This window comes from Vigna radiata, chromosome 5 (genome assembly GCF_000741045.1).
Source record: "Vigna radiata var. radiata cultivar VC1973A chromosome 5, Vradiata_ver6, whole genome shotgun sequence".
NCBI lineage: Eukaryota > Viridiplantae > Streptophyta > Magnoliopsida > Fabales > Fabaceae > Vigna > Vigna radiata.
The window spans coordinates 16,135,406-16,206,952 of record NC_028355.1 but is presented as its reverse complement, the minus strand read 5'-3'; the positions used below and the strand labels follow the sequence as shown (position 1 = coordinate 16,206,952).

Sequence of the window (71,547 nt, the reverse complement as noted above, 5' to 3'; positions counted from 1 at the left end):
CCTTATATCATGAATTCTAAGTTTTAAGGTTAAGGGTATTTTAATAATTTTTATTCTCAAAATTAAAAAAATAAAAAAAAAGAAACCCTCAAACCCTTATCCACCTCTCTCATTCCTCTCAACCTTTTCTCTTTTATCTCTTTCACTTCAACTTTTTCTTTGTCATCCCTACTCTAGCTCCAATTGAAAAAAAATAAGAAACACTTACCTTGTTTTAATAATTTTCATTCTCAAAACTAAAAAAAGAAACCCCTTACTCATCTCCTCCATCCCTCTCAATCTTTTCTCCTTCATCTCTCACACTCAAACATTTTATCTGTCATCTATACACTAGCCCCAACTAAAAAAACAATAATTATTAAATAAAATGGTTAGAGAAAAAAAAATACTTACACAAATAAAAAAATCAAAGCACCTAATTTTTTTTTATATAATTTTATATAAAATTTTAAGATTTAGAATTTTTATTGTTTGATTTTATTGAGAATTTTCTTGTATTTTGATTTGTTTTTTCTTTAGTAAAGGAAAACAAGTTAATGAATTTCTACCAAAAAAAAATTAAATAGCCACGGAGCAATGTTATGTAGTAGTCTCATAATGTAAAGGAAGGATGCTCATAAGTCTTGGTGCAAGTTGTACCCGTCGGCTGTAATATATACAGTGAAAATAATGAAACTAAAGAGATTTTGAATAAACTTTTTTCGGAAGGTGAATATATCAATGACTAAACTCTTTACAAAAGTAAATCGTTTAATAATGAGTGCTTTTTTAGTTGGGGCTAGTGCAGAGATGACAGAGAAAATGTTTGAGTGAGAGTGATGAAGGAGAGAGGATTGAGAGAAATGAAGGAGGTGAGTAAGGGTTTGAAGTTTCTTTTTTTAGTTTTGAGAATAAAAATTATTAAAATAAGGCAAGTGTTTCTGATTTTTTTTCAATTGGCGCTAAAGTAGGGATGATAGAGAAAAAGTTTGACTGAAAGAGATGAAAGAAAAAGGGTTGAGAGGAATGAGAGAGGTGGGTAAGGGTTTGGGGATTTTCTTTTATTTTTTAAATTTTGAGAATGAAAATTATTAAAATACCCTTAACCTTAAAACTTAGAGTTCATATATATAAGAGTATTTTTATATACTAAAACCCGATATATATATATATATATATATATATATATATATATATATATATCCCCTCCCTCTTCCTTTTTCTTTTCGTTACTTTCTTCTTTCTCATCTTTCTCTTCATCAACTCGTGATTTTCCTTCTCTTCGTGTTTTTAATCATATTATTCTTCGTGTTTTTAATCATATTATGTTAATATACAAAAAAAACATTATAATATTTAATAAAAATTTACTGTTTATGTAATCCGATTTTAGGTTACCAAAAATTTATCATTATAATTAATCATCAAATAAATTAACAAAAATATTTGTCAATAATTTAAATTTTAATTTATTAACAAATATTATCCACAAATTTTACCAACAACTAAATAATTAAACGGAAATATCTATCAACAATTTATGTTATAAAATATATATAAATTATGTTATAAAATTTGTCAGTAAAAATAATTAATATATAAATTTACCATCATTAATAAAAATTCATTGATAAATATAAAGATTCTTATGATGTTTTGTATGTATTATTTTTTTAAGTTTCTTTTTCTTGTTTAGTCCATTTGGTCATATTAATGATATGTTCATAACTTTTTAGTTTGAGCCAATATTTTTTTCCATCTCTAATTCATTCGTTTAGTAGTTGACTAACATGCGGATAAAAAAAGAAAAAAAAGCAAAACTAGCTGACTAACACCGGTTAAACAAAAACTTATAACAAAAATAATGTACTTTATCTAAATCTCTAAAACAAAGTAGTCGTTTACTACAATATTTTTATTCATTTGAAAATGTTCTTTGATAAAAGATGAATAAAATGTCTATTATTTTTATCTTTTGGAAATTGAAAATTATCGTGTCTAAACTCGATCATTTTCTATCATTAAATCTCTAATTTTTTTCATTAATATCTTTTATTGACCGGCACCGAAAATATATTCAGGAAATTCACTTAATATAATATGAGTTCTAATAAATCATCTTAATTTTTTTTCATTTATTTGCATTCTTGAAATCAAGACTATTAATATTTTCAATATCATTTTTGCCTTCTCCCTCTTTTATGAATTTGAACTTGTTATACCTCTCTTATTAGTACTGAAAAATAAGGATTTATTTTATAGCTTCTTGTTATAGGTTAATTGTGTCCAATTTAAATTATTTAACTTTCTTTCATTCCCTCATAAAATTTTTTTTCTTTTTTTTGTATTAAATTTTTTGTCCAAGTGTGTTTTGTCAAATGTTTAGTATTGGAATTATTTTATTTTCTATTCATATTTATGCATTTATATTCATATATTTTTATACTCATACATAAGGGATAAAATTCAAGCTCGTGTAATTAAGCTTCTGTTTATTTCTACTTCATCNCAACTTGCAGACATTCATACTAAAGTTTTGCATCCAGCACAATTTCAATCTTTATTGTCTAAGCTGAGCATTAAGGATATATATGTTGCATCTTGGGAGATATTGGAATTATTTTATTCTCTATTCATATCTATGCATTTATGTTCATATATTTTTATACTCATATTCCTTTTTTATATTACTCTAAGCAATTGTATATATCAATTGTACTCTCTCTTTATTATGGAATAAGAAATACAATATTTCATTTTTTTCTTCTTTTCTTAAATTTAGAACAGAGTTAAGATGACAATAAGAAGAAAAAGAATACAGCAACAACAAATCCTATGATTTAATCTAGATGCTAATTAGGCTACTGAATCTTTAACCACCCAATTATGAAAAGTTAATGCTTTAATTAAAAGTTTAGCAGATAGGTAGATCAGAGGAAAGATATTGCTTCTGTCACTAAAAGACCTTTTTGCCTTTTGATGCCACAAATTATAATGTATATTCGCTGTCATTTGCACACCAACATCTTATCCCTCTTATAGCAGTTGGTATTATGGTGTATTACACCTTCCTCTTTATTATTGATAATGTTTTTTATTTCAAAGGAATTTAAAAGTTGTCACCACCTTCTGGATCACAGAGCCTATCAACATTAAAGAGGGTCACAAGTGTAAGTGCTCGATTTTAGGTTAAGAGAAATGTTCCACAGATTCAATGTTAAGAATTTATAAATTCATTACATTAAAATTTTAGATCAGAAGTGATGTTAATATCTTATACATTAATTAAATTCATGTTTTATTAGTTTTGTGTTTTTTTTATTATTCTTTTTTTAAAAGACCTATGTTTCTATACTAATTAATCATTGATATTTATACAATAAAAAAAATTCAATTCAAAATCTTAAAACAATAAACATGTTAGTTTTTTTTATATATTTTATTCTTTAAACTCGTTTTAAGTCGATGTAAGATAAAAAAGTGTGGTCTTCTATATTATAATGTCTTTTAAACTCATTTTTACTTAATTATTAAACTTTTTACTGTTGAATCCACACTAATCACACTAGTTTGTTAGGTTTTCACTCAAAAAACATAGTGAAGATTTAATATCAAATGAACCAAAAACATTCTATATGAAAAAAAAAATGAAGACAATTACTTTCAACCAATACTTTTAAATAATAAATATGCAATTCTTATTTCTTATACATTGCCGTTCATACTATTTTTATACTATTTGAAAGCATAACAAAAAGGTTGAAAAATTATTCAAAAAAAAATATATCTAAGCACTCATAACAGCTAATTAGACAGCAAATTTTGACGAAAAACTTGTTCAAGCAGGAAATTACTTTAAATTCTGAAAGGTAGGGACAAGTAAAGGGAAACATTGATTTTTGAAGTGCGATTTGGAAAGGACTTAAAATATATTCGAAAGAGGAAAAAGAGGAAAAGGAGGAAAGGAGAAAAAGCTTTGCATGATTAACCAGGAAAGTGACAAAAGATGTATTGTTGTGGAGGAGTCAGCCATTGATTTGGAAGTATTGACCTCATTCAATCAAGCAGAGCAGAAACATTGAATAAATCATAGATTTTATTGCATATATTGTCTCCCAATATCATTAATTAACTTCCCATTTTAGTCTTCTCAAATTTCACAATTTAGTCCCATTATGCAAATTTCATATGTTCGATAATGCAATAGCTCTTCGACAGGCGTGTATCAGAATTGGAAAATATTTTTTTAATAATTTTTTTACAACACATACATGATAGTTTGTGATTGAACCGTTTTAAATAAGCAAACTAATAAAGTAGTAGTGACATGTAATCTATTGTCAAAAAATTGTTAAAAAAAGTTAACATATCAAGATCTATAAGAATAACTACTCGATTTGACTTATTAATATAATATCACTAATGCAAAAAAGGCTTTAAACGTTGTTATTTTGGGCTTTGAACGTCAGATCCCGATCCGACGTCTTTATGGGTGACATTAATGGGACGTCGAACTCTATAGGTCAGACGTCTATATAGAATCGGACTATATAGGTCAGACGTATATATAGACATCCGACTCTATAGGTCAGACGTCTAAAGCGTCGTCGTATTTTATTAGATCTTTCTCTGCTTGAGGCCTCTCGAGTTGCTTCTGGCTCATGGTAATTCGAGTTTACAACTTTATATTTTAGTTGAAGAGAATGAATTGTATGTTTTTTTTTTTTTTGAATTGAATGGTTTTAAAAATGTAGTGGAGGGAATTGGAGGAGTGCAAAATGCAAGAAACCGCCGCCAAAAGGACACAAGCAAAACTGCACTAAAACCCAACAAAAACGCATTTCAATCGGATGAAAGATAATTCATCATAGAGTAATGTAATCAGAGTAAAATTAATTTTAAACAGTGCAAAAGTGAGAAACAAATCTGAAAAACGTAGCCCGTGGAGAGAAAACGCGAGAAAGATGATAAATAATGAGTGTGCGTTACTAGCGTTCGCAGTGTTTTAATGCAGATATTTAGAAGTTGGTTCCCCCCATAACAGACGTCTAAATGACTTTAGAAGTTAGAGTGGCGGGATGAGATGTCTAAATTGAGTCAAAAAATGATTTTTTAGATTTTTGGACTGAGTATTTAGAAGTCGGTTTCCACCATTACAGACGTTTATAGATGTCAGTTCCCCTCACAAAAGACGTTTATAAAGGTCAGTTCCCCTCACAACAAACGTCTATAGTGGTCAGTTCCCTTCACAACAGGCGTCTAAATGGCTTTAGAAGTCGGAGTGGTGAGATCAGACGTCTAAATGGAGTCAAAAAGTAACTTTTTAGATTTCTGGGCTGAGTATTTAAAAGTTGGTTCCCACCATAACAAACATCTATAGACGTCGGTTCTCTCCACAACAGACGTCTAAATGACTTTAGAAGTCGAGCCCCTCATAGCCAACGTCTAAATAAATCTTTTATTTACGAAATATACCATCAGTCATTTTTTACGTTGGATATTCAAGAATGAGACGTCTAAAGAGTAATGTTAAATGTCTTTTGTGCACTAGTATATATTTATAAGATGTCATTTCATAATGCCTTTATACTGTTTCATTCAACATAGATTTAAAATCAGGAATGAATCTCCTTTGTCACGTATTTAAGTTGGTTTTGTTGAAAACGACATAGTTTTGTTAAACTCAATCCCACACTACGTACCGATTAAATGGGTTTAAATCCGAGTGAAGATGAGTTTAATTATAATTCATGTATCACAATTTTTATTATTTTTTTAATACTGTAGGTTAATAATTGTAGTTATTTAATATTTGAATATTATTTAATAAAGTTTGAATAATTTATATGTTTAAATTATTTGTTTGTTCAACCTTATATATGATTATATTTTAATTTTCAAGTTTTATTTTTATAATGTTATTTTTTAATCATGGTTCATACTTAATAAAATAAATATACATTCTTATTGTATTATAATAAGTATTTAAAATAATTTATTTATTTAGGTATAATTACCTATAGAAAAACTAATTTTCTTATTTAAGGTACTTTACTAGCATATTACAGAACAGCATAAATTTTCGTGGAAATTTTGATTTAGGCCTCTTAAGTACTTTCTATTAGTGGAAATTGAACATGTGTATTGAAATGTGGACAATTTGACTCTACTGTTATTAGTGTGTCAAAATTAAGATGAATTGTGCTGATTTATCTATACTATTATATTTAAAAAGGTTATTTTGAGTAACTGACATTTTTTTTTAATTGAATCGTTTTTTTTGTTTAACCGTTTCTCTAATTTAGTTATTTTTTAAATTAAATAAATAAAAATAATTTACAAAATAAATAAAAACTATCTAAAATTAAATTGTAAAACTAATTGTACTGATTATAAATTTTAGATTCGCTTTCTCAATAGGTGGGTTTACAGTTGTTATCTATCAATTTTTTTTCTAAAGTTTAAATTTGATATTTTAAACTTTGATTGATTCTACGAGAGAAGTTATTAGCTTTTATTTTATTTTTAATTTTAAAAAATAACTATCTTTTATTTTATTTTTTATTTTAAAAAAATTACCTTTCAAAAAATATAATGGTTTAGGGTTTATAAAATTCGTTTGGATTTATAGAACCTTATAGAACTCTGGTTAAAAAAACAACTACCTTTTATTTTATTTTTTATTTTAAAAAGCAACTATCTTTTAAAAAATACATAATAAAAACTAATAACTTCTGTCGGACCAATCATAATTTTTAATGACTATCTTTTATTTTTTTATTTTAAATTAAATTTTAAAATTATTAAAATACCCTTAGATTTAAAGTTGATTTTCTTTTTTAACAGGAACATTTTTGTAACCTAAAACTTGGTACACTTTGCTATAATGTACCAATGAAAAAAACTCTTACGTAAATTAGCAAACCCCATGTATATATATATATATATATATATGATTAAAATTGTGTGAAGATAAATCCATAAGAAGGAAGAAAGTGTAAAATGAAATAAACATAGTGTTAAATGAAGAAGATTATAATGAAAAATAATATTATATTTAAGTTACAGATGTAAAAGCATTAAGAAAAAGAGTTTGAATCTTGTGACTTAGGTTATCGATTGAGAAAGGGAAAGAATGTTAGTTTCTAAAGAACATATGATAATTTATTTGAAAGGGAAGAAATTAAGTGATAAAGAAGCCAAAGAGAAAATGAAATCAAAGTTAATTGTACCTAACTACAATCAATGAGTCAAAACTAGCACTAAACTTCAAATCAATGAGTCATTTTCTTCATCAATTATTAATTATTTTGTAGATTATGAAATTCAGGAGACAGTGATGGATATATTCCAATCCAACTAGAGTCATTGGCTTGTGACAAACTGAGGCTAAAATGAATATTAAATACATTAAGACACAGCTTTAAGTTATTAAAATAAAAACTTAAGTCTCACATTCTTATTATTAAAAACTAGTTTTCTGAAATCAATGTAAATTATAAGTATAAACAGTTATCAATTTATTTTAAATTCATTATAATGACTAAATGTGTTTTATTTTTTTAATATAAGTTAATTTGTTTTCGTTTTCTAAATTTCAAATTGATATTTTAGTCTTTATAATTTGGAAAATACCCTTTCTTCTTTTACTCTAAATTTCATTGAAAAAGGTACGATATATAAAGGAGATTCCATTTATAGTGTTTACATTTATTTTTCAATTTTACAATTTTTTTTTAAACTAAAATAATTATTTTATTAATTTTATCTTTTAAATATTTTTTTAAAATTAACCATTTTCTTCGACCTCTTTCTTTAATTTAACTATTTTTAATTGTAAAACTGTCTCCATGATAAATAAAAAAAGTGTTTACAATAAATTATAAAAAATAATAATAACATTTTTTTTTTAATTTTTTATTTTCATAAAAAATAACACACATACACATAGTATACGTGTTTTATGTTTATATTACTTTCATTGCATTTTAATCATTTTAACATTAAGATATTTGAACATGTTGAAATAAGTTTTATTCCTCAAATTACAAGAATTAAAATATCAAATTTAAAATTTAAATGTAAATATTGAAAAAAATAATAATTTGAATTTAAAAAATTAAATATATTTGATGTAAGAATTATCTGCTATCAAATTTAATAGTACCAAACTTAATTAAATGAATTGTTAAGTTAGGTTTGATGGGTTTGAAACTGACTTGAATTATGCTAAGTTGAAGTCTACTTTTTTTTTTATTTATTATGATTTTTTTTTTAAAATATGTTTTTAGTATTCTTATTTTAAAATAAAAATTGAAACTAGCCTTTTTTTTATTTTGATTTAATTTAATTTTAAATTTTTAAAGATATGAAAATTTAATTATTTTAATCAAATTTTGTTAAATATATTTAATATTTTAAACATGTTTCTCAGCTAACATTAAAATGTAAATGTATTAAATTAGTCTAAATAATTCAAATATCATTATCCATAAACTTAACAAAATTTAGTTAAAAAATTAAATTAACTATTTATATGGTTAGAATACTAAATTAAAAACAAATTTTAAAAATTGAATAATTTAAATTTTTTTAAAAAAAATTAGAGATTAAAAATATAACTAATATTTGAAAAATTAAATTTGAATTTGACATTTAAAAGTCTATATTGAAGGTATGTTATGGTGTTTTTTCTAGAAAAAACATATGAACAAATTAATTAACTAAAAACAGGCCTTACTCATTACTTAAATAATTCTTTATTTTCTAGATACTTGTTTAAAAATGAATAGTAAAATTTATAAAGTAATAAGTTATTATATTAAAAATTGGTACTCAAATTACACACTGGAAGAAAAAAAAATTGATATTTCTTACTACAAAACAATAACAAAAGGATTTTGTTTCAAATAAGGTGTTTGAGATCTCTTACTCAAAATATTTAAAGTTGTTCTAAATACTCGATGAACTTCTGATGGTCTTTCATAATCTAAGTTTCACTCTCTCTCCTTCTTCTCCATGCCATCTAGGAGGATACCTGTCAAAAGCACTGTCCAAGTTAATGTCTTTGTCTAATAATATTTTAATAAAGATGAATAATCAAAATTAATTACTTCACATCTTCTGTCACACATATATTTATAAATATTATAATGAATTTACCATCATGTTCGACCTATTAATTATAAATAATTAACTTTCATTATTTTTATTAATTTTTAATCAATAACTATTATTCTTATTAATTATCATCAATTGTTGTTATTACTTAGATCATTTGTTTGTTAGATGACCCAGGATCAATTGTATAAGTTAAAATAATTAAACATAACAAAAAAGTAATAAAAAGGAAAGAAAAAAGTTTAATTAGAATAAATTAATACTTTTGGTTGAGAAGAACCATTGTCTTATTAGTCATTACACTATACTCACTCTCCTAAAAATAATAATTTGATCTTAAAACATTTTTACTTATTTAATGAAAATTTTAACAACTGAACCAATTAAAATAATATATAAATTTGAATCCATTCCATATCATATAAAATTTAATTTTTGGAAAATAAAAAATATAACTTAAATTTCTCATTGAGAATAATAACATGCGACTCAATGAACATAATTTTATTTAATTACAATTTATTGTATATAGTCAAATTATCAATTTTTACAACAATTATCTTAAAATTTATACAAACAATATAATTTATAATAAAATAAGTTTATAAAACCGTACTTATATGATTATATTTGATATTTTAGTTCACTTATTTCTGGTTGTTGTAAATTTATTTTTTATATTTTGTGGTATAACTATAACATTGTTTTATTAAATGATAATTTTTGTATTACTAATAAATAAAAATAAAACATGGATAAATTACTCACAAATTTATACGTTCAACACTTGAAATATTAAATTTAAATTACCGTTATTACATTAATTACCTTTATTATTTTATGTTAATAACAAAATCTCATATATATTACCATGTCAAAACACTTAAATAAAATGCCAAAACAATATAATGATTATTCACTCGTTAATACAAATTAAACGGAAAAATTCAATTAAAAAGAATAAATTTTTTAAATGTTAAATTAAAGAAAGATATAATAAAACTTAATTGAAAGTCCTTTATAAATTATCTAATCAAACTTTTATTTAAAAGCTACTTATTAATTTGAATGAAAGACTTGGGACTGTCAGAAAACAGTGGAAGACGAGCAAGTTAATCCTCCATTAGCTGTTCCACTGAAATTATTTAATTATTATACATAAAATATACAATTATAGATGTATCTTGAGACATTTTCAAGACCTTCTAGATGTTCTGCCAATAGCAGTACAGTCAAATATTCGAAAAGAATCATGATTTGATTACAATACCAACTATTTGGCCAACCATTTCAATCTATTTAGCTTCTTAAGAAACAACGATAACAAAATATTTATCGTCCCAAACCATGTGCTAATCCCCAGTTTAAGAATTAAGAATGTTTAATTAGTGAAATTAAAATGATGTGATAAAAGATTAGGTTAAATATGTTTTTAATCCCTATACTTTAGGACGATTTTGGTTTTAGTTCCTCTTTCAAATTAAGGTATTTCAACTTTAGAAAATTTTGATTTTAGTCTTTTTTACTAAATTTATTTAACTTTATCTGCTGTTTCAAACACATTTCATTATAGCATTTAGATTGTTTATACTGTTTGACACATTTTTTATTCAATATTAATTGAAAAGTTAAAAAAATTTGATAAAAATAACTAAAATCAGAATTTTGTAATATATTTAACCCTAAAATATTAAATCGGAATGCAAAATAGATAAGGAACATGTAACACATGTAAGCATTATTAAATTACAGAAGGTGGTATGAAAGACAAGGGAAACAACCTTATCTTTGTCCTTTGAAAGAGGAACATGGCCCCTCCTAAGTGATTCAGCACCTACGACAAAAAGTTTCACGTGTACGTGTGGTGCATGTTGCGTCAGAGATCATAAATAGGCCAATAATTGCCTATTTTCTTCCCTTTTACTAACCCATACCCTTTTTTCTCCCTCTGCCTCTTTATGGGTCTACCCATCGTTCAATTTCGGTCTACCACAGTCGACTAAACCATTTCTCCATATCCATTCAATTTAAATTCAAACAAAATTTTATTTTTATAAAGTTATTTTTTAGATCGAGTAACTTAAATCTATTTTTTTTTATTATAATATTTGTTAATAAATCAATTTTAAATCAATTTAACTTTATAAAATAAAATTGGAATTCATTATATATCCTATATATTTTTTAGATTTCCTTTTTAGTTTTGATATCTTTAAAATTTTTAGAGAAGTTCCTATTATATATTAGAAAACTTATCTAACACATTAAAGAAAAATCTTGAAAGACAATGGATTACATGTTTCGAGTAATATTTGTTTGTGTGACTTTTATTAGTTCTATTAATATTTTGTAATAATTTTAAAGACTTGTGATTGATATCAATAATTTAATATCGAAGAATCAAAATATTATTCTCAAAATGCAAATGGTCTTCGTCAAATCATTTCCAGATGAGTCGAAAATCGAGGTCTTATTTGATTAAAAGTTTCGGTGCTTACAAGAACATGTATTTATCCTTTTAGACATGTACTAAATTGCTACTGTTATTTCATCTTTATACCATAGGGACTCGGTGGCACGTGATAAGTCACCAAAGACGCCCAGTTGACACCCTTGGCGCAAGCACGACATCCTCCCACCGGTGACATGCTAACCTTGTCTGTACCGGTCCAATTTTATTGGATGTCCCTATAAGGACGTCTGTCCTACACGCTCAGCGCAGATGCGGTGTCCCCCCACCAGTGACATGCTAACTTTATCTGTATCGTTCTAATACGATATCCACGACAAGTACAACCATCATAGGTAGACCGTCTGACTACGGTCAAAGGTCAATGTATTAGAGCATAATTAAGGTAAAATGTGATTAAGAGTATTGGGCCATCATTGGACCGTGATTAAGATTTTGCTAATCACAGACCCATGACAACAACTATGAATAAATGTCAAATGTATGAGTAGTGAGTTTAGATTTACTGCACATTTATTGTTGCTTTCCCATTATCGAGTGAACAATACACTGACTTGAGCGTCGGAGGATCTTTGGCAGACACCCAACCGAACATACTTCAGAGGAGGAATGGAGAACTTGATTGAACGGAGTTTATGATAAGAAGACGAAAGGTATGACTGAACGTCTGAGAAAACAAACTGTGACTGAACTTCACAACCGAAACAATCTTCAAAACTCGACTTGAATATTTTTTCAAATTAAAAACAAGTTAAATATTGAATTTATGTAAATAAGATATGTTAAAATATTTTAGTTAATGCATTTTATAATGATTTATTTATTTAGTGCACATTCAAATTATTTGTTTGTGAATTTTATTACTTCTTTTTTCACATTTTCTAACAAAATATAGCTCAAAAACATGAAAAATAATTGAAAATACGATTATAGTGCCAAAAAACAATAGCAAATTAGAATATATATATATATATATATATATATATATATATATATATATATATATATATATATATATATATATAATTACTTAATACATTCTATTAAATTATTAATCTTTTTTGTTATGTTTTTCAAAATCATATCCACATTTTGTATTTTATATTTTATATCACTACGTACAATTCTATAAAACATAAGAATTTATAACATGAAGTAAAAATATCTCAAAGTAAATGAGAAAATAATGAAGTAATATTACTTATAAATCATAATAATAGTTGCAGTTGGTATTTACCCTTCAACTTTTCAAAAGAAAATTGTTATTACCAATTCATTTTCACAATCTCACTTCAAATTGTGGTCATCACTTGACATTACATTAAAATTTTATTAAATAAAATAATTAAAAAATATAAAACATAAAAATCAAACCAAACTTATGATAAAATAAATTAAAAAAAAAATACCTATATATTATAAAACATAAGCAAATTATATTTATAGGGAAAAAATACAAACTAATAATACGTTTAAATTGTTTTTTTTTCATGAATTTGATGTTTGATCATTAGAATCTTGGTGCATCACATTGCACTATTAGATGGTGTGAATAATATAATTTAGATGACATACTCTTTTCACTTTCATAAAAAGAATCCAAAAGAAATTGTCGGTCAATAGTCAATATTGGAACTTTGGATAGTGACAATGCCTTCATTGACCAGCCTATAAGAGTGATCATAAACTTAGACGAATCCAATTTTCGTTACCACCTATTAAAACTGATGACAACTTTCTACCTAAAAATAATACTAGGTACTAGGAAAAAGGTAAAGATAGTTTCATAGTAATAAAAAAATTATAGTTATTTATACTTAATTAGATAAAAATATTAAAAGGCAATGAAAATTAAAAGATAAAAGTATTAAAATTAATTACAGGAAAATAATATTAAACAAAACATAACAAAATTAAAAAATTAAACAAAATTTCAAATAAAAATAACAAAAAATTAAATCTTAAATTTAGTTATTTAATTTTTGTTATTATTTATTTGAATTTTTGTTAAATTTTATTAAATTTTTGTTTTATTTTGAATTTTCAAAATTTATTATTTATTTATTTTTTTGTTATTTTAAATTTAGTAGGTTTTTTCTTAAACATATTTTGAAATACATTTGTTTTTAAATGTATTTCAAATTACGTTTTTCCTTGATCAGTTTTCAAAAATAAATTAAGAGTTTGTTTGATTTTCGAAAATGAATTGAAAATTCGTCGATTTTTAAAAACTAGATAAAAGTTTGTCGATTTTCGAAAATGGACTAAGGGTTTATCAAAAAATTAGTTAAAAAATAAAATAAGTGCAATATTACATAAGAAAAAGAAAAGAAGAGTAAAAAAAAAAATTAATTTAGCTAAATCTTAAAAGTTATATATGCAATTTTGGAAGTACAGAAAAGAAGGAACGGAGATACAGATAGATCCGTCAAATTGAACGCGTGATTCATGATGGGCCGAAATATTATGTGCCGAATTAGAAGCCTAGTAAATATGGGTCGAATTAGAACCCAAGTAAGATGGACCTATCCTTTGGGCTCGGAATAAATCGAAGTTTTCTTGGGAGTTACTCCCTGCACCCCCACAGAGTACTCCCTGCACCTCCTCATCTCATTTTTACCCTTCAATAAACGGATGTCAACCTTCTTAGAGAAACGAAACGGATCTCAACATTCGTTGTACGAACCGATATTTTTTCACAGCGTTCTCATGGCCCAACTCTTCCTCGTCAGTCCTTCTCTCCTCCCTCATCTCATTTCTTTTGAACTCTTCCGTCACGGCACCCAAAACGTTGTCCTTGCATTCCAAAGCCTCATGGACTTCTTAAACTTGAGCATATACTGCGTTAGAAAACTTACGTGGTACAGGATGATTCAACTTTTCTACACATGAATTTTTTTTGTTTGAAAAATATCTTGATGTGAGGTGTGTTTCCTCTGCCTATAATGTATAAANACCCTTTTGCAAGGTTGAAGGTGTTTGTGTGAGGAAGAAAGATGATGGCTCTTTGTTTTCCAGCTTTCCAATGCAGGGAAGAAGCAGCTGTTCCAGTTTTAAAATTCGTACTTTTCATTTTCTATTTAAGAAAATGATGGCTTTTTGTTTTTTTTTTGGTACCGGATGATTAAACTTTTTGTTTCCTTTTTGTTGTTTGGGATTTTCTTGGAAAAAAAGGAAAAAAAATAATTAGGTATAATATAATTAAAGAAAAAAAAAAGACAAAAAAAATGAAAAGACATGAATTGAAAATAGGAGAGAACAAGAACTCAAACAGAAATAAAAGAAGAAATGGAATCCGTAAGAGATGGGTGGGGGTGTAGGTGCCTAGAAAAAATAAATGAATAAAAATAAAAAGGATAAATAAAGAAAGGTTATTTTCGTATTTTTAAAAAAAATCAAAAAAATTGTGGGGGTAGAGGTTGGAAGTGGGGAGGTGGAGGGAGTAACACCCAGTTTTCTTTCACACTGATGATATACTCTTTATTTAAGATTTTCTTTTTCTAAAAAAGTCCTGGACAAATTTTGATTTATATGTGTTTTCTCTTTAGCTTTTAAAGTTACATTCAGGCATATTTAAAAACCACTATCGATGGGTTTATATAGAAATTTATGAAAATAATACCAACATTGGTTGAAACAATTTCTTATAAATCAAGTTAAATATTACTACCTGTAATTAAACAATCAATTGAAATTATTCAAACAACTACAATTTTTTTCAAATTCACCTCATGATTTTCTACTTATCTGATGTTTCCCACAAACACAAGTTTTTTCTGGTTATTTGAAGTTTCTTCGCATATTTTGTATCTTGTCGATTTTTATGGTATTTTTATTATAAAAAAAAGTTGATACAGAATTTGTTTTCAGAGAAAAAAAGTTGATGCAATAGAAGAACTACACCCAATAAGAATGTTAGATCAAAATTCACGACAAATATAAAATTACTGTTAATAGAAATTTAAGCGTTATTTTTATTGGATATAAGCGTCACTAACACCATAGGGCAATGCATTCAAAATATCGAAACAGAGAAAGTATAAGAAACAAATGAGAACTTCATCTTATTAATGAAGTCTGCATGATTTTATATACACATGCAGATAACAGAAAAAACAGAAAAGATACAGGTAAAATATATAAGCGTATTTGATTTGAATTACAGACACTATTACTCTCCCTTAATTCAAATCAAAAAGTGATATAATTCCAATTTTGTTTCGCATGAGTTCGAACTTGTCTGCAGCTAAGGTCTTTGTAAACAGATCAACCCATTGCTCTATAGTTCTGCAGTAGAGCAATTCGATCTTTCCCTTATTCACAATATCACGCAAGAAGTGATACTTTACTTCTATGTGTTTGCTATGCCCATGACTAACTGGATTTTTGGCTAAATTGATTGCAAAGGTGTTGTCCATCTTCAGCTTCACAGGTTTCTCCATTTCAGTTTTCAACTCAGTAAGCAATTCTTCAAGCCATATTCCTTGACAGGCAGCATAACTTCCTGAAACCTACTCTGCTTCGCAGCTTGACAGAGCAACGATTGATTGCTTCTTAGACGACCAAGATATTGGTGCTCCATTCATGAAATAGATGAATCCTAATGTGCTTTTCCTTTCCAAAGTGTCACCTCCATAATCTGAATCGCAGTACCCTGTGATCTCCAAGTTGTTCTCTTGACTCCTGTATGGAAACAGTATTCCATGACTCAAAGTGCCCTTTACGTATCTCAAAATGCGTTTTGCAGATTCCATATGGCTCTTCTTTGGCTGCCTCATAAACCTGCTCACCAAACCTACACTAAACGCAAGATCAGGCCTGCTATTGCACAAAAACCTTAGGGAGCCAACAATTTGCTTGAACCTTATTTCGCCCACCTCCTCTTCGGTTTCATCTTTCTTGAGCTTTACGTTCAACTCCAAAGGGGTTCTAGCAGCGTTACGCTGGTGCATCTTGAACCGTTCAAGTAGCTCTTTTGCATATTTTTGTTGATGCATAACAAGCCCTCTCCTTGTGTGTGTGAATTCCATTCCCAGGAAGTAACACAGTTCACCCAGGTCCGTCATCTTGAAGTCAGATTTCATCACCTCTTTGAATTCATTCATATCTTCTACGCTTGAGCATGTAACAAGAATATCATCTACGTATAAGCAAACAATTAACAAATTACCTGTGACAGTCTTTCTTACGTAGACTCCATGCTCCACTTTACACTTCTCAAATCCATGATGAATTAGCGCTGAGTCAATCTTCTTATTCCAGGCTCTGGGTGCTTGGCGTAGACCATATAACGCCTTTTGCAGTCTGTACACCTTCTCCTCTTTGTCTCTCTCCCTGAATCCAGGAGGTTGCTGAACATAGACCTCTTCTTCCAGCATTCCATGAAGAAACACAGACTTTACATCTAGCTGGAAGATCTTCCATTTCCGTGCACATGCAACTGCCACCATCAGACGTATAGTCTCCAGCCTTGCTATCGGAGCAAAGACTTCATCAAAGTCTACACCTTTCTTCTGCAGAAAACCCCTTGCGACGAGTCGAGCCTTATATTTCGACACACTACCATCTGGGTTCAGTTTCCTTTTAAACACCCATTTGATGCTTATACTATGTTTGCCAAGTGGAAGATCTACCAACCTCCACATTTTATTTCTTTCGATTGAATGAAGCTCTTCTAACATAGCATTTCTCCACACCACATGGTTTAAAGCTTCATTCACGTCCACAGGTTCTGCTCCTGCCATTAATGCAATGTGGATCAAACTTCCCTCTTCGTCAATTGCAGCATCTGTGTATACTTCATAATCTTCGAACCTGGATGGTCGTACAGTTTGTCTTCTTGATCGGTGAGTTTCATCACTATGACTGACAGAAACATCCTCTGTTCTAGGAACTTCCTCGGCTTTCTCTTGTTCGAGCTTGTCATTAATCCCACGAATCAGAGTCTTCTTTGACCCTATCTGCATGTGACTCCAATCCCAGGATTCCTCTTCAAGCACGACCGCATCCCTGTTGATACTCATTTTTTGCTTTATTGGATCATAAAGCTTATAGGCCCCGGTTGGATGATAGCCTACGAATACCATTGGCTCGCTCTTATCTTCAAGCTTGGTTCTCCTCTGGTCTGCAACATGAACAAACGCCAATGAACCAAATACCTTTAAGTGCCTTACCGATGGGGTTGCTCCTGTCCAAACTTCTAGTGCCACTCTTCCTTCAAGACACTTGGTGGGACATCTGTTCAGCAAATAGACAGCTGTCGTCACAACCTCAACCCAGAGTTGTCGTGGCAAATTCTTCTCTTTGAGGAGACATCTGGCGGTGTTCATAATTGTCTAATTTCTTCTTTCTACTAGTGCATTATGTTGAGGTGTATACGACGCAGTTACCTCGTGGGTTATACCTTTTGCTTGACAGAATTCCTCGAATGCATGTGATGTAAACTCTCCCCCGCCATCAGTTCTCAGGATCTTCAAAGTCTTGCCACTTTCTCTTTCCACATTCGCAACATACTTCTTGAAGATATCCAAGGCTTCGCATTTTGTTTTGATTACAAACACCCAGCACATCCTGCTAAATTCATCTACGAAGACGATGAAATACCTGTTTCCTGCCAGTGATGGTACATCAAGTGGCCCGCAAATGTCCGAGTGCACGACATCCAGACACTCCTTTGATCTCATTTCTATCTTTGGCTTGAAAGATTTCCTAGGTTGCTTGCCTGCCAAACAAGATTTACAAGCTTCAACAGGTAAAGAAATACGAGACATACCTGACACCATGGTCTTCTCTTCGAGTTTCTAGAGATCTCTGAAATTCAAGTGACCGAAACGCAAGTGCCACGTCCAACTTTCATCGTTCTTCAGTGTCGATAAACATTGTATGTTTTCCACGGCGTCAAGACAAACCTGAAAGGTTCTATTTTTTGAAAGTCTGTTGGTCAAGATCATTTTGCCATTGTTGTCGTATAGCTTCACTTGGTTCCAATCGCCCATGACCACCGTAAAACCCCTTTCAACCAACTGTCCGATGCTTAAAAGATTGCAATTCATATCAGGTACGAACAACACATTGGAGATTATCGCTCTTGATCCATTTCTTCTATTGATGACCACATCACCCATGCCTTCTACCTTTAGCGTGCTGTCATCAGCAAATTTAACCATGTTGTTCTTTGTCTCATCAAAGTTGACCAGCCATCCTTTGTTGCAAGTCATATGATTTGAACAACCCGAGTCGAGATACCAGTTCTTGTTCTTTGAATTCACGCATTCAGTGGTTGTCATTACCATTAATGTCAGTGTTTCTTCATCTGATTCTTCTTGAACAATGTGTGCCTCCTTCTCCTTGCTTGAAGACTTACTTTGGCTTGCCTTTTCTGGAAAACATTCTGAAGCAAAATGTTCGTATTTGTGGCAGTTGAAGCATTCAACATTCCTTTTATCTTTCTTTTTCTTCAAAGACTTTTTGTATTTTTTCTTGTCCTTTGAATCAGACGATTTGCTCGAGTCAGATATCTCATCTTGTTCTTCTGTATCAGCACCACCTCCTTCCTTCTTCCATTTGCCTTTTCTTGGTTTTCCTTCCCACTTCTTGGTCTTCTTTTTCTCTTCACCTTTCACATGCTTAACCTTGAGTGCCTGGTCGTCACGTTTCATGGATTTCCTTTCTCGCTTTCTCATTTCATAAGCTTCTAAAGAGCTTTGAAGCTCTTCTATTTTGAGCTTTCCAACATCTCTTGATTCTTCGATTGCAACAACAATGTGATCAAACATTTCCTGCAGTGATCTCGTGATTTTTTCGATGATCATCATGTCCGTAACAGCCTCTCCACAAGCTTTCATCTAATTTGCAATTGTTAGTATTTGACTGAAAAAATCACTTATCCTACCATCTTCTTCCATGACCAGATGTTCGTATTGACTCCTTAGTGCTTGGAGTCCCACCTTCTTAACCTTTTCTCCTCCAGTATAGCACTTAAACCAGAATACACCACGCTTCCCTGGATGTGTTCAGAATCTGGATTTTTTCAAAGTGTGCATCGTCCACGCACTGATGAATGATCAATGCTTTATCATCCTTTTGTTTGAAGTCCTTTTTCTGATCTTCTTTTCCAAAAAGATCCGGCTCAGCTCCTTCGATCACATCACTAACGCCTTGTACCCGAAACACCACACACATCTGGGTGCTCCAGCGGTTCCAATTCTTTTATGTGAGAATCGGAAACTGTAACGAAGAGAGATCATCCATCAACATCGTTGCTTTCTTGTCCAAGAACAACTTTCTTGTTGATCTCCAAGAGTTCCAACCACCCTTCTTCACTGCTGCAGAGGACGCTTGAAGAATGAAGAAAAAAACAAATACGCCCTAGGTTCTCGTAACCAGGCTCTGGATACCGCTATTGGATATAAGCGTCACTAACAGCATAGGGCAATGCACTTAGAATATTGAAACAGCGAGAGAGTATAAAAAACAAATGAGAACTTCATCTTATTAATGAGGTCTGCATAGTCTTATATACACATGCAAATAACAGGAAAAAAAACATAAAAGATACACGTAAAATATACAAGCGTATTTGATTTAAATTACAGACACTATTAATTTTAACATAAAAGACTAAACTATGTTACGAGAGATAATTTGAGAAAATATAAACAAACTTTACAGCGTATATTGAATAAGGTCGTTGCAGTTTGGTTTGATTTTTTAGTCAAAAAAGAATAGACATATGAGCCGATTAGAAAAACATGTGAAGCGTAATTTAGTAGTTAAAATTAATCACACAATCTCTGAACAATCAAATAATTGCCATTCAAAAAATATCAAATACAATTTGCTCTTAAATACCATTTTGTTACCGTGATAAATTCACAACAAAATATTACATTAAAATATAATTAATTTATATATTATTACAGTGTTGAGTTCAGATTAAACAATTGATATTGAAAATAAAATAAAATTCTATACTACATTAGAAGTCACAAAAATAATTTTAATTGATAAATGCGAAATTTACATCTTATACAAAATAAAATATAAATCAATTAATAAAAAGTCCTTTATTTTAATTTTAAAAAATAAACATAGAATGAAAATAAAAAAATATAATAAATAAAAAAGTATAATATATTTTCTTTTGAGTAAATTTTCATAATTGATAATATTTTAGTTCTGTTTTTAATTTTAAAACTGGATTATTTTGTTAACCTACGTATTCTCGATAACATTTATTTAATATTTTGACAAATTCTATCAAGGTACAGAAAAAACACAAACCAATACCTTTGTATGAGGAAAGTATTGGGATGGACAATAACATGTTTCTTTGGATATTTTGATAAGGTCTTGTCTCGATATAAGCAAAAATATAATACTGTGTTCTGTATTATACACAACAAACGTTATCATGTCAGGCATTGCGGATATTTCAGTAAAAATACAAATTATCAATTATTGGAGAGTTTTAATAGAAAATTGGGTAGTGCTAATATCAATGCCCATCCTATTACTGTGAATGGACTTCACGATCCAGTCAAGGAGGAAACACGAGAAATTCAGCATCAGCAAATGGGCTTGGCTAAAAGCCTTTTTTTCTTTATTTTTTTGCTGTTCTGGACTTTACTCGATCATGCTGGGTTAAGTGGAACTTATCTTTGAACATAATAACTTAATAATATAATAATAAATAATTAACACTGACACCTCTTATTTTCAAAATTAGAATGAGAAATAACGAAAATAACATAGCTTTTTATTTTTTAACAAAATCAGATAACAATTCTACAATAAAAAAACATTTTTATGTTATTTTAAATAAAGTTAAACTGAAGCTGAATGGTGATAAGGAAAACAGTTATTGACTTATTGGTAGTAATGAAATTCGCGGTTTCTTTAGAAGCAAAAAAAACACGCGCGAGTAGGGAATAGGAAATAGGACGCGTGCGTCACGGATCGCGCGTGGTCCGGTATAGATTTTAGAGGAATACACGTTGACAGAGATATGTCAATGTGACGGTCCAACCTCGTCTCGGAGCAAACCGTTCTTCCTTACGCGCATCTGAAAGCGCATCGTCGCCGCCAGTAACTGCACTGTCTGCGGCGGGCTTAAGATCTCCACCACCTTCCTCATCGTCGACGCGCGAAGCGCGTCGCCTTTCTGGGAAACCTTCTTAAGCGCTTCCTTGAGTCCCTAAAGTGCCGCTTGCTGCTCCGTTTTCTCGCCGTCAACCACTCTGACGAGCGCCAGCATGCGCGGACTCGCCATGCTCTCTTGAATGGAAGCCATTGCCTCGGAAACCTCTCTCTCAGCTCGCTTGATCTCGTCGCTGACTCGCTCCATTTTCTCCCTCTGCTCCGCCGTTAAGCCTGTGACATTGCCGTCGGCGAGACGGAGAATGAGTGAGGGCTTGTAGTCCCCAATCCAGAGCAGCAATCTCTCGTAGGCGGAAAGCCAGGGCGGGGAAAAGAGAAGGAAAACGTCGCCGTTGGCCACGTTCGATTTCTCTTCCAAAAATTTCTGGTAATGACACATAACTTGCTCGATCAGCATCCTCTGTTCTGCATCGTTATCATTGGGCTCGACGCTCAGAAGCTGCTGAAGGAAATTTTCGTGCCGCGCAAGCCATTCCTCGTAGAACGCCTCGAACGATTTCTGAACATTCTCCTCGGGCATGCTCGCGAACATTGACATTGTGAGTAGTGGTAGCAGCAGTGTAAGTGGTTGCGAGAGTGATGGTTATTGGTTAGCGATTTCGGGAATGTGCGCAAGAACAACACCTTCCCTCCATGGCGGTGGAAGTCATGGAGTCTCCGTCGATTGCATGCCACGTCTTAGGGCAACCAAAAGACGCCAAGAACAACACCTTCCTTCCAGCCATCTATAACAATCGCCATTAATTGTTATTTTTTATTTATACTGTTAGTATTTGGTTTCAGAGATAATAAAGTAACTTATCAGTACAAATTAGGATTAAGATTAGTTTCTTAAACTATAATTATCTTCTAGTAACTTCTTTGGTTGGTTTTGTTTGTCTACAACGCAATTTAGGGCTTGAAGTCTGGCCCAAACGGGCCCAAGGAAAAAAAAATGGCTGTCCAATTATCAAAGGGTGTTGCTCCCTACACCTCCCCAAGTGGGACCTGTACCTCTTCATTAATTTAATTTATTTTAAAAATATTTTACACCTCTCCACTATTTTTTTTATTCCAAAAATACTCTATACCTCCCCATTAATTTAATTTATTTTAAAAATATTTCTTTTTCTCTCCCTACATTAATGGAGCATTGGTTCATATTTGAATTTGTAACATACTACAAAATATAAAATTCAGAGGAAACTTCAATATTAGTCCTTCTACCATTTCCATTTTATAAAATTAAAAGTTAGATGCAGATACAAAATAATAAACATAATAATATTAATAGTAAATAATGATATATTATTATTATTATTATTATATACTAACTTTATAATAAGGAAAAAACTAAATAAATTCTAAATCTTTAACAAATAACTTTTTTTTTTATATTTTAAGTATTAAATAATACTTTTATATTATTTATCTAATAAATTAAATATTTTATTCAAGTTATTTGAGTCAAACATGTCGGTGAGTTAAAACATAATATAATGTTAAAAATTATAGATATTATATGTAAAAAAAAAGATACATGTATATAATAAACATTTCTCTAGAAATTTAGAACAAAATTTTACCATTTATTAAGTAATTTGAAAAGAAAAAAATATATTTAACAACGAAAATAAGATTAAATCAAACTTATTTAAGAAAATATATTCAAATTTAAGTGATGTAAATGCTCCATTAATGAGCCATGTAAATGCTCCATTAATGTAGAGAGAGAAAGAGAAAGATTGTTAAGGATAATGGAGAGGTGTAGGGTATTTTTGGAACAAAAGAAAATAGTGGGGAGGTGTAAAATATTTTTGAAATAAATTAAATTAATGAGGAGGTACAGATTCTGAGTTTTTTTTTTTTTTTTATTTACGAGAATCTGGGTGACATGAGGCGGTGCTTCTTCCATTACGTAACATTTCCGCATAGCCATCAGGAACTTTCTGGTTAGGTTTAATTATTCAGCAATTTTTTATTTTAGAATCTCAAAATGATCCTGTTTTTTTTTTTTGAGTTTTTATTTTATAAAAATTGTAACAATTACACTTTGGACTTAACGTATTATAATTAGTTGATCTGGCAGAATGACGTTGGGTTTAACTAACGTTACACGCCCATCAATGAGAGACAGCAACCTCATCAAATTTTGTCATGTTAGCTTCATTTCTTCCATAAAAAACCTTTATTTCCTTTTTCTTTCCTTGTGTTACCATCAATAACCACCTCACTAGACCAACTAACGTTACACACCCATCAATGAGAGACAGCAACCTCATCAAATTTTGTCATGTTAGCTTCATTTCTTCCATCAAAAACCTTTATTTCCTTTTTCTTTCCTTGTGTTACCGTCAATAACCACCTCACTAGACCAACCTATCACCACGTGTTCTACCATGTGCTGCCACAACCTTTCAAGAACCCTAATTATGAGCTTCCCAAATCTTCTATCTCTAGAAACTTGTAACAAATCAGAAACCCAATTAACCCTTATTTTTAAAAACTCTCAAATCAACCATGGCAGTATTACCAATTTTATGATGAACTCAAGCCACTGTGACGTAATTAGTTCGCACCAGTAACCATTTTCGCTGTCGCAACAACATCACGACCATGGAAAACAACCACTATGAGCATACATTTGCACATAGAGAAACCTAGATATAGAAGAAAAACCCAATAATGAACTGAACCCACCATCTCTTTTGCAACTGCGAAACCCATTATCACACCACCGCAAGAACCCTTCCTCGCAGATCCACTAAATCGAATCACCGTGACTCACCCTGATCGCAACCAATCTTCTCCTTCAAGAGTGAATCCATCGAACCCAATTGCAAATTTCTCTCCCCAGATTGTGCAAATTGCGCCTCCATCTTCCTCGAGCAACCACCAATACGAAGCCAGCCTTCATTTTCGTTCCCAATGTGCACTTGCAAAGAAATCCGGAAACCACAAAATCGCACTCAAGCAATCCATGAACCATTCTTCCTCACGAACATCACAAACCCCATTTTTCACCGCGCCACCACGAGTTCCATACCCATAATTCGCAAAACCTTAACCTTCAATAAAAGAACCAAGCAAGAAACCCAAAATCGTGAAATTGTGAAAAGAAAACTCCAACTCGCGTAATCAGTGCAGAACCCCAAAATAGTGTCGGTATCAGCGAACAACACCCTTCTTCGCGATGCAATGTCGGTATCAGCGAACAACACCCTTCTTCGCGATGCAATAAATCCCTTTGCACAAACCTTAATTTGTGCAACGTGAACATGTCACGTCATTTAAAAAATTAACATCAACATCCCACGTCAAATGATTAAACCTTCTGGTTATAAGGGGTTAGAAATGGGATTAAGATAAAAAAAAATAATGCATCTATGCAATTTGAAAATATGATATCCTCTATTCAATAAAAAAAATCCAATTAAGATATTAATAATGTTTTTTGATTAATATCTACTCATGATAATAAATTTTAGAAATTTTCAAAAATGGTTTTTGCAAAACAAATCTAAAGATATACTTTCAAAATTTTAAAATAACTTCATTATGAAAAAAGGGATTAATTAAATTTTTTATAATAGATAAAATGAATGACTGACCAACGAAGTAAATAGATAAAAGATAAATGAATTGGTTTGTGATTTTTTGGGGAAAGCTTAGCACAATGCTTCCGTGGCACCATACAAAAAATTAAAAAAATATAACTATACAATAAATATAAATAATTTAATTATAGATAATTTGTATCTGTACGGTATGATATTTGGGACAAGCGATTACGAAGAATAACCGATCGGTTATACATAACATTATGATTATGATGGGTCATAATTGGGCCGACTCTTATTATTGAACTTGTAGTCCACCAATTTAAAAGGTATTTTATTAAAGATACTGAGAATCAAATAATATATGATTAAAGATATAGGTAAGATTGTTTATGAGTAACCAAATAAGTTTGTTTATATTTTATTCTGTTTATATTCTATTGAGATTATATCAGTTCAATGTCTATAAATAGAGGGCCACGAGCCAGATATCTTCTAATCACACTCTATTCACATACTACTTACACTCAACTACAGACCGCTTCTAACTTGAGCATTGGTCAAGGTTAAAACATAACGAGCGGTCGAAATACAGAAGAAACGAACAATTCGAGCCACGTCATCCACGTAAGTGTCTTGGTCCCACAACCGAAACAATTTCTTTATAGATAAACTTTACAATTTAATTATAGATTACTATTATTATTGTAAAATAATGATTCCGTATATAGTAACAGTTCCAAATTAACGCTATTGGGGAGGGGATCTGTAAATAGGTGGTGGGGTGAGGGTATGTTTGCAATAAACATTCCCATTGACACAGTCACACATTGTCTGTCCCAAGAGCAGTGTCTCGACAGAATGAAGTGTGCTACAATGCGCCTTCTCCAGCGGATGCGCCACTCTTCTCTCTGTCTCTCTGTCTCTCTCTCTCTCTTCCTGGTCTTGCGCTACGCGCTGAGGAAACGGTCACACCGAGATTGCGAACAAACTAGAGATGGGGACAGAAGGGTCACGGAATTTGGAATTCGAACACAATGGCGAATCAAGAAACTCAGCAGCGCCGTCCCCGTCAACAACGCCGGACCAAGGGTCGACCGGTGGTCCCGGCTAGGGTTCCGTTGAGGCTGTTGCTGCGGGTAGCGTCGGTTGCCGGAGGCATTCAGTTTGGGTGGGCATTGCAGCTCTCGCTTCTGACGCCGTACGTGCAGCAGCTGGGGATCCCACACGTGTGGGCCAGCATCATATGGCTGTGTGGGCCGCTCTCTGGGCTGCTGGTGCAGCCCCTGGTGGGCCACTTGAGCGACCGCTGCACCAGCCGGTTCGGCCGCCGGAGACCGTTTATCTTGGGCGGAGCATTGGCGATCATCATTGCTGTTCTGATCATCGGTCACTCCGCGGACATCGGGTGGTGGTTCGGCGACACGCCCAAACATCGCCCCTGGGCTGTGGGTGTTTTCGTTTTCGGGTTTTGGATTTTGGACGTGGCTAACAACGTCACTCAGGGCCCTTGTAGAGCCTTGCTTGGTGATCTCACTGGTATATCTTTCTTCCTTATGAATTTCCAATCGTTAAGGACCAAATCAAAGCCCTAAATTTGCACTTTCCTCCTTAAACATGAATTACATGTTCGTTTTTTATTCTCGTATTGTACTTTTTTTTCTTGATTCTTCCATAAAGGCATGCTGTCATCATATATTCAGTTTGGGTCCAACATGTTTGTTGTTTAGATTGGTTACTATTACCGTAACCTGCCAAGGAAGTACTTTAAAAACTACTAAATTGATGAGCTAACTATTAGGTAATGTTGATCTCCCAATTTTCAACATATTAGATCGTGTGACGAAGTAGTAGTTGAAAAGTTGATGTTCAATTTGGAAAACTTATGTGCGTTTGGTACAGAACTCTGCAGCTCCGTAACTTTTATTTGATACACAAACTGAGGCCGTGTAACTTGTGCAGGGCTATTCAAGGGTTTGCTTCTCTCCAAATTGATAGTTAGAGACAAAATTGCCCCGACTGTCTTACATTGGTTTCTATCAAGGAAACCATAAGTCACTTATTATTGTTTTGGATAGAAAAGTCTCCCTAGGGTTAGAGTGGCTTTTTCTCATGGTATTCGAATTGTCAGCATGGGTTCTTTCCGATGTACAACTACAACGTGCTTTCCATGCTTTAATCAGGAAAGTAAATACGATTTTCTTAGATGGGAACTGAAATCATTGATATTATGCTGCATTGCATGTACTCCTGATTTTGGTTTCTTAATGTTCACTTTTTTCAGAGGCCATTTTGGTTGAAGTCCTTGTACTATCTTTTTCTTTTTTCAAGACCCTGTGATTCTGAAGATCTGTAAATAGCTGGATAATTTGAAGATTTATGTTAGGGCAAGCTATTATAATTTATAGTATTTGTACATTGAATTTTTTGAATGAAAATTGAACGGAAGATTCCAAATAGCAAATATATGGATTTAGGTAATGGACTGTATATTGGGTATTGGCCGCTTAAGGAATTGGCCTATAATTCCAGTGCTGACACTAGACCAGGGAGACATCAACTAAAAGGAATGTCACCCTGACCAACACAGGCTATTGGGCTAGTATCTGTGTAACTGCCTGAGTGGCACGGTATAAGGGGAGTTGGTACTCATAAATAAGAGGGTCATTCTCAGATGAAGGGATAAGACTTTTGTTTACCGTAGGGACTAGATAGTAGAGAGAAAGAGAAAGAGAAAGAGAGTTCATTCTAGTTTTTTTGTTAGCTTCTTTAGCTTAAACAGGAATAGTTAAACTATATAAATGGAGAAAGACAATAGTATTTAGGTTTATTTTCCATCACTCCACTTTGAAGGGAGTTTGGTTCAAAGAATTGGAGGGAATGGGAGAGACTTTAATAGAGGGCATTGTAAGGGAGGAAAAGAAGGTCCTTTTGTTTGGTTAACAAGAGTAGAGATGGAAAAATATACATAATAAACTGTATTACCAATGTAAATATTAATGGAAGGGATGAGAGTTGAAATAATATTTTATGGTAACTTAGCCAATTGATAGGAAGAACCTTGGAATTTGGGAGAACCACACCAAAAAAGTTAGTTTGTTGTAGTTGGAGAATGTGGGGCTTTATAAACCTGCACTAGAATTCCATACTTCCAGTGAGAGGCTCCGTTCCTGTATTTCACAATTAGATCCTAACTTCCCCGTGCTCTAAAGCCTGATGCCCATGTAGGCCGACTTTAGAGATCTTTGTAGTTATTACTATAGAAAATGATGTAATGTTTCAAATTAATCAATGGAATAAGAATCATTCTTTTAAGATTTCTCCTTTCAAGTTGGTTTCGGAGCTCCCTTCTTAGTTATTATTCGTTTTGGGGTTGCTTGAAGTGCACCCATTTCCTTTAATTATTGGGGTTGCATGAAGTAATTCTGATATGTTGAGTTCCGACATCATATGTTTCTCTTCCTAGTAATTCCGCATTACTGTTGAGTTCGACTAGCTTCGATGTGTAATTCTGATATTTTGTTTAAATGGTGTCTTATATGTTTGTATTATAATTGGCTAAGGATGTCGAGCCCAAGAAGAACGCCTACCCCTACCGGTGCTACTGTTGATTTCGCGCGGGCTTTTCAGCAGATAGCTGATGTTTTACATGGACAACAGGTGCAACTGGTGTAGCTGACGCAACAGGGGCAACATAATGAGCAAACAAACAAGCACCGGGTGGGTGTGAATGACTTCTTACGCCACAATCCGGTCAAGTTCAATGGCAAGGCAACTCCAGATGAGGCTGATGACTGGATCTGCAATCTCGAGAAAATTTTTGAAGCAATTGAATGCACAGATGGTCAAAAGTTAGTATTTGCCACTTATATGCTAGCAGGAGAGGCAGAGTACTGGTGGCGTGGTATGCGGCGAGGAATGAATGCTTGGGGAGAGATGGCCACGTGGGAAGATTTCAGAAACAGATTCTTGGAGAGATATTTTCCCGCCAGTGCTAAGCAGGAGCGCGAGAGACAGTTTTTAGTCTTACGACAAAGAAGCATGTCAGTACAGGAATACAAAGAGAGATTCGAGTATCTGGCTCGATTCTATACAGAATCTGACCGATGAATGGAAATGCAGGAGGTTCGTGCAAGGGTTTCGTCATCAGATATTGAAAGCACTTGTTCATCTTAAAATTAATGATTTTCCGGAGTTAGTAGAGCAAACCTTGGTGGCAGAGCGAATGGAGGAGAGCCAACATCGTGTGGTGAGACCTCATAAGGCTAGTTTCTCTGGAGGTAGAAATCAGAAGAAGCCATATGCTAGGCCACAACAAAGAGGTTTTGGGGGCTTGAAATGCTACGAGTGTGGAGGTCCTCATATTAGAAGAAATTGTCTGAGATTGACAGTTCAAAAGCCTGAAGAGAGGAAATGTTTCTCCTACCATAAGCTAGGACACTTTGCATCTTCATGCCCAGAGAGGAAGATACCAAGAGGAGCACAGCAGACACAAAAGTTTTCTGGAGAGAAGCCGAAGGCAGCAGACGAGTCTTTGCTATGACGGGGGCTGAGGCGTCTCAGTCCTTGCCTCGTAACTTCTTGGTTTGCGCATCTAATACTCGTACCGGTCCAACCTCTATGGTTAAATCTTCCTTAACTTGGATGTCATCCACCTCTAACACATGACTAGGATCTGGAATGTACTTCCTCAATTGAGACACATGAAAGACGTTATGCAAGTTTCCCAACTAAGGTGGTAATGCTATCTCATATGCTACTGGTCCAATCCTCCTAAGCACTTGATATGGTCCAAGAAACTTCGGAGACAACTTTCTCGACTTGATAGCTCTCCGAACTCTTGTCGTTGGTGTCACTCGCATAAACACATGATCTCCAGAAAACTTCTGTGGTCGCTGTGCTCCTCCTGGTATCTTCCTCTCTGGGCATGAAAATGCAAAGTGTCCTGGCTTATGGCAGGAGAAACATTTCCTCTCTTCAGGCTTTTGAACTGTCAGTCTCGAACAATTTCTTCTAATATGAGGACCTCCACACTCGTAGCATTTCAAGCCCCCAAAACCTTTCTGTTGTGGCCTAGCATATGGCTTCTTCTGATTTCTACCTCCAGAGAAACTAGCCTTCTGAGGTCTCACCACACGATGCTGGCTCTCCTCCATTCGCTCTGCCACCAAGGCTTGCTCTACTAACTCCGGGAAATCATTAATTTTAAGATGAACAAGTGCTTTCAATATCTGATGACAAAACCCTTGCTCGAACCTCCTGCACTTCCATTCATCGGTCAGATTCTGTGTATAGAATCGAGCCAGATACTCGAATCTCTCTTTGTATTCCTGTACTGACATGCTTCCTTGTCGTAAGGCTAAAAACTGTCTCTCGCGCTCCTGCTTAGCACTGGCGGGAAAATATCTCTCCAAGAATCTGTTTCTGAAATCTTCCCAAGTGGCCATCTCTCCCCGAGCATTCATTCCTCGTCACATACCACGCCACCAGTACTCTGCCTCTCCTGCTAGCATATAAGTGGCAAATACTAACTTTTGACCATCTGTGCATTCAATTGCTTCAAAATTTTTCTCGAGATTGCATATCCAGTCATCGGCCTCATCTGGAGTTGCCTTGCCATTGAACTTGACCGGATTGTGGCGTAGGAAGTCATTCATACCCACCCGGTGCCTGTTTGTTTGCTCATTATGTTGCCCCTGTTGCGTCTGTTGTCCATGTAAAACATCGGTTATCTGCTGAAAAGCCCGTGCGAAATCAGCAGTAACACCGGTAGGGGTAGGCGTTCTTCTTGGGCTCGAAATCCTTAGCCCATTATAATACAAACATATAAGACACCATTTAAACAAAATATCAGAATTACACATCGAAGCTAGTCGAACTCGCTCCCTATTCAATGTGTTTTTCAGGATCTTGCATTGGGGATGATGATTGGAATGGTTAAGGAATAGGGAGAGTTGTATTGCTTTAACAACTTGGAAACTAAGGATAGTATCAGTATACCAACGGGTACCTCTTGCCTCCATTCTTGTACTACTTTTAAGTCCTCTCAAATTTGGCTTCTCCACCATCGTCTAGGACATCCATCCGTTTCTCTATTGTTTAGACTCTTCTTTCTTTTAGATTTCTCCTTTGTAGTTTATCATTTCAAGGAAAACCTTAGGAACAAATGTATAGATTTTTGCAATCTCTTCAATTTAGGAGCAATCCAGAATTTTAGAAGCCAGGGGCAGTTTTGAGTAGGTATTTTTTTTTCTCTCTTGCGGTTTTTTGTGGGATTTGGGGAAAGTGAAAGGAGATGGTCTAAGGGAATGGATGAAAGGGTAACATTGTTTATGTCTTATAAAGAGTATTTTGATCATATTCCTAACAAATGTGTGACATCCTAACACATTCGTCCATTTGTAGGGTAGAGATATTGGAGCGTGAAGTTTGCTAGAGTAATTGCACACAACCTAACATTGAGACTAAGTAGGGCCTATTGTGATGTTTATTTTAGAGTTGGAAGATTTAAGATGGAGTTAATGGAGAAAGGAATATTTTAGAGAGAATATGATAGGTTTCCGAACAAGAAACCTAATCAAGAACTCCCTCACCGTCTCTCACACTAAGAAAATAGAGAGATATATGAAGAATTGTGTATTATTAACAGAAAGAATAGTGTGTGTATACAAGATACAGGGGCATAATCCCCTTCACAGGTCAAGGGCCTATTAACAATCAGGTTCTCAAAAACTGCCTTCTAACTATATAATCAATCTATTTATACAGTTCCTCTCCCTTCTACCCTAATCCCATTTCCCATTATATTCAAATACCCTATATCCTAACATTACACCCCGCTGCAGAACAACCTTGTCCTCAAGGTTGGAATCAGAAAGCTTGGTCTCATGGTTCCTCTTCCTCATCAGGTTACTATATGAAGGGAACCTACTCTCTATGCCTTCCAATTCAGGAGGCTTGGGTTCTGGTTCAGCCACGCTCCCTTCCTCCTGTTCTTCTTTGACCAATATCAACATTTGTAATCCCTTCTCCGAGCATTGATGGCCTGGACTAAACTCTCTGCGGCCCCTCCTCGACCTTGCGTGTCACGATTGAGTTCGACTCATGTTACTGCCCCTGTGGCTTCTCCCCAAGAATTCTGGTTCTTGGTCGTCAGTCCGCCTCCGATCTTCGAGTGTGTACACAACTTCTCCACGTCTCGCACGACTCGCATGGCTATCATCAAGTCTTGTGGATCATGCGACCTTACATGGTTGCACACCTCTTCTCGGAGACTCGCCATGAAGTAACCCAGAAGTTGTTCTTTAGGAATCTTGGTCGTTTGTCCCACCAAAACTTCAAAATCCTGAACGTAATCATCGTTCACCGGCCCCGCCTGTTTAATGGCCGCCAACCTCTCAAAAACCGATCCCCGGGTTTCCCCTTCGAACCTAATCACCATCGCTCTCTTCAAACCTTCCCAAGAATTGTTCTTGGTTTTCTCTCTCCAAAACCAAAACCATTACCCTGAATATCCCTCCATGCTGATGAAGGCTAATTGCAATTTTTCTTCTTCGGCCACTCTTTGAACTTCAAAATTTTTTTCTGCTCTACTAATCCAATTCAATGGATCACCTCCTTCAAACACGGGCAACTCCACCCGCTTTCTCTAGTTAGATTGTCCTTCTTGATTTCCTTCTCTTTTTCCCCTCTCTTCGTCATGTCTCCCCTCGTTCTCATTCACCGACGATTGACTTCCATCTTGGTGTTGGTTGTTCTGGCGGTGATTACGATCTCCTAACATCCTCAGAATGGCCTGGACATCCTGGCACATCGCCTCGTAATGTTGTCTCAAAGCCCCCATTTCATGTCACAGAACCACTGTGTCCGCCTTCGTCTCTGCTATTGCAATTTCCACCGCCTCCAACTGACCTTCTACCGCCACCACTCTTCCCTCCATCTCGTGTGATTTTTCCCTCGCTCAATTGGGATCTGGCAGGTTGGACCAATTGATAGGTTTTCGAACAAGAAACATAATCAAGAACTCCCTCACAGTCTCTCACACTAAGAAAATAGAGATATACGAGGAATTGTGTATTATTAACAGAAAGAATAGTGTGTGTATACAAGATACAAAGGCATAATTAGGTCAAGGGCCTGTTAACAATCAGGTTCTCAAAAACTGCCTTCCAACTATACAATCAATCTATTTATACAGTTCCTCTCCCTTCTACCCTAATCCCATTTCCCATTATATCCAAATACCCTATATCCTAACAAAATATCTAAATGAAAAGGGCTTTGTTATATTTAGTTGAATAGATTCTTAATAAACTGAGTGGGATCTATTTCCTTGGTGAAGATTAAATGGGTGTAACTTCCAAGGTACACCAAGATGCATTTCCTCAATACAAAAGTCTACTATTTCTTAAGTACATTAATTAACCATGGTTGCTCTTTTACTGAACACCCAAACAGTAGGTAGAAACTGACATAGCTGATGATTTGATGGAGAGTTAATTAGAAAGTCATCAAAGGTGATAAGCCTTTTGGAGGAGGTCATTGGAATGCTGTTGGAAATCTGTCGGGAGTCACCAGCAGTTGCAGGTCACAGGAAAATGTTGCTAGAAGTGTTTGATGGTGGAGAAGAAGGTCAATGGAAAAAGGAAGGTGAAAGAATCTCTTGCTAATATTCAAATATCACATCCATTGTCGAACTCCATAAGCTGGACTGTTTTATCATTTATTTGGTTCCTCCTTTCTAAATCTACGTGATGTATCGTGTAAGAAGCAAAAGGTTCATGTGTATTATATCATAAAATTTTCTTTTGTAAATATTTTGCACATCTTCTGGGAAGTTTCTATTCGTTTTCTGTCTGTGATCTTGAAGTATTCCCGTTGAAGAAAAACTACTATATCACTTAAAACCTAAAATCAAATTGTCAGCATCTGACAATGGTGAATACGTGAAAACAAGTTGAAAATAAGAATGATTTTATTATTCTCAATCATGTCAATTACATTCTCCTTTGCTCTATTTGTAACAATCTAATCTTCTAAAATAGGGAAACAAAATAATCTAGAAGATTACACATCTATAGATATCTTCTTTAATTAAGAAGATATTTTTTCTAATTACAACACTCCTACTCAAGTTGGTAAATGAATATCAATCATTCCCAACTTGCTTATAAGATCTTAAAATCTACCTTGAGAGAATCCTTCTATAAAAATATCTGTTATTTGAAATTCTGTAGGAACATAAGTTGTAATTACAAAGGCTCTGTCAAGATTATCTTTGATGAAATGTTTGTTAATCTCAATGTGTTTGGTCCTGTCATGCTGTACTGGATTATGGGCTATGCTTATGGCTGACTTATTATCACATTGTAATTGCGTAGGGTTATCCACCTTAACTTTAAGATCATCCAAAATGATTTTCATCCAGAGTCATTCACACATTCCTTGAGCAAGAGCTCGAAATTCAGCTTTTGCACTAGAATGAGATACTCTATCTTGCTTTTTGCTTCTCCATGTTACCAGACTATCTCCAAGAAACACACAATACCCAAATTTAGATTTTCTGTCAGTAATAAAACCTGCACAGTCAGCATCAATATATATTCTCATAGTCAATGTGTCTTCCTTTTTGAATAATAGCGCCTTTCTTGAACTTGACTTCAAGTATTGGAGAATTTTGTCAACTGCTTGCATGTGTCTCTCTCTTTGATCATGCATAAATTGGTTCACTACACTAACTGCATAAGCAATGCCTGGTCTTGTGTGTGATAGATAGATCAATTTTCTTACCAATCTCTGATATTTGGCCTTCTCTACAGGAGCACTTTCTTCACTTCCAATTCTGTGATTCTGTTCTATAGGAACTGTTGAGGTTCTACATCCCAGCTTTCCTGGTCCTCCTCCATTTATGTGATCAAGTCTTGAACGACCCTTGAGAATCCTTCGAATAAACTGGCTTCATTGTGAGAAATTCCAACCATCCAACCGACAGGTACCCCTTATATTTGGTAGGTAATTAGGACCCAAAGGAATAATTTTTACTTCAGATATCACGTAGAACACAATCAGGTGCCTTTAATGACCTTTTTCGAGATGATGACAACGTGAGGGTCACACTGAGAAAAGGAGAAGAACTTAAAACTCATATCTACTCAAATATGTGCCAAACGGAATGTCACCTACTCTTGGAATGGACCCAGGAGGCTTCGTCACCCTGTCTGTGGTAGTGGCGGAGAGTGGGTCTCGTCGAAACTAGGCTGGTGGGCTACACGCGCCGGCGACAATGGCGGCGCGTGGAGGCTTCTTTCCCGGAGCGAATTCCAAAGTTGGGTTCACCAGAGTTGGGGGCACCTTTCTGCCCTATCAACAACCCCAGTTGGCGATGGTGGCAGCCACAGTGGTTGGACAGCGGCGGCGGCGACGACTACTGTTGCAGCGGAAACGGAGCCCCCAAGATCGAGAACTTTGACACCAAGTTGAAAATAAGAATGATTTTATTATTCTCAATCATGTCAATTACATTCTCTTTTGCTCTATTTGTAACAATCTAATCTTCTAAAATAGGGAAATAGGGAAACAAAATAATCTAAAAGATTACAAACCTATTTTCTCTAATTAGAAAGATTCTATAGATATCTCCTTTAATGAAGAAGATATCTCCTCTAATTACAACAAAACACAAATATTGTACTAGATATTTTGCAGGAAATTTGTTTTCTTCTATCTCTACCAAATTTTGATAAGTTTGATGTAGTTTACAAAAGAAGGAAAAAGGAAAGTAGTTAGTGCAGTGGTAATTACATAACTATAACAGACTATTATAAATAGTCTTATTAGGAGGTGAGCAGGAAGCTTTTTTGGGGATTTTGGAGAAGGGGAACTAGGAGAGTTAGGGTCCTCTCAAAAGTCCTTTGTTTTCTGCTATACTTTGTTGTTGTGTTCCTACCACATTGGTAGGACCAGTTCCGAATAAAACATTCTAGAATCTGTCTTGGTATTTTATGTAATTCTATGTGTTCTATCAAATGGTATTCAAAGCTTCTTCCTTGGTCCTGTGGTAGCTGTGTGGGGGCATAGTGAATACAAGAGTGGAATCAAGATTGGATGGGCTGGAAAAGATAGTGCAAGAATTTGTTCAAGATCATGACAGAGCAGAAAAGGAACATCATGAGAGGTTCCAGCTGCTATAAAATTTTGTTAGCAGACTTACGGTGGTGGTGGAGAAGATGTTGAGTGGGCCAACGTGTGGGTCGAACCAGAATATGGGTACTCCTCTAAAGTCTGTTGAACAAAAATAAGACTGAACTGAATGCTGGATGACGTGGCACAAATTAGATATTCCTATCTTTGTGGGAGATGATGTGTTTGGCTGGACCAACCGGTTGGAAAGATACTTTCATCTCCAAGAAGTATCTGAAATGTAAAGAATGCAAACTGTGATGATAGCTGTTAGGGTATAAGGAGGGAGGTAATCGTAAGGGTTGGAAAGCATATGAGAAGGAGAAAAAGGTATAGGAGAGAGAGAAGGAGACCAAACGGTGGAGTATAGGGTGCAAGTTGACTGAGCGGTTTACAAAGGGGAGCAAACAGGCTGAACGGTGGAAGGCTTGGGAGCAAGCTGACTGAACGGTTGACAAAGGGGAGCGAGTTGACCGAATGGTAGGCAAGTGGGGATGACTAGGCCGAACGGTTGGAAGCAGCGAGGAAGCATCCAACAATTAGGATGGGCGGGAAGATAATTAGAGTAATAAGGAAGATATTCTGAGAGGATATTCTGGAGAAGTTAATTAGAGTAATCAAAGCCATATCTTAGGATATTATTCAGTACAAGATAACAATAGTAAATAAATATACAGACCAAAGAAATATACAATATATAATATTTATAATTAATGATAAATACTAGGGGATTATACAGGGAGATATTTACATTAAATATAGATATATTCTAGAGAGATATTTAGTAAGAGATGGGCAGGAAATACTATAGTATGAATAAGGCTAGAGTCTAGGGTTAAGGGTATGCTTTTGATTTGCGAGTCTTGTAAAGGAGGTTATGCTCCAGGATAATTGACGGAGGTTATGCTCCCAATTATTAGATGACTGAAGGAGGTTATGCTCCTAGTTATTGTTTACTTATGTTTACTCAGATATTACCATCAATAAAAGATATCAATTCGTTCTATTCCATGCTTTTGTTATTCTTTTGCTTGATTTGAGTGTGTGAGATATTGTTCTAGTTACGTTCCATACTCGGATACGTAACAATAGCTTTGGAGGGGAAGGCCTTGCAATCCGAATCCCACTTGGGAATCATTCAAATTGGCAGTGGTTCGTTGCTTCCAGCCCAACATGATGAAAAATCCTTTCGAGGTGCTTATTGCCTTAACTCAGACTGGCTCGGTTAGGATTATGTTGAAAAATTTGAATAGTATGCAGGGCTGCTAAAGGGGATTGATCAAGATTACCTTATTGGGATATTCTTGAATGGATTAAGGGATGATATTAAGTCAAAAGTGAAGCTGTATGATCCCTCAACTCTGACATAATTAATGATGAAGGCTCAAATGTTGGAGGACAAAATCCGAATTCTATCTATAAAGGGAAGGGACTGGTGGAGAATAAGGTTGGATCGGGTTTCAAAATCAACTGGATAACTAGAAGTTTCTCCAATGATGTGGGGAGGGCAGCCAACCACATCTACCCAACCCTTTCCTCCTCCACTTACCGAAGACTAGAGTCTGTAAGTATATCGAGAACAACTGCTAGATACTAGAAAGGCCAGTCAAGGTGACTTAGAAGTTCTTGTCACATGGAAACATCTTCTAGATATTGAGAATGGTTTTAGATAGTGAGAATAGTTGGGAATCTATTGCTAGCATTCATAAAGAATTTCACCTTGAGAACAAGGTGAATCTTCATGGAGGGGTATTGATAAGTTTGATACAGTTTACAAAAGAAGGAAAAAGGAAAGTAGTTAGTACAGTTGTAATTACGAAACTGTAACAGACTATTATGAATAGTCTTATTAGGAGGTGAGCAGTAAGTTCTTTTGGGGCTTTTGGAGGAAAAGGGGAACTAGGAGAGTTAGGGTCGTCTCAAAAGACCTTTGTTTTCTGCTATACTTTGTTAATAAAACATTCAAGAATCTGTCTTGGTATTTTCTGTAATTCTGGGTGTTTGATCAAAATTACTTATGTTTATTTCTACACGGATGATTGTCTGCTTGATATGTCACTTAAATTAAAAGGACATGTTTTTATCTTTTTATTTTGATTACATCTTGCCTGAATGGTTTCTGCAAATGTGGCCTTCAATGTCTGAATAAAACCCCTTCACCTCCACCTAAAAAAAGAACGAAAAAGATACAGCAAGAATATATCTTATCTATATTGTAATTTATTTAAAATTTAAAACATTAGCGATAAAACAAGAAAACAATACTTTGACTGCTTTTATATTTTGTTTATGTATCTTTGAAATGTTAGGCAAGGATCACCGAAGGACACGTGTTGCAAATGCTTATTTCTCCCTGTTTATGGCTATTGGTAATATTCTTGGATATGCAGCTGGATCATACAGTGGTTGGTACAGGGTCTTTGCTTTCACTATGACCCCTGCATGCAATATTAGTTGTGCAAATCTCAAGTCTGCTTTCTATCTTGATGTTGGTTTCATCGCTGTCACCACTTATATAAGCATCATGGCAGCTCATGAAGTGCCTCTGAGTTCTAGTGGGGCACAACCTGTTGAAGCAGCAGCAGGGGAATCGGGTGCTGCTGGAGAAGCTTTTCTGTGGGAGCTATTCGGGACAGTCAGATATTTTTCAACCCCAGTTTGGACAATACTGTCCGCTACTGCCTTAACTTGGATTGGATGGTTTCCATTTCTCCTTTTCGATACTGATTGGATGGGCCGAGAGATTTACGGTGGTGAACCAAATGAAGGCCCTAATTATGATACTGGAGTTAGAATGGGGGCAATGGGCTTATTGCTTAATTCAGTTGTTCTTGGAATAACGTCTGTACTCATGGAGAGGTTATGCAGGAAGCGGGGGGCTGGGTTTGTGTGGGGAATCTCAAATATCTTGATGGCTGTCTGCTTTATTGCAATGCTTATTGTAACCTATCTGGCAAATAGAATTGGCTATATAGGCAAAGAACTACCACCAACTGGCATTGTGATTGCTGCATTGACAATCTTTACCGTTCTTGGGTTTCCACTTGCAGTAAGTTGCTCTATTTCCTGCTAAAAGCATTTTGTTTGTTCTTTTTCCTGCCAATATTGAAGGCACCCTTTCTGTCTCCCATGTTCCTTAAAACAAAAACTCAAATTCTGTCTTGCATGGTTTCATGACTCATCATATGAAGTATCTTAATTCATTTGATTTTGTCTGCATGATCTCTTTAGCTCAAACTAGCTTCTGTTCTCCTATGTACCTTAACATAAACAGTACAACTATGGCTCCTAGAGTGTCTTGACTCAATCTTGGCAGCAGTTTTACCACAAACTGGCATTTTCTATCTCGAGAACCAAGACATGTCAAACTTTAAAATTTGGATATTTCCCCATTAATTGTGCATGATTTTGCCAATATATTATTTGAGAGTTCTGTGTAAGTTAATCTGGCTTCATGGATCAATTATTTCAGATCACTTACAGTGTTCCATATGCCTTAATTTCCACACATATTCAGTCATTGGGACTCGGCCAAGGTGAGCAGGGTTGATAGCTTATTCTTTCTTGTGGGTATATTATTGTATTTTATGGCTACTTATATTAACTGTTAGTATTTCCAGGATTGTCAATGGGGGTCCTAAATCTAGCAATAGTGTTCCCACAGGTATTACTTTTTGAATTATCCCTATTTCTTGTTTCTTTTGTTGGATGGGGTGAGGTGGGAGGTTGAGAACCAAAGGAAGTTCTTACCAATTGCTTGTTTGGCATTCCCGGTAGATTTTGCGAAGAGTCTTTCTTCTTAAAGTCTAATTCAACTTTACAAAATTAATTTATAAGATGAAATTTACATTCATATATATCCTATAATTTGGTTATATCTTTTGTCAATGTGAGTTTTCCAACAAAAAAAAAAATCAAACCGACGATCAACAAAGAGAAATTAAAGAGACGTGGTTGAATTTGTAAATCAGTTTACCATTATAGAGTATTATTATAAAAGTCAGTGAACCTCTGTTGCAGAACACATGGTTATAAGGACGGAGGAGCACTACATTACATTACAGTTATTCATTTGAACAAACTGCAGCTGTCAGCTGTTGACTTCTAACTAATAACTGACAACTGTTCCATGTGTTTAGTCTTTGGACGTAAAACATGATTGTGAGATAAATTTACAGCACTGCGTGATCACAATAAATAATCAGAGTGCCACAAGGGGTTGCTTGCTAAGTGAGTCGAGTTTGAATCCGTAATAGATCAGTAGTAGCAGAAGCAAGGCTCGTGCATAACTTTTGTGCTTGACCGAGCTGAACCGGTTAGTTTTCTTGACAACCAAGAATGCTGCACCATAAATTGATCTTCTATCATTAGGAGATGTAGTCCAATCAGCATCTGTTTTGAGAGTTTAGAAGCAGAAATCGTAGGAGAAAAATTGGAATTTGTTCTATCATATTTGTCTTGGCTAGCAGATCCTTTATATATCATGTTTGTGTCAAGAGTGCCGTTGGGCTGTGGGTGTACTTCAATAAAATGATCCAAGGCCCCTACTGTTTGGGTGAAAAAACAGAGTTTATGAATAAGATGCTGAATCAAGAAAGTATAGTTTCTAGTTAATCATATGCACCAAACTTGTTACAAATATAATTAATTTTAGGACCTCTAAAGGACTCAGGAAGAAATTTGCCAAATGATTGTTAGAGTTGACAACAACACCAAATTTGAAGCAATATGCAAGGAAGTTTAATTCTCTGAGCGACTGCTTGAAGAAAATAGTTTACACGAGGTCGAATCCATGATTCAATACTCTCCTATTACATTGGCTGGGGACAACATTTTGTTTCTTTCCTAGGAAATTAAGTTATTTCCAATAAGAATGTAGCATTGGGAAGTGGATATCTCTTTAGTTAGAGAACCTATTGAATTCTCATCCAAATATCCCACAACTCAATAGATAGTAAGGTATTATTGCCTGCAGATATACCTGTCATTTGAAATTACTTAGATACTCTTAATTATATCTAAAAGATAGGTCTAATTTAATGTATGTTTCAAATTTTTTAGTATAAATGTAAACATGTTTAATTATGGCCAAATCAGTTATTTTTAATGTAAACATGTCTCAATTCTTTTATTGTTGTTTAAAAATTTGTATTTTAAAAAATATACGTGAATACTTACAAATATTCATTAATAATTGTGGTTACTCGCTTAATGCTTACTCGTGTGGGTATGGGTTGGGTACATGAAGAATTTTCATCCAACGATGTGGGTGATGACGATTACTAGTCGTTTTTGTCTTGTCCTATTACCATTCCTACTTGGAGCTCCTTTGATACATTTCAATATACGAATGAGAGAATTCCAATGTCCTTCACAAGGGCAGTTAAGAAATTTATTCACAATCTGTGGCAGAAGTTGTTTCCTCCCAAATATTCATCACATCTGTCCTTTGAAAAATGGTAATACTAATCTTTGACTTGTGCTACATCCATCCCCAAGAAGTGATGGTGTCTACCAAGATCTATTGAAGTCACAAAGACCGTGAACTTTTCTCTAATACACAGCCATAAGCAACAGCAACAACATCATTCTTTCCTTTTGATTAAAAAAAATTGCAGCCATAAGACCTTAAAGGTGGCAAAGGGAACTGATACATATGAAGAATTGGAAAACACCATAAAGGCACTGAATATTATCGGTGCGAAGAATTTGTGCTTATTTCAAAACTCATTCACTAGTCACTTGAGCATGAAAAATCTAATTCAAAACGGGTGAAACAGTGAATTTTAGATACATAACTACAGATCAATCTTGTTCCAACAAGGATTATCAGCCTCCAGGATAGAATCAGTTTCCAAAGTTAGGTGATCAACATTGTCTTTACCCTTAGCTAAAGCTTGATGTCAGAAGTCCAAGTGTCACAGTTGGTTCCACCCAGCTTGTCGAAAAAGGGTCTGGGAAGGGTACATTTGGAGAAAATAGGAGGATAAACCTTGGGAGTTGGAAGTGGTAGAAAACACCATTGGGTGACGACCTAAAATATGGAAACAACCTGTAATAATAAGAAAAAAGAAAGTTAGAGCCCCTATAATGGGCCAAGAAAGCACCGAACAAGGTAGAGCACAGTGGGAAACATTGATAACAGTTGGAAAGAGTGGTAGACAGTGGGCAGAAGAACCCAAGGCCAAAACATGCCAAAATCTCAGCTAAAAAAAGAGTATGACAGCACAACTCGGGAAACTAAAGAGACGATGTTTTGATCCATATAGGATTGAGTCACGAACACAAAATAATCCTTCTTGAGCCATGGTTGAGGCAAGAAGCATACCCCGCCTTAAGTTGGGATGAATGTAAGTTTTTTCTTGTAGGAAAGAGGAAAAGCTATATACACTAAATACATTAATATTTATGAAAAAATTGTAGGCAGTAACCAAGAATTATGAAATTACTTTTCCCTTCTGTTCCGTCTTTTTATCTCCTCAGTATTGAGTCTTCCCTTTGTCCTTGTTTAACAACAGCAACAACTTTTACTTTTATCTCAAACACTTGAGTTGCATAAGTTGCCTTATAGTAAGTGTGAGTGAGGAAAGCTGATATATCCTTCATTGTAGTAAGAAACATACATGTGTCATTGATGTTGGACTCCGTGAAGAAAACGTCTGATTCTCCTTGGCCTTTTCAAGGATGTGAGAAAGACACCCCTTTCCCTTGAGATAGGTTAGAACAAGATGGGACCATTTGAGAAAGTTTTCCTAGGAAGCTCTAAAGTCTTAGAGTTCACCAGTCTTTTTATGAAAAACTGAAATCTTCTTCTGTTGATTTTGGATCAGACATCATGGAAATACGAATTAACAGCCTACTGTCTAATGAGTGATTTTATATAGAGAAAATTGCAATGAAGGTTATTATGATGAAACTGTAGCAATTAAGGTTGCACACTCCTGAAGAATGGCAATGAAGGTCGTAAGTGGTAAAAATAGAGACCTGGACACCAGGAAAAACCCTAGAGCTATGATACCATGTGAAAATTTGTGTAAGAAGTAAGCAATGATTATGGAATTACTTTTCTTGATATCAGATAGAAATAGTACGTGGGTGTTTAACGAAAAATGAAGTCCTAAGAAAAGGAAATAAACCTCCTCAAACAAAGGAAATAAATCTCCTGAAATAAAGACACTCTAAATCGGGAGCAAAGCTACCAAATAAACTCCTAATCCAAATCCTTTAATTTTAGGGATTTCTTACAAACAAATCTGTAGTTATTATTCAATCAATCTATACTTATTGTGCAGTAAATGTGAAATATTTACACCCATATTTCAATAATATTTAAATGAAGAAATATGATAATCCTAATTAGTGGTCCAAATCACATGGTTTTCCTTGGGCCAAACTCATCTCCATGGGATCAACTTGTAGGGAGTTTCCTAAATCTTTATAATTTATTGGTAATCGCTATCTATTGAAAATATGAAAATTGAGATTTTTTCCAATATGTCCATTATATCCTGCACTATTGAGCTTGATAGGTAGACGATATGGTAGATAACCTAGGAATTAATGTAGGATAAACTTAGATATTATCGAAGAATCTAAGTTTTGGCTTAACCCAATTTTAAAAACTAGTTCATGAGGTGAGGCCCATGCGAGTTACTCCCTACTTATATACATTATGAATATATTACTAGTCAATGGTGGTATCATTAACTCCAAAAAATGGCTCCGATAGATAGTGGATCCACCGAGATGAGGTAGGGTTGTTTCTTGTTAACCTTTAAATACCATGTTGAGAAGAGAGAAAGCAAGACACATGATTAAGAAAATAATTGCCTAATTACTATAACTGTATAAATCCTAGAATTGCTTAATTACCATAATTAAAATATCTTCAATATCCAATAGTCTATAAAACTATATCGAGTTAAATCTCACAAGTGGTCCTGAGTCACAGTACCCTCACAATTTCTCATCACTTGATAAAATGAGATTTGTAAATGAATGATCAATTAATTGACTTTGATACATGTATTCGGATACCATTAATAGCAACAGGCAGTACAATTATAGTCTGATCCCGTACGGTGAACTTCCTTAACTAAACATAATTTATAGTACTCTCCCAAGGTATTTTGCTGAGTAAAACGAAGAGGGTAGTAATTTTTGTGCTGGGGCCACCAATTGAGACGTCTTTTGACTAAGAATAACAATTTTTGGCATGGGAACTGAGAAAAGTTTAGAGAGTTGAGACATTCCTGATACAAGTGTCAAGATATGTCTGATACATGGGTCCTTTTTAAAGGTTTCCATGCTTATGTTTTAACTTTTAATTTGGTCAACTTATTCCCACCTTTCATCTGCACAGTGTAAGACAATTAAAAGCTGTCCATTATTACAAGAGTACAACAAGAAATATAATTGAAATAGGCACAAAAATAAACCATCTGTAGAAAACAATAGTAATTATCTCCAATTCCTTGGCATATCTCTGGAGAAGATTTCATTAAATAAATCATGACCTGAGCACTCAAGGTTGGTAACGATTGAGATTATGAGCATTTTGTTACAGAGAGGTAGATTTGTGAACAGAAAATCTATAAGAGCTTAATAAAGCTTTTCCTTACTCGTGACAAAGCGTTTAAAATTAGTTCAAAGAAATTTGGATTGAAGGACACAACATTCGCTGAGAATTTCAAATTGCCTACACTATAGGATATATGCATCAATTAAATGCACTATACCGTGACTCACATTATGGTTTATGTCATTTCTTCAGGCTCCACTTTGTTTTTTTTTTTTTTTCATTCATTATGAGCCCGAATTATTGCCTCTGTAAAACTAATTCAGGCTGCTGAAGAAAGTACTTGAAATACTCATCTCAATTAATTCACTTTTCCTTGATCCATCATGTTCTGAATTACGTATTGCTTGAGACAGGCAATGAGATTTACCCAGAGTCGCACTGCTAATTTGTACAATCATGCAGGTTTAATGAAAATTTGCTTTGTACTTTTGCCCTCTTCCCAGATACACATTTCAAGTAACTGATTGACAGATTTCAAGCATGCCAGTAGACCTAGATAATAGAATTATTTTCAAATAAAAAAATTCGTGAAATTGTTTTACAGTTGTAAGTTTACGGAGATTTATCTCTTGCAAAATAAACTTTGTGGTGAAGGATCCTATTTGAGCTGCTAAATTTATGTATATGAATGTTTGGATTAGATGGTGGTGTCCCTGGGAAGTGGACCGTGGGATCAGCTATTTGGTGGAGGAAATTCTCCGGCCTTTGCCGTGGCAGCTGTTGCAGCCCTTCTCAGTGGATTACTAAGTATCTTGGCTATTCCCCGACCTGGCGGTAAAAAGTCTACAAGTCAAGTATGAGGTATCATGTTCTTTCTACATTTGACACGGATTTCTTTTGAAAGAAGGATGAGGAAAATGGACAGGTAGCAATAATGTGTAAATAGTTATGTTTTACTTCTGTTTGATTGCAGTCTTCCTATTGATTGAGATATCCCCGGCCCAATCATTTTGTAATACGAATAATTGATTACATGGATGTGTTTTTATTTTATTCATCATTTTTTATGGCCGATGAGCTAAGTTCTAGTGCTATTATTTTCTGATGTTTTGGAAGCTTTTGACTCTCTCTTTTGTCATATGAATGAGTGAGTGGTCTTGTTCTAAACAGTGAGAATGTTCTGCTTTGTTAACCATGAGGGACCCTCTACTGGCCGTGAGAAAGGGTGATTTTTCTTGATGTATAAGGAACAATGTAAAAGAAGAAATTCTTATAGCACTACTTTTCCAAACATCCTCTTGCAACTCATATAATCATAAAAGCTGCCATCAAATACTGATTAGAAGATTATCTGCAATCAGTGGAGAATTTCTTCATTGTAAATCAGCACCACCTTTGTAGATGTTGCTTTTAAAGGCTAATGCGGTGGGAAGTAGTTGGGGCATCTTCTGTAGGTTCTAAGATTTCTCGTGGGCAACATCTTTACAACCAAGATGAGTTGCTGCTGTTTGAGAATTATTCCATATGAAAAATTCTTTTATTTTGGGGGGTGTGCGTGATGCTTCAAGCATGATGTATTGGAATTTTAAGATTTTTATGTAATTTGTTTGTATTAGTTCGATAAATGTGCTTTTTGGCCAACAGTGAACATGTTAATTGTGCTGATGGAAACCTTGATTAAGTCACGGTTTTAATGCCCCATTTTTCTTTTGGGTTTGATTTATAATGGTCATTTAATGTGTACATTTAATTTATCTTACTTCTTTTGAACGTGGAATAAATTCTTGTTTTTAATACACTTCACTATTCATGAAAGTCTGATTTGCTTTCAATTCTTCGTACATTTGTCTGTTCCTAAGACTCAAAGAGCATTTAAAATATCAACCTTTATGTCATCATTGTCCTAACTATTAGTGATCAAATCTTCCAACCACGTGCCAGCTGCGCTGCTGGAATTTATCCGTCTAACCAGCCAGCAAAACTTTCTGTAAAGATTGGATTTAATTTTGCAGGTTATTATAATTTACAGGAAATGAGTGTTTGCTGTTGCCGAGAGGGTTGGATGAATGAATTATTTCATATTTTCAGTTTATTATGCTCATTTTATATACAAAAATCATGATTATTAATTTCTTTTCGTTGCTGGTAATTATTGGGCACACATTTCCATACTAGATTGTATGCCATGCGTATTCTACTGTTTATCAGAGTTGTAGCAGGTATGCTTTCTGGATTTCGTCCATATGAACATGCAAGTGTATGTCTCCATAAATGATAATTTATGTCGCGTAGCGACGGAATGCAATAGTTATATGTACTCTTCATTAAACCAATTTACGTGAACTGATAGAGAAAGGCGAGGGGGGGTTCAGTAGAATAGTTTGTCCCGGTGACATTTTCCTACATGAACACATCCAATCTCTGTACATGTTAATGTCAAAGTGAAAAAAACTTATCATTATTTTCCCTTTCATTAAGTTAAAAGAAGATGTGGCTGATCTCCAACATAGCAACTTGTTTTATGATATCTTTTTTTATCGATAACAGTAAGTTGGCACGCCATCATGACGTGATCCTGAACTCGTGGCTGCTTCAATTCATTTAATAGAATCTTTTGCTGTTGGAGGGATATCTAGAACTTACGCAGCTGCACTTTGCCAATCCATTTAGTGTGCCAAATTCGAGATAGGTTTCCTCCCATTCATATTTATTCATTCTTTGGATGAGACTGGTTTTTTCAGATTGTCCATTGTCAGAACCTTCACTGTTGCTTTATAAATTAATTCCAAAGCATTGGTTCCCTTGCATGATACATATCTTTCATTTCACATCAATTTGCTGAGCTACAGACACATGGAATCTGACATGGGATGGCCTTGAGTTACAGGAGATTTTTAATATATTTTCTTTTGTCATTATACTATGAAATACTGATGGCTGAAGTTGCTCAGACGGCAAGGTAAAAAAAAAAGAAAAGAAAAAGAAGAAAGAGTTTACCTGCTGTGTTTAGGATAATGATGATAGAGAAGTTTCTGTTTCCTCATATAAAACGCCATGCTCTGATATTCACAGACAGACTCACCTTAATTCCCTGATCTTCTGATATAAGATTAAATGGTCGTAATTTGAGCACGTAATTCTCTCTAGTGTCTCCTATCTCCCATCTGTCTCTTCTCCATACGGCCAGCTACCATCATTCCCCATTAACACCACTGGTGGTCCCTCTATGACACCAACACCTACCTCCATAATCCACACACATATTTTGCATATGTAAATAGATATAGATACACATATCCATGAAGATAACCTTTATAAAAGGGGGAAGTGGGAAAAAAAAAGTGCAATATAATATACCAGGTAGGAACACACTAGTTTTATAATATGAACTACTACGGGAAAACCAAGCTATGAACTTGACAACAGGATTCGTAACTTTGATTTGTAACCATGTATCTCACTTAGAATTCTTAATAACTTTTGATTTTCCTCTACTGCTTAATACCAAGAAATATATATATATATAACATGGACTAGTGGACACCCGAGCACTAGATATATTAGAACATATCTGCTTGGTAGGGGATAAAACATTCAACAAGTGATAATAGTGGGAGTACAACAAGAGGCATAGAACCGTGTGGGTCCTAAATTGGATGCAAGAAAAAACTTGCTTCATCTGTTAATTAAAGTAGCAGTCAAGGGAATGTTTGGCCCTTCGGCTGCTTCAGATGGTCTATATATAGACAATGGATGTGTTAAGAATGGAATTTAGGACATGGTCTGGAGAAGATTGAGACATGCATGGCTTCGCTGCCTCAACCAACATGCAATGCCAGCACTACAAATTAGCAACTACCACCCACTGTCCAAAACCAAACAAAATATGTTGTAGTAAAAGTGAGTTAAAATTAGTACAAACTGTTGTTCTCTTCTTATTATATTCTTTTATATCTATCTTTCTTTTTTCCTCAGGTTGCTTATTTGCACTTTTTTGCTCTTCTCTTTCTTCCTTCCTTTTAAAGGTAAAAGAATTATAAAAAGTATGAAATCAAATAAAATTATCTTGAGTGCAAACACCAATGCATAAGCATCGTGTGTGGCCTTTCCATTCTAAAAGTATCATCACATCCCATACCAAAATGAAAAGGGAATATTAATAATAAGAATAATAAGTTTCTTTGGCATTTCCAGTTTGAGGATAAAATTCTGTGTGTTCCTTATACAGGGAAATGGAAAACCCAACGTGGTGTTTTAAAAAATTATCCACACATAATTCATCGGATTAGTTTAAACCACTAATATACCCATCATTATCAAATCAAAGCGTGTGATCGATTTGACGGCTAAAATAACAACTAAAGCGAATAAATCTGTCCAGTTTCACCATCCAAAAGATAACACCTTTGTTTTTAACCTTTCTCCTTTTAAATATATTATAATTATTATAATCACATATTCTTCTATTTTTTTTCTATTTTGTAGACAAAGAGAAGGTCGGTTGCCTCCGTGGACCTCCTCCATACAGCATTTCTTCCGTTCACCCTGTTCTTTTGGTAACTGTTGTTTCTTTTGGTAATTAATTTCATATTCATATACTGTATATAGTTCAGCAATATTTCTCTATAGTGACACGTAACCTTTGTAGGGCCACTTTTTCATTCATAAAAACACATTCCCCTTCACCCTTTCCCTCGCATCCTCACACAACTTCAAACGATCACTATTGTTCTTCTCTATTCATTCATAATATATCCATCATCATGTGTAATCCCAAACCATCCTCATCATCCCCATTTCTGTGTCCCGATCCCAAACTCAAAAATCATCGTCAACTTCAGGATGATGATGAACTTCACAGATGCCCAACTCCCAACGAGGTAACCAGAGAAACAGAGAGACAAGATATTTGTTTAATGTAATTTAAATGCCATCTTCATGGTCACATCACACCATGAAAAACAAATAATGGGAGTTTATGATATTAACGTGTTTTTGTCTTATTTTTTCTCCATGCTACTTTATAATTTTGGAGTGCATTGGTGCAGGTCATAGCAGAAATTAAGGCACTGGGGAAGATATCAGTCCCAACAGCACTCACCGGGTTGCTCTTATATTCAAGAGCCATGATCTCAATGCTGTTCTTAGGCTACCTTGGTGAGATGGAGCTGGCCGGAGGCTCTCTGTCTATCGGCTTCGCCAACATCACCGGCTACTCCGTCATCTCAGGTCTTGCCATGGGAATGGAACCCATTTGCGGCCAAGCCTACGGCGCAAAACAATGGAAAACGCTGGGCTTGACCCTCCAGAGAACCGTCCTCCTCCTCCTCTCCACCTCCATCCCCATCTCCCTCACCTGGCTCAACATGAAGTCCATACTCTTATGGTGCGGCCAGGACCACCAGATATCCTCCACCGCACAAACCTTCATCCTCTTCTCCATCCCAGACCTCTTTCTCCTCTCCCTCCTCCACCCTCTCCGCATCTACCTCCGTACCCAAAGCATCACATTGCCCCTAACCTACTGCTCCGCCCTCTCCCTCCTCCTCCACCTCCCCCTCAACTTCCTCCTAGTCGTTCACTTCAAAATGGGAGTCTCCGGCGTCGCCATAGCCATGGTATGGACCAACCTCAACCTCTTCCTCTTCCTCTCCTCCTTCGTCTACTTCTCCGGGGTCTACAAAGACTCGTGGGTCCCACCCAGCTCCGACTGCCTCCGTGGCTGGTCCTCTCTACTTGCACTTGCGGTTCCCACCTGCGTCTCTGTCTGCCTCGAATGGTGGTGGTACGAACTCATGATAATCCTCTGCGGGCTTCTCCTCAACCCCAAAGCCACCATTGCTTCCATGGGCATCCTCATCCAAACCACCTCCCTCGTCTACGTCTTCCCCTCCTCCCTCAGCCTCGGCGTCTCCACCCGCGTCGGCAACGAGCTCGGCGCCAACCGCCCCGCCAGGGCCCGCATTTCCATGATAGTCTCACTCGCCTGTGCCGTCGCGCTCGGCCTCGCCGCCATTGTATTCACCACCCTCATGCGACATCAATGGGGCAGATTCTTCACTTCTGACACCGAAATTCTTGACCTCACTGCCTCCGTGCTCCCCATCGTCGGCCTCTGCGAGCTCGGCAACTGCCCGCAGACCACGGGCTGCGGCGTCCTCCGCGGCAGCGCCAGGCCCACCGTCGGAGCCAACATCAACTTGGCCTCGTTTTATTTGGTGGGCATGCCCGTCGCTGTTCTCCTCGGGTTCGTCGTGAAAATGGGTTTTCCTGGGCTCTGGCTTGGGTTGCTTGCGGCTCAAGCCTCTTGCGCTTCTCTCATGATATTCGTTCTCTGCACCACTGACTGGAATGCTCAAGTGCAAAGAGCCAATGACCTTACCACTGTTAATTCATCTTCTCCCAAGTTACCCACCACTCTCACGCCAACAACCTCAAACCATGTTTCTCTTCCAGAGCCTCTTGTCACCCATGATCACCTTCCCCACACACCCTCTCTTGAAACAGACCCTCTCATTATACACACCGTAAATTAATTCACCCATTATTTAATTAACCACTTCATCATTCCTCGCCAGAATCCACACCAGATTGAATTGTACAACTTGTACTGAGGACAAAAAAATTTAATATTTATCTTCTCCCCCTGTTTCTCTCACATTCATTATCCACACTTTTCAGGTGGTCGCCATAGTAATGATAAAATTAAACCTCTATAAACTCGGTTTTATTATGTAAAGTAACCTTCTTTTTAATATTTTAGTGGATTAAGATTTTAATGATATGGGTTTACCTGAGCAAAGGAAAAATATAGTCTTTTATTATTATTATTATTTTTTTTCTCAGAACCTTTCTGAGAAAGAGAAAAGCATTGGGTTCAGATGTCGGTTTTTATTGAAGGAAAACAAAAGGGGTTTCTGAGTAACGTTCGTGCTGTTCCTTCCACAAAGGGCAAAACTCTTGACTGTCTAGAAATGGAAAAAAGAAATACCTCTAAGACCATCAAAGCCAAGCCTAAAGCGTGAATTTAAACTCGATCGGTTTCGTTTCTCACTGTTCCTACTAAAAGATAACAATAATAAGAATTATTTGAAAGAAAAGGGTATTTGGGGCCGTGAAGGAAATAGCTTTCATCCTCACGTCGCTCAATGACTGTATTGTATGATAATGATGGTTATTCATTAGGGTTGGTGTTGAGTATCTAAAACTGGAGCTCTAATTGTACATTCTCGTAAATGGTTGTCGTACAATTCCGTAATGTGCGTGTGATGCACAGAGAGAAAATTGGCCCCATGAGTCTGTGTATTATCATTACTATTATTATTTAAGTTTGCGCTGCTGCTTGTGTGTGTTGAACAATTTGCTCTCCCCTCTCGTTAACTTTTATTAGGACCACTGTATATGATTGAATGACACATGTCTGTATGCAAGAAACATTGCATTTACGAAATGATATGCTTCTGTAATGTTTTTCAATGCACGATGCACATATGCCAGAATGATTAGTGGTGGACGAGTTGTGACAGTGGCAATGAAAAATGCGTAGAAATATATGCTTCTTACTTAATTGCTCTTTTCCATAGTGTCTGTACGACAAATAAAGAAAGGATGAGCAAGGAAACAAATAGACACAGACAATGACGCGAAAAGACAACAAAAACAAAATTCAAATCATCCCTTCAAATATATATGTTTTTAACAACTTCAAATCTTTGATGCATAAACTTAAACCAGCTTGCTTATTACTTTTTCTCAGTTTATATTGGTAAGTGCAAAATCATATTTAACTCCTTTTAACACTTCCTGGTTTAGCATTTTCTTTCTGTTTCAAAAGTTTGGTTATTTTTAAAATTCTACTAATAGATTTGTAATTCATTATGTTTTCTTTTTTTCTTCCATGGAGTATTAATAACTTCCTTTTTAATGCTGCATACTACTTCTTAGTGAAATTTGTAATGGAGATTAACACGTATTTAATATTGTCGTCAGGGTTGTAAGTGAAGTCTCACATTGTCTGGTTTAAGTTCACACAAGTGTTCTTGATTCCAATACAAATTTATGTATACTGATGTATAAACCGAGAAAGAAATTTTTACGACTTTCAAATTTTTCCAATTTGAACTTTCTTGCACTCTTCCAGAAGTACGTTGAAAGCAAAAGATGTGAAATAGTTTCTCCTTTAAAAGCATGTTTTGAGAGTAAAACACTGAAAAGCTTCTTTTTTTTTTTCTCAAAAATGTGTTTATGAGCATCTGGTAGAGAATTCCAAGGACAATCAAACATAGTTGAGAAGAGTATAAAAATAAGAAATGGAAATACCTTAGTCAAAGCAGCAGAGATTGAGAATGGAAGAAGTGATGAATTTGATTTAATAAAGGATTAATGAAGTTTTTGAGTGGCAAAGAAGCAGAAGTGCAGAAGGCAGAGTGGCTGGTGGGGGTGAGAGCTATAATGAAAACAGGTTAGGTAATGGTTTGGAGTGAGTGAGTATGTGTGTGTGTTTTATTTTACATGGTTAATGGTCTCAAGTGTACGATAAAAAAAAAAAAAGCAAGAATGAGGTTGAAGACAAGGAGACAGAGACAAGAAGGGCACACGCAAATGGAGAGAGGTATCTACTGAGAGAAAGCAGTAAAAGAATGATAACAATAATTGGTAGGAGAGAAGTATCTACTGGAGAAGGGTATTGGAGGGGCCCTGTTTGGAACTGCAGAAACAAAATCCAGCTATTATTGCCTCTGTCTACTTCTCAGATGACAAAAATATTGGAACAGTGCCTCTGCATTGCCACTTCCCCACCACCTCATTTGTTTTTCTCTAACCAAACCAGACCACTACAATCAACACAACACACAACATTCAAATTCAATAAAAAAAAACAACCTTTTTCTTATTTTTCTACATGCTGCATTTTCTTCATTCATTCACAACTATGAGTGCTTGTGTTGTAAGAGAAGAGATATGGTACAGGGCCCATCTCATATTTTGCAGTTTAGAGTGGAACGCCAAGGCCATGTTTGTCGTGTTGGCCTTCTTTTCCTCCCGACCTAGTGCTTCAGACCACCTTATCTTCTACTTTTCAACTTGTTCATATATATATATATAAACAATATCTCCATCCCTATCTATATATCTATCTATCCTAGTATTACTTCATACTTATACACTTGTGGTAAAGAATTGTCTTTATAATGGGTGGTACAGCATCAACATTTCCAACATTTCATCATGGCTATCCAACATTTTTAGTTTCCAACACAGATTGTGTGGATATATGCCACCTCTCTCCAAAGCCCTTCCTTTTATTTTACCTCACATTCTGCAACTTTTTATATATCTTCTGTGATTTCCATCTCAACATAAACCTTTATTCCTATTCGTTATTCATATTATACATATTCCTCGGAAAGGCGTACAAAAATGGTAAAGCTTTTGAAAAAGTATAGCTACAGAGGGTAATCAATTTCTCTTATTTTGACTATTTGCAACCCTGCACTATCTTATCAGATGCACCCTCCTGCAAATCAAAAGTTAACAGACCACTAATTTTCTAGTCAAAAACGTGTATTGTTTCTTACTTTCTACAGTAATGGGACTTGAGAATAAAGTGCAGAACTTTGAAAGGGTTAAATTAACGAAACCTGCATACAAGATTTCCACTTACAAGGATTTGGTGCAAGTTGGTATTGCCATCATATATCTGCATTAGTGAAAGCTGTTTCCATGCCCACCTTTTTTTCCGTATTGCCACTTTTTTCCCATTCATCTTTCATCACACACAATAACATAGGTTATATGTATATAGCATGTATGATATGTGTTCATGCTTGCATGCTATGATATATGTTTTTAACGCCCAGATAGATTATTAGGATGCTGTTTTAAGTTGTTTTCCTCATAAAAGATAATAACAGCATATTTTTCTGAAGATAAAAAACATATATATAGTTTATTGGGACGTAATAAGAAAGTGTTTTGGTAGATGAAGGAGGAATAAATGAGAGTGGGGTCGAGGGGAAGAGAAAATGAACATAAACCCACACTACTGTATCATTTTCCATATTTTATCTTTGTACTGTTGCTATTCTTTTGTTCTAAAAAAGGTAAATAATATTTATAATATCATGATATTTTGAAAATTATTTTAACATTTATTCATATTATTATTTTATTGATCTATTTAAATTTATGTTTTAAATAAATATTTAAAACAAATCAATCTGTCACGTATATATTATAAAATATTGTTAAAAAAATATTGTTAAAAGAATTTTTCCTATTTATACTCTTTGGTGGGATTAGCACATTTTAACTCTTCCGAACAAATATAATATAGAAAAATGATTTATTTATACCCTAATTTTTTGAGTTATGATATGTTGACACGCCTAGTGACAAATAGATTCAAATGATACAGAATTTGTTAAGTTTTTTTTCAAATTTAACCTTTTGTTTTTAATAAATATTGGAAAAGGTATGTTAAAGTATCATTTCACAATTTTTTTACATGCATAACTTTTTTTTGTAAAATAATAATATGATGATATACTTTTATATTTATTTAACAGAGAAAACAAGGATAAAATTATCGTAAAAATATAAAAATTTTTATTTTTTTAAAAAAGATGAGAATATAAAGTAGAAAAGGATAATATTAAATGAATGTAAAAAATTTAAATGTGTCAAAGAATTTTTTTTTCTATATTCATTTAATACTACTTTCTTACTTTTTAACTCTTCTTTTTTTAAAAAAATACAAAATTTTACAATTTTATAACTATTTTATCTTTATATTTCATGTGAAATGAATATAAAAATATGTTTCATAATTATGAATATAATATTATACAAACTTTGTAATAAAGCGAAGATAAATCCGCAGATTTTTAACCTGGTATAAAAATTCATCACCTACTTTCTTCCTTCTTTCTTTTCTTTCTTTTACACGATTTTAGGCTTTTCTTCAGCTATTCCACCCTAAAAATTCTCCCATTTAGACTGTAACGGCTCTGTAAGCAGGGATATGAAAACAAGTCTAGATCGACATAAATTTAAAAATAATGCTAGAGTCACACATTTAATTTGATACACGTTATAAAATAAAATGACAAAAAAATACTTTTATATATTTAGAAAAAAAATTTAAAAAATCAAATAAATATAAATAATCCATGAAACATTTATTTCTGTAAATTTAATAACAGTTACCAGCTATATTGATCTCTACTCATGCTTTGAATGAATTTATCTTTTACTTGAGTATCCATTTAAACAGTATCTAAAAGCTTTTAGATGTATATATATATACTGGTATATATATATATATATATATATATATATATATATATATATATACTTCTTAACTTTAAAAAAAAAAAAACACTAAAACTCAAATTTTATGTCTATAGGTGTATATATATAACTAAACAACTTTAATTCCTAAATTTATAAAAAAAAAATTATTTTAAAATGTTGATAACCTTTTAATATTTGAGGATGTTATTTTTCAACATCGAATTTCACAAAGATTTTTTTAATTATTGTAGATTCAGATTGTTTTAAGTTGATGTTGACCATAATTATTTATACTGACGTTGATTGAAGTTAATTTTATAGCGTCCTTGGTTAGGGTTTTCTTTTTTCTTTTTAGATTGTTGATGTAGCTGAAAAATTCCTCCAATTGATATTGACAAAAAAAAAAAATCTTAATTAATGTTGGCCAAAAATTTTCTCAAATAAAAGTTGAAGAAAGAAAATGATAACATACTATTAACAAATTGGTTTATTTGAAGAAAAAAAAATATAATAACCTCAATTAATATAAGTTGAAAAAATATATCTGAAATGAGTCCAAATACACTACTAACATTGACAAATAAAACATTGACTACCATTGATGGAAAAATACTTTGATATAATATCAACAATAAAATAACATCAATGATGTCAACCGAAAAATAAATACAAATGACTTTAGTCTAGAAAAAAAATTCTCTAACATTTGTTAAATAAAGAAATTGAAATCATGACATCGAAACATCATTCAAGCCAATAACGTATTAGTCATCCTTAAGTTGATGACATTCCGATCAAAATAAAGTTAAAAAAATATCAGAAAAAAAGATTATAAATTTAAGAATAACAGAACAAAAGAAATTTGAATTCGATCATACTTATTTTTTAAGTAAATTTTAATTTTTTTGAATTTCAAATGATTCAAATACTCTTATAAAATTTTGATTTCTTTTAAAGCTTTTTATCCAACCCACAACATATATATCTTTATTGTAAAGCATTTTAAGTTATGAAAAAAAAAAATCATTTTCAAAAATTTTAAATATTTTAAATAATTCTTTGATTAATACTTTTCTTACCCACAAGTACCTTGACTATTTAACTCTAAAAGAAAATCATTACTAACTATCAATATAAAAATATTATTGTTAAAATTTAAGTCAAGATTAAAATATAATATTCGGAAATACTGATACGAAATTTATTTACGTGTATCCGTGGGGTTAACACAGCCTCACACCTATTCCTTCTCATTGAGGCCTTATTATAAACAATGACATAAAAACACATTAAAAATTAAAACTAAGTATTTGAAACTCTTGTTTTGAAATTATTAAAAGACTTATATTAATTAAAAATAAAGTCAAACATTAATTAAGTAGTTTGATAATAATCTAACAATAAGTGAAATTATATATTCTATAAATATAAATTTTGTCAGGGTAAATTCTAATTTATAATTTTCATTTTAAATTTAATTTAATTTTATAAAATTAATTTTTGAAATGAGATTTACGTTCATGTGTTTATTTTAAATTAATTTTATTTTTAATGTGAATTTTCAACCGATATATGAAAAAATTCAAAGCAAGACAAACAAATTAGTCTCCCAAAGTAAAAAGAATCTTTTCAGAATAATCAGGTTGAACCGGGAAATCGATGAATTAATTGCAATCAATTAATATTCAATTTTCAAAGAAAAATTAACAACAACAATAATAATAATAATAATAATAATAATAAACCAAATCCCGAAAAAAATGGGTCCACAATTCATTACTGAAAAAATTAATACAATATTATTTTAATTTTTAAAAAAAATAAACTTAACAAGAAATTTTGTTAATTTTCAGTCTAAATACAAGGTTGATATTAATAAAATGTTTTTATATTAATGAAATTATTTGCATTATGATATATTTGATTTGAAATTTATACGCATACTTTAAAGGTTAAAAGCTTATAAAAAAGTATTTTTAATATCATAAAAAAGTTATGAAATTATATTTATTATTGCCTTTACCATGTCCCATATAAACTTGATGTGTTTGATTAGGACAGTTTTGAAAGAATAGAAGATAGATTAATTGCTTAAAAACATAAAAGTTATTAAAAAAGGTGGTAAAGTGGAAAAAAGGTTGTTTGAAGAATAAAGAAGGTAGACATTTATGGTCTTTAATGGCAAAACATAGTTGAAGATATATATTTAATCCAGCTATAGTTAGCATCTTATTAGACAAGAGTTACTATAAATACAATTGTACACATGTCTAGCTAATTCTTAGTTAGTTTATAATAATTTTGTCTCTGATTGAGACACCCAAATTCCTTAAAGACAAACACAAAAACATTATTGTCACCTATTTCTTAATACACATACTTTTCATCACTTATTGTTCTTTCTTATCATCTTAATTCCTATTTCCTCTCTAAACTTTTTTTACTTTTTTCATTTTCAAAATCGAATTTCTCTCTTCTTTTTTCTTTTTTTTTTCTCAAAACTTAATTTTCTTATTTTATTTCAATATTTCAAATTTGGTATAATATGGTTCAATATTTCACATTTCAAACATTGGTAGCAATATTCAATTTTATCGCAAATGATCGAATTTTGTTGTTCAAATACCACTTAAAGTTTTATACTGAGGGAAAAACACATGATGTGCAATTTAAGCTTAAATAATTAGGTTGTAGTGTTAATTATGAAAATTTGTTTTAAAAATGGAAGTAATGTAATTTTTGAAAAAAAAATGTTTCTTACACGGTTTTACATTTAGAAAACACATTAAAAGATGAAAAAAGTATTTAAACATTGTTATTATATTTAATAAAGGATTTAATAGACTAAATGTTTTATTATCCATCCCACAATAAACATTACTGATTCAATTTTAAGTTTGTTTTATTTATTATAATTTTATTCTTAAAAGATGTCTTAAACGATAAAAGAATAAAAATTATTAAACTATTTTAGATTTTAACTTCTAAATAATATAAGACTGTCAGATATAATAAAACAACTCATAATAAAAACATAATAAGTAAAAGAAAAATGCACACATGTTTAATGTCTTGCATGCTAGTTAGGTTTGAATGAGAATAATTGAGCAAATTGCATAATTATATGTTTGGCACTTTTGATTTAAAATGGGCATGAAGATGCCGTGTGTGTAATAAACGTAAAGAATTAAAGAATGAAAGATAGGAAAAAGTAGGAAGAGAATAAAGAAAAATTGTTGAAAAATGAGAGAATGTGTGTGTTTATGAAAATAGTTGGCTTAATATGGCAATAAGAATATATTCAGCATTCCTTCAAATGTCTCATCACACTATCCTTTATTCATACCCAACAATCAATGATATGCCTTTTCCATTTTACTATAACAACCCTTAACTTTTCTCATTTTAACTTTGAAAAAAGTTTCTTTAACAATTTTTTTTGATAATTTTTTGACAATGCATACGTAAGAGTCTATGATTAGTCCGTTTTAGATATTTTTTAAATATAAATTCAAACATATCAATAAAATAATGACACGTGTCCTGTTGTTAAAAAAATGTTAAAAAAGAGTCGTCAAAATATAAATGTCCTTTAACTTTTCTTATTATATATTCTCAATGCCCATACACACTTACCTTCAACTTACAAAAACTTTCTTCAATCTTATAACTCTATCTTTCTATATAACCAAATGAATGGACAACTTCTTTTAAGACACTTTGAACTGATATAACTTCAAAGTTTAACTTTTTTTTTACAAGTTAGGACTAATTTACAAATAACTTTAAAAAAAAAACACATTTAGAACTTAACTTAATTCAGTGAAATTCGATTATATTTATATAATACATCAGAAAATTATAAATTTATTTAAATTTTTCTATATCTTATAAAACAAACTATTTTTTTTCTTTTTACTTTATTCATCTCAATTTATTTTATATTTTGAAAGAAAAATGTTTTTTCATTAGATAGATATAGAATACAAGACGTGATATTGGTGTATTTAAATGACAAAAATATTTTTGTTCGCGCGAGTAATTGTAAATAAAATTCATGATATTAATTATTTATAAATAACAAATAATTTAATACCAGATTATAAACATATTAAATATGAGTATTATATTATTTTTATAAATAGGTATTTATTACTAAAACGTTAAAATTTAATTTATATTTTATTAAGTTAAATTTAATTAAATTAATTCATATTGATTAGAGTAAATTTAATTTTAATTTATATTATATTTTATATATTTTTAAATTTATTTAAATTTTATTTTAAAATTTTATAGAATATATTTTTTTAAACATGTGTATCCACGTCTGCATGTTTTAAAACATATGCAATTATATTTTAATGTTTTAAAACATCTGTAATTATATTTTAAATAGATATCTAACTAGTCACCAAACGACGAGTAAATTCTTTTGTTCCATATCAAATAATAGATTAATATTGTCCATACCTAATCCATTAATACTATTCCCAATCATTACCTGTAATACATATTTTTACTTTATATTTAATCGTTTCGAGTTTTTTAATATAATTTCATGTATTAATAGGTTTGTAGATAAATCATGTCTGAGGTGACACTTTTAATAAATATAAAATATAATTTTCTACTACAATTTAAATTAGAAAGTGATATTTGCACCTTTATTCAATGGTATTTTTTTATGAAATTTTCAACTCATTTTCTTATATTTTAAATCATGGTAAATGATATGATTAATCTAATAATAATTTTTAATTAAAATTATTATATTAAAAGATATTCAAATCATGAGGTGTTAGAAAATAAATCACATCCCAAAATTATTGAGAAAATATATTATTATTATTATAGGTGATTTGGAGTAATAATGTTACGTTATTATAGAATAATTACAATAATAGTGTTACATTATTATAGAATATTTATAGGGATAAAATAGTAGAATTATAGATTCTTTCTCTTGAATATATCTCTTATATTTTATCCAAAATTAATAAGACAGTTTTTTCCTATTTTCTTTCTTTACATGAAGCTTTTATGTTTACACACACAAACACATATATGAAAAAAAAATTGTTGAGGAACACATTTAAATTCCATGTATTTAATTAAAGTTTACACTTTCAACTATTTGGTTGAAAAGAGAAAGAAAGTAATTGGCCCTTATCTTCTTCAACTTGCTTCTTCTTCCCTTTGTCAAATTGATGCCATCCTTATTATAAGAAGTAAAAGAATGAAAAACATAGATTAAAATACTTATTCTCATTTTTTTTTCTCTCCATCTACGTGCCTTTAATAAAAATATTACCCTTAATAAAAAATTACCCCTGTTTCTCTTTATTGTTAATTTTTTTATTTAAATATCTTTTTTTAATAACAGAGAAAAGAAAAGAGAAACATGATTTGATTCTACAAGACATGTTTTTACATACATTTAAAAAATGTATCAATAATTTAATTGGGTAGAACTAACCGCCATGTTAACGAGTAATAAATTAGTGGTTAGTTAATGAATTAGTTTAGATAAACTCTTTTATTAAAAAATTTTAGTTGATAAACTAGTTTAATTAGTTTAGAATTGCTTAATGAAAGTATAAACAAATTAGTAAAATATATAATAATATTAAAGAAAATAATTATATACATTTTATTATATAAATATAACGTTTGTTTTCTAGTATGTAATTATAATATAATTTTTTTAAAAAAAATTGATTTTTTATTAAAAATTTAATATATTTATTGGTTTTTCAAAATTTATATACATATTTCTATTTGAATAATTAATTTTATTTAAATTTTCTTTCATCTAATGAGTACTAATTAAATTTAATTCTTCTTTTTATAACAATTATTTTTTATTTATAATATTACATTAAGTTTCTTTTTTACAATCTATATTATATGTAATTTTCATATATGATCATATAATTATTTTAATTTATAATGATAATTTATTTTAATTTAAATTATCTAAAAATTAAAAGTTAATTAATCAAATAATAAAAATAGTACAATATTAATTCACTCTAAAAAATAAAAAAAATAATTGATAAAAGAAATTAAAAACAAAATATACATTAAAATATAAAAAATAATAGTAGAAAAAAAAACTCAAAATTTACAAAGAATTAAAATTAATTGATGATTAATTTTTTCAAAAAAACTATTTTGTTAACTTACCTTACCATCACAGTTACCTGCGATTTTATATTTCGTTGGTAATTTGGTGAGTGACGCAGAGGGTGATGATTAATGTAAAGGCTCATCGATGGCGTGTTTTGGTGACTTTGATGATGCTTGTAACATGTACTGCTGGTGGCGCAAACGAGAAGAAAAAGAGAAGTGGAAGAAGAAAATCATATCACGTATTTTATCGAAAGATTTAAATTATCAGTAATTATTAGTAAATATTTTGTGTTTGTCGATAAATTTTAGCAATGATAAAAACGATTTACCATAAATTATTATCGATAAATAATGACTATCAATAATACGTGATTTTCTTATAGAGTGTCCATGTAATTTTCTTATAAGTTATAAGTTCTTAAATTAAATATTTTAAGTATCTTTTAGTCAAATAAATAAGTAATTAATTTGGTGGTGTTATCAAACACATTTCATCCTTAAAAATGTGTAAAATAATGTAAAAGTAAAAGAAACACGGTTCATCATGTACTTTGAATCAAACTTGATTAATTGCCTCTTAGTATATTTTCATATTAATATAAGTCCGTTATTAAGTCGTACGAAAAATAAAATTATAATTTGAGTATCTTTCTTCAACATATGCATGATGAAATTGTAAGATAGTAAGACGGGAGAGAGTCTTCAGTTTTTGAAAAATATATTTACACATACCAACACAAAAAATAATGTTGAAAATATAAGTATGAATTTAAAAAGCTTAAATAATATGAAGAAGAAAATCTATAATCTTATTATTTTTTAACATAAAATACTAATATATTATTATTATTAAAAAAAAAAGTGTGAAAGTATTATTTTACAAAGGAGAAGTGTGAGTGACATGGCCTAGCCTATATTAACGCGAAGGACAATGATAATTTGATAACTCTTTTTTAACAATTTTTTGATAACAAGACACGTGTTATCATTTTATTGGTCTGTTTGAATTTATTTTTAAAAAAATATTTAAAATGGACCAATCATAAACTGTGACGTATGCGTTATCAAAAAATTGTCAAAAAAAAGTCATTAAAGAGACTTTTTCCTAACGCGAAAGAGAGGAAAAAGCTAGGAAGCGAAAGTCTTTGTTTACGACCAATGGACGTATTGCACGGTCATTACATATAGATTCATGCATCCAACTTTTCTTCTGTTCCATTTTTTCCACCCATCACATTGTTATTTCATTTCCTATTTGCTAGGTGGGAGTGAGGTGTCTTGTCTATCTGCAACACCTTCACCACCACCAATCATTCTTATATATATTCTCCATTTTCAACTCAATAACATTTTCTCACTCTTCAAAATTATATCTACACTTAAAAATACATAATTTGAGAATGGTTGTATTGTGAGCATGCATGAAGAAGAATGAATAATTGGAGTGAAGGACGAAAAAGAAGAACAGAGAGCACGCTTCTAATACTATAATAGTCAATAGAATAGATAATAGATAATAGATAATAGATAATAGGTTAAGTTGAAGTACCATTGAAGCCTTCAAAGATGCCAATCCTGTGATATTCAGCAGCACTACCATCTCTTAACAACTCATACTGGCCCATTTTCTGCATGCTAAAACTCACATCACTTGCCCCACAACATTGTCTTAATCAACAAAAAGGCCGTCAACATTTTGCATCAGACAACAGTAAAATGTATCCAAACTGAATTTTCAAGAAAGGGTGTGCTTCATTTTATTTTCTGCTTCCACATAGGTCTACTTTACATGCATGCATGGCGTGGCATCGCTGAAGTACAGTTTGACTATTTCCATGGCTTCTGCAATATCCATCAAATGAAACAATGTTTCGTATAGGAAAGCTATGGGAATAGGATAAGAGAATGTAAGTTTGAGAGTGGTACAATAAGCAGAAACAAAAATGTCATGCTGGCAAAACTGTACTTTAGGCTTTATTGCTTTAGGCCATGGACGACTAGCTTTTCTTCTTTTCTGTGAAATGAGAGAGACAACTGGTATAATTAATTCTAGTTTTTTTTTTATTTAATGTGAAGTATGCATTCATTTTATGAAAACAATGCAAAAGCCAAATTATGCAGAACAAGTGTTTGTCATAGCTTATTTATTAGGATATGGATGAAGATGCAGACTTTATGCAGAAACACGTGGATAATCTAGAATTAATTAAAGTATGCAGGTTTAAATGAGAAAGTGATATATGTCCCTTCAATAAATCTGCCTTAGATACTCTGAAAAAGAATAAAAGAGTAATATAATAAAATAACAAAATTTATATTAAGCTCTGTCATCAGACTTTTTTTCATTTACATGTAAATTACTTAAATAAGCAGTTTTTATTGAACACGTATTCACGATTTTAAATGAATATATAGCAATGTAACATCATACAGTTGAGGAAATTAGTAATAAAATATGAACTTATTTATAATAAAGTTTCGTTTGTGAATGTGATGTCAACTTTGATCGGTATCATCTTTCTTTTTTTTCTTTTTCATGATTGGTTTGACCATAGTTTTGTGTTAGTTGAAGTGAAAGTAAAGCAACAAGAATATGTCAAAATTGCAATTAATTGCCACCGCCTACCCAATGTAGTAGTGATTGTTTGAGATTTTATCAGTTTTTGGTTGCATTTGACCAATTTTCATTTGTGGTCGTGTTTTGACCATATGTCTTGCTGGGGTGCATGCCCCACTATTAAAAAAAAAATCATCATAATTAATTCTTTGAATTAATAACTGATTAAGAATTAGTGCGCCAAATCGAAAAATCCAAGAAAGCTATAAACACCAATCAATGTTATGCATAGATACTAAAACTAATTCATTCAACACCAAAAAGCACAAAGAAAGTAATCATCATATACTAACATAGCTCCTTCTTTTTCCTTTGGTTTGCAAAGTGCAAAGGCAATTATATATATTATGACTATTATTTATATGAATTAATGATGAATGTTTTATAGGTTTTTTGAAAACGCAAAGAGAAAAGTGAGATTTTTTGAACCCTAGAAAAGAATATGTACTCGTATTGAGCTATAAATTTGGCATACGGAAGCTGAGTGTATGGTAGCCATGGCTCCATAAGAAAAGAGAGAAAAAGTGTCCATCTTTTTGTCTTTTAAGTAAAGCGTTTTGACTTGAATTTGGACCAAGTCATGCTATGATTTATTTATGCGTAATGCATTAATTCTTCTGATCTTGGCATTCATTGAGTAATACGGAAGCATACATTAACATTCTCATCACCTGCGTATCAACTTCTTCAACTTCTATCTTAGAAGCTAAGACAACATTCAAGACCAAGATACCATTAATTAAATCTATAAAAACGAATCAAATATACCAACTTTTTTTCATTTTTTTCAACACACCGCCATCAATAAGATAATGCCATCAAATCATTAAATCTAACGTAAGAAAATTACCCTCTACCTGTAAATTAATGGCTTTTACTTCTTGCACTCCCGTAGTTTCTTTGTACACCCCGTCAAGATTTCAAAATATCCATTTTACCTTCCGTAAAAGTGACTTTTCACAACACATATTTTTTCAAAATACATGAAATATATTTCGGAACAAATTTTTCAAAATGCATATAATAATGTCTTTTTTGGGGACAACTCTACATGAAAAGTGTTCCGAAAAGAACTTTCTTAAACTCGTGAAATGTGCTTGGAAAACAACTTTCCAAACTCTATATGAATTGGAAAATGATATTTTAACACTAATTTTTTGACACCATTTTAACACTGCACACGTGTCAAAATGTGGTTGGACGATTTCAAATTAAAAAAAAAAACTTTAGTTTTTCTCTTTCAAATATACCATTGTCTTAGCTTTTTTTTAATTTGAAATCGTCCAATCACATATTGACACGTGTGCAGTATCAAAACGATGTCAAAAATTGGTGTTAAAATATCATTTTCCATATGAATTAGTGATCATTGTTTATAGGCTTCTGGAGCGAGTTCATTTTTTTGACATTTTCTTTCTTCTTCGTATGCAACATTCTCTCTTTCTTCTTGTTCCTTTGTAGCAACAATACAGTAGTGACAGTGGGATGCAGTGGTGAAGGACGTTTTCATGTTATTGTGAGGGTATAGTTAGTAATAGTGGGGTGCGGGAAGTAATAATTTAAATGAAATTGAAATATTGGGCTTCGTTGCTGTACCTAAACACTCATGCTAAATGAAGGCTCTTGAATTTGGGTGTTGCTTCCTCCACCATCCCATGTGTTTCTGCACTTTCTTACTATTTTTATTTATTCCAAAAATATTTTATACTTCTCCACTATTTTTTTTTATTTCAAAAATACCCTACACTTTCCTACTACCCTCAATAATCTTTCTCTTTGTATTAATGGAGCATTTACATAACTCATATTTGAATTTGCGATATGTTCCCTTAAATAAGTTTGATTCAATTTTATTTTCACTGCTTAATATAATTTTTTTTCACATTACTTAATAAATGGTAAATTTTGTTCTAAATTTCTAGAAAAATATTTATATATGTGTGTGTTTTTTTTTTACATTTAATATCTATAATTTTTAACATTATATTATGTTTTAACTTACTGACATATTTGACTCAAATAACTTGAATAAAGTATTTAATTTATTAGATGAATAATATAAAAATATTATTAAATACTTAAAATATAAAAGAAAAGTTATTTGTTAAANATTTAGAATTTATTTAGTTATTTCGTCATTATAAAGTTAGTATATAATAATGATAATATATTATTATTTACTATTAATATTATTATGTTTATTATTTTGTATTTGCATCTAACTTTTAAGTTTATAAAATGGTAGTGATAGAAGCACTAATATTAAAGTTTACTCTGAATTTTATATTTTGTAATATATCACAAGTTCAAATGCTGATTAGTACAGAAAGGGAAAGAGAGATTGTTAAGGATAATAGAAAAGTGTAGGGTATTTTTGGAATAAAAAAAAGTAATGGAAAAGTGCAGGAACATTTGAAGTGATGGAGAGAACAACACCCCTTGAATTTTCAACCTTCTTATCAGTGCTGCCTCTTTGGGCTTTTGTTAATTTTATTTGAATAAGACTTTGGGTATTGCTTTCTACACCCTATCAAATTTCTGTTTCACCCCATCAAAAAGTTATGGGAAATTTCTTTTTATATGGCAGGGAGAAGTGATTGTTTTGCTGAAAAGAATTTCCAGAGGCATTTATTGTGTTTAGACAAATAAATTATTGTGCAAGAAGAAATTCAAAAGGACGTTCAAATTTTCGAATAAAAAGGTATGTGGCCCAACCCATTTTATGTTGACATGCCTGTCATTTGCAATGGAAGAAGGATGTTTCTTCCTGTAACCCTTTTTTCTTCCTGCACCCCAAAAAATCTTTAATATCAATTATATCCCTTAAGTAAATAATGTTTAAAACCCTAACCATCGTTCTTTTTTCTTCCCCCATGAGCGTTGCACCTCCCCTTCTATTTCTTTCTTCGTGCTGTGTGACATTTTAATGAGGTGTAATTTGGGAATAAAAGTTTTATGAGGGTGCAGAGGAATAAAAAGGAGGTGTAAGAAACAATAGCCTGGAGAGAAGTAGGACCGTATAGCCCATAAATATTTTTATACAGGAATTCATTTTATGAAATTTTGAATACGGACGTCGGTAAACAGAGGGAGAAATTCAATTATACCCGTCAAATCTTGTTTAAGAAATTGAAAACAATAAGCAGAGAAAAACACAATATATTTAAAAAATGTTACAAATAATGTACAATAATGGTATATTATATTAATATATATTTTTATGCTCTTTGTTTTTCTTTGAACTACTTTCAGGTATGGATGAAACTTCAACCCATCTTGAAAAACACAATGCTTAATATATTAGCACTTTTGAATTTGAATGTATTATCTGAATTGTATGTAATTTTGGGAAATAAATTTAATAAGCATTAAAGATGAAACTTAAATACATTTTTATACATTTTTGCATGTATTGCTCCCAGTCAAATTTAAAAGTTCATTTCAAGTGACACTATATTATATTCTGGAAAATATTTAGTGTAAAATATCGAGGTAATACTTCAATTCCGATTGAAAACAACGTCTATCTAAAAATTAACACTTACTTTTATAAAATCGAACATACTTTTTTTTTATCCCATTTTAGTGTTAAATTATCGCAAAGTAAATCTTTAAGAAAAGAAAAGAAAAAGTGAAAAATTAAAATCATTTAAATCAGGAAAAAATAAATGAAAAAATTATAGTAATTTAATAGTACGATAAAATAAATTTGATTATATATTATTATATTTATAAAATAATAAACACGTAATTTAACTAGTACAATAAAATAAAATTCTTGGCTAATATGGGAAGATGTGTATGTTCTAAGAAGTAAACAAAATACAAATGTAATTAAGTGTGGAAAAATAAAAAAAAAAAAAGTTTGACATACAACTAAGTCAACTTGGGGATGATGAAAGAAAAGAGCAACATTTGTAAGGCAGTGTTTGGATGGAACAAAAGAAGGAAACATTAGGTGTAATAAATAGATGAAACAAATTTTAACTTTTACTGATGGAAATTGTGTTGAGTTATAAAGAGAAATTCAAAAAAAAAAAACAATCAGAATTGAAAAGAAGCAGTCATTGATTGTGTTCATGGAATTTGGTGTAGAGAATCAAGTTGTTCATATTAGGTAAAATATTTTTTTTTTCCAGTTTTGGTTACAAATATTTGAAATGGTCTCCATTTTATTTTTCTGTTCAATATAATCATAAAAAACGTAATTATGTTCAATTTAATCTTTTTTCTGTTCAATATAGTCCTAAAGAACGTAATTTGTATTCAATTTAGTCCTTTTTACAAACTCTGTGAACCACAAACAAAGATTAAATTGAACACAAATTATGTTCTTTAGGACTACATTGAACATAAAAAAGACTAAATTGAACTAATTACGTTCTTTAGGACTATATTGAACAGAAAAATAAAATGGGGAGAATATTCGTAACCAAAACTGGGAAAAAAAAAAGGTATTTAACCTTGTTGCCAATTTCTGATCTTTATTCTTTATTTTTTATTTATTATAAAAGCAATTACACGTTGTATTTTTGTTTTTTTTTTGTCGGAAGAAGATGAACCGACACTTAATATTATAAATAGTTATTTATTTTTTTGACAAAATTATATATACTTTTTTTGTAGCAAATACTTTGTATATGTGGAATATAGTTGATGATGTACTCCTTATTAACTTTTCTTATTTTAGAACTGTTTATGTTTTCAAAATAAACTGTATTTATTTTTACTCCAGAAATGTTTTTCTTATGTTGATTCTAAAAGAAAACTAAAAATCTTGTTCGTTAAAAATTAAATCAAAATTCACCGGGGAATATGAGCTGAAAATATTTAATTTAATCAACGTGTTAATTAAAGCAATAATTTACTTTAGTCCAATTAACTAGATATTACTACTAATGGGTATGTTTAAGATGATAAAAATTTTGGGTAAAAGTCTATTTATGGATAAAATCTGCGGCGGATAGTTACTGTCTGTTGATATTTACTATCTGAGGGTAATAAGTACTAGATATTTTAATATTTGCTTCTAAACGGGTCAGACATGGGTAGTATATTATCCGATCCGCGTGAATCCGTTATCCATAAAAAATAATAAAAAAATTAATTTATATATTTTTAATTAAATTTAATTATAAATTAAATTAAATTATATTTTATTAGGTTAAACTTAATTAAAATTACATTTTAATTTAATTTATATTATATATATATATATATATATATATATATTTTGTAATTTTATTTAAATTTTATTTTAAAATGTATAAAATATTTTTTATTTTTATTTTTTGGAGATATCTGCGTCTACCCGCGGGTATTAAAATACCCACGGATATTTTTTAAGAGTAATAATAAAATGACACACTTTTACATTTATTTGACACATAGTACAAGGGTAAAATGGTCCAAAAAGTGTAAAGTTTTGTAGTTTTTCAAAAAAGAAAAGAGTAAAAAGTAAGTAAGGATAGTGTCAAATGAATGTAAAATATTTAGGTGTGTCAAAGAATCATTTGTCATTTTTTAAACAGGTATCCAACGAATAACGAATACAATTTTATCCGACAAAGTCAAATTATGAATAGACATTATCCGTGTCTGATCCAACCTATTGTCATATGTTATATATCTTTATAGTACATTTAAGAATTTGTAGTATATTTAATGAGAAGGTATTAAATATATTAATATATTGGATGTATAACATTATTTAATATTTTTATTTAGAAACTGAAGAAGTAATTAATAAAAATTAAAATTATTTATTAAGCACTGCCGTTGTTAAATCATATAATTCTGTATCTTTGTATTTTTTTTGGTTACCTTTGGACATTTTTCTTGAAATTGCTTATATTCGTTATTCAAGTTAAGTAACTTAACAGTATCAGAACAAATGACCTTTTTATTATTTTTTAAATATAAGTTGTTCGTATATTCAAAAGTTGATTAACAATTAAAATAAATTTAAATGAAATAAAAAATTGTTTATGTAAATAAAGAAACGACTCGTTCAAAAGTTAAGAAATCTACTTTGACAACAAAGTTTGTCAAAAAGATTTTTTTTACAGTAAGAATTAAGAAAAAAAAAGAGAGTCTAAATCAAAATTTTGTATTAATGCTGTTTTCTGGAAAATAAAATTAAGAAATTTTAAAATGTTACGTTAAATTTAATTGTTTTAAAGCGTAAGACTAGTAAAATATATCAATGATTAAGCTGTTTGATGAGCGTATGTAAAACTATTATGAAGAAAGATGTTTAATAAAAAAAAATTATAAACAAACATAAATAATTTTTGTTTCTAATAATGATTTTATTTTTAATTATCTTTTAAGAACACTTTATTTTGAAACTTAAATAAATCAGTTAGAAATTAATCGCATTTTTTCTAATGATTTTGCGCTATAGTTTATTGTTACTTTTTTTTTTTCTAATATTGCACTTGTTCGTATTTTTTACTTCGTTTTTTTTTTTTTGTTTTTGTGAAAATGTAATGTAGATCATCTCATTATTGCTTAGGTATTTATACAAATAGAA

At 32.3% G+C, this 71,547-nt stretch overlaps 3 protein-coding genes across 4 annotated transcripts; 2 read left to right on the top strand and 1 right to left on the bottom strand.

Annotated features, from left to right (window-relative positions):
• Positions 1 to 21,764: 21,764 nt before the first annotated feature.
• On the bottom strand, positions 21,765 to 22,247 carry LOC106760373 (transcription factor TGA2.3-like). Its single transcript, XM_014643810.1, has one exon. It carries the CDS (start codon positions 22,245 to 22,247, stop codon positions 21,765 to 21,767), a length of 483 nt encoding a protein of 160 aa, XP_014499296.1.
• A 3,790-nt stretch (positions 22,248 to 26,037) lies between these two features.
• Positions 26,038 to 49,521, top strand: LOC106762162 (sucrose transport protein SUC4). Of its 2 annotated transcripts, none has more exons than XM_022780759.1 (6): positions 26,038 to 26,805; positions 38,754 to 39,493; positions 39,917 to 39,980; positions 40,065 to 40,108; positions 45,667 to 45,826; positions 49,451 to 49,521. In XM_022780759.1, the coding sequence occupies exons 1-5, from the start codon at positions 26,304 to 26,306 to the stop codon at positions 45,823 to 45,825; spliced, it is 1,509 nt and encodes a 502-aa protein (XP_022636480.1). In that variant the 5' UTR covers positions 26,038 to 26,303; the 3' UTR covers position 45,826; positions 49,451 to 49,521. The 2 variants fall into 2 exon arrangements, with proteins under 2 accessions (XP_022636480.1, XP_014501393.1); XM_014645907.2 differs by lacking the exon at positions 49,451 to 49,521 and adding an exon at positions 46,978 to 47,483.
• Positions 49,522 to 49,624: 103 nt separating this feature from the next.
• Positions 49,625 to 51,767, top strand: LOC106761434 (protein DETOXIFICATION 48). Its single transcript, XM_014644987.2, has 2 exons — positions 49,625 to 49,845; positions 50,014 to 51,767. The coding sequence occupies exons 1-2, from the start codon at positions 49,729 to 49,731 to the stop codon at positions 51,499 to 51,501; spliced, it is 1,605 nt and encodes a 534-aa protein (XP_014500473.1). The 5' UTR covers positions 49,625 to 49,728; the 3' UTR covers positions 51,502 to 51,767.
• The last annotated feature ends 19,780 nt before the right edge of the window (positions 51,768 to 71,547 follow it).

Coding starts and splice junctions, on each gene's coding strand:
- LOC106760373 (XM_014643810.1), bottom strand. CDS start 22,247: ATGCCCGAGGAGAATGTTCAGAAATCGTTCGAGGCGTTCTACGAGGAA.
- LOC106762162 (XM_022780759.1), top strand. CDS start 26,304: ATGGCGAATCAAGAAACTCAGCAGCGCCGTCCCCGTCAACAACGCCGG. Junction 39,981..40,064: donor GTCATTGGGACTCGGCCAAG/GTGAGCAGGGTT, acceptor TAGTATTTCCAG/GATTGTCAATGGGGGTCCTA. Junction 40,109..45,666: donor TAGCAATAGTGTTCCCACAG/GTATTACTTTTT, acceptor TGTTTGGATTAG/ATGGTGGTGTCCCTGGGAAG.
- LOC106761434 (XM_014644987.2), top strand. CDS start 49,729: ATGTGTAATCCCAAACCATCCTCATCATCCCCATTTCTGTGTCCCGAT. Junction 49,846..50,013: donor GATGCCCAACTCCCAACGAG/GTAACCAGAGAA, acceptor GCATTGGTGCAG/GTCATAGCAGAAATTAAGGC.